This window comes from Helianthus annuus, chromosome 4 (assembly GCF_002127325.2).
Source record: "Helianthus annuus cultivar XRQ/B chromosome 4, HanXRQr2.0-SUNRISE, whole genome shotgun sequence".
Classification (NCBI taxonomy): domain Eukaryota; kingdom Viridiplantae; phylum Streptophyta; class Magnoliopsida; order Asterales; family Asteraceae; genus Helianthus; species Helianthus annuus.
This window is the reverse complement of record NC_035436.2, coordinates 8,659,594-8,731,682: the sequence shown is the minus strand read 5'-3', so window position 1 is coordinate 8,731,682 and position 72,089 is coordinate 8,659,594. Positions and strand designations below refer to the sequence as shown.

The window sequence follows — 72,089 nt, the reverse complement described above, 5'->3', positions numbered from 1 at the left end:
ACAAATACAAGAACATATATTTATAAAAATATATTTCTTAAAAGATTATGTAACTTGGACAAGTTACGAACTCAAAATGTCTTTTTGGACGAAAATATATAATTCGGGTGAAAAAGATACAAGAGACATAGTTAAAAATATGAATTAATTTTTAACCACAAATAACACATACATAAAAGATGGTGACTTGTACTTGTGTGATACAAGTCTAGTGACTAACGTTAATAAAACACGTATAGGTCACGACGCTATATAAGCAAATCCGGTGAAGTTTACGGCGCAGGAAACGCAAAGTTGTGAGTTCATGTCCCCACTGTTAAACTTTTACTTGTTTTCTAAACTTGGGGAAAATACATGTGTTATGGTATGTTGAATACAAAAACTAAGGAATGATACTTTAGATCATGTCACGAATAGGGTGCCATAAGCACCATTAATCAGTTACATACCAAGACCGCGGGACAAAAGGTTAGATCTAATGGGTTTCAGGCAGCCACACTCTTGGTGATGCTAGTACCAAGCAGTGCTTTGTGTCTCTAGTCGTGAATCGACTGTCGTGGATTCGACAGATAAAAATGCCTATGGTTTGGATGCTTCCTATGTCGTGTCACATGTTAATGGCCTTGCAAACCATTAGCAATCTCGATTTCCTTACATTTACAGAAATACTTGTTTCATACAAATTACATACCATGTTTTCATTCAAGTATACAAACGTTCAATACAAAAACTGCATGAATTCACAACAACATTATGTTGACGATTTTCCAAAAACTCACATGTATTTCAGGTAACTAAAGTAGATGTGCGCGCGGTCTTACTCTTGCTCTTGGATGTTGTTTATGTTGTTAGCCATGTGTGTCAAGACTCCTATGCCGTTTTGCTTGGTTTAGTTGTTATGTCCCACTCCGTGTGGTGATATAAGGACCAAAACCTTTATGTTTGTCTTTGAATAATGTTGTAAACTTTTCAGACAATGTCTTATGTTGTGATGTAAACTCTAAAACTTAACCTATGTTTCTAATTACGTAATGTTATTGGCATTTGGAGTTATTTTTACGAGCATGTAGTATGTTTACCATTCGTATGCAATGAGAACCTTTCAAGATCACACCTCGTGCTTCCGCCTTAGAAAGGGGTGTGACATGGCATGTGTTTTGGCATCATCTTTTATTAGAGGTAGGAGAGGATGGAACATGGCTAGATTGGATATGGGTCCGTATTTCAATAGGTTGGCATGAAGTTTAGGAGTGTTGATAAGTATAGGTTGAGTATTTGACATTAGGTCCGGCGACGGTATATTTTAGGGTTAGAGAACTGCATAAGGCAATGATTTTGACCACGATGAATCCTCATGTGTGGGAGGCAGTGAGGGTAGGACCACATGTTCAGCCTCCTAAGGGGTCAGCAACAGCAGAGGCATTACAGGCTGGTGTTTCAACACGTAAACAGAGGCCACTTCACATGAGTGAGTTACCTGGCCGACAGTATCCCCGTAGAGTGCCACCACCAGTACCACTTACTCTAGATACACTTAGGGAGAGGATGGATAGGCAGTATGGTGAGCCACGAGAGTTGGTTGTTAGTAGACAGTGCATGCATGAGGATGCACTCAGGCACATGATGAGCTCTTTGGGCATTAGTTTTCCAGATTATTAATTTCAGAGCTGAGGAGCCTGATAGACAAGAGGATGCGCCAGCTGGAGGAGATGCATAGTGTCACACCACGACCCGCAACGGATATAGTGCGGGGCATGATGATTGTGCATAGCTTATGACACTATTATAAGTTTAATATTTAAAACATGATCAAACTTAAAATCTGTCACACTTTACATGGAATTACAAACAAATCATACAATATACATATTTACCAATATAAAATAAAATCCAATTCATTAATCTAAGGTATGTCCTACGTGTCTTAGTCTTCAACTCTACCTCCTACTCGTGTACGTGTATCATGCGTAAAAAGGGGTTTGGGGTCAATAAAAAGTTGGTGAATAGATCTACTTTTAAAATTAATTATCTTCCTTTGTTATTGGATTTATTTTACTTAAAATAAATTATTTAAAAATATTTGGACATGCAATTTCATGTGTAGTAGAAACATCCATAACATCTCATAATTACCACAATCACAACAACAATCAACAAATCACCACAATCACAATATAAGTACAATATAAACAATGATACCAAAAGATTGTAGCGTGCATTAGTCTCAAGCCCTGGAAAGCGAGTCTAATACTGATGGCGATACTAAGTTCAACCCATGACCGCGGGGAATTAAATGTAAAATGTGGAAACGGTGAAAATTGAGATAGTTCCTTCCATTATAGGTAATTATTGGGAAAAACGAGGAAAATTAAAAAAAAAATTGATAATGATATTCAAGGAAATCTAGGAAAATAAGACAACTCCCCCTGTATCTCTTCTTTTTTTTTTCAAAAAGGAGGGGGCAGTATGGGGAGAAATGACAAGAAGATATTGGAACATTAATTTAGAAGAGATGATGGAAGCAAGATTTCATTTTAGCCATGGTACTAGGAAATGGAATCCTAAAATATCACCTTATATCTCTACAAAACGTAAAGATACTCATATTACAAATCTTACTAGAACTGCTTATTTTTTGTCAGAAGCTTGTGATTGGGTTTTTGATGTAGCAAGTAGGGGAAAACAATTCTTAATTGTTGGAACTAAAAATAAAGAAGCCGATTCAGTAGCATGGGCTGCAATAACGGCTCAGTGTCATCATATTAATAAAAAATGGCTCGGTGGTATGTTAACGAATTGGTCCACTACAGAAACGAGACTTCATAAGTTTAGAGACTTGAGAAATGAACAAAAAACAGGGGGGTTGTTTAGCCATAAAACCATATGATTAGTCAGAAAAGGGGATGATAGCTACTTTTTATGTCTAACTGGATTATTAACCACTCATTGGATTTATTTAGGCCATTTCCCGCTAAAGTGATTTATATGAATCATTAATTTTTCTTTCATGGAGTTTCTCCCTTATTAATATAGTGCCTTATTTCAAAATAAGAAAAAATGATCTAACCCTGTAATTGTCCGTACTTGTAAAGTGTCACACCCCCAAAATCCACACGCGGAGTACCACCGCTTGGGAGCGTGACTGACCAGGATCAAGCCACCAATCATATTGAACATGTAATAAATAGTAATAAATATCCATCAATACGAAAGGTGTTTATCAAAAACCAACATAGTTAAGTATAGCGGAAGCATTAATGTAAAAACCCAATCATAAGTATTAATGTATGAAATAACATAAGTAATCACGATCCATTTGCCCACAACGACCTGCTCCTCCTTGTGCAAGCTCCGTAAGTACCTAAGGTCCTGCAAGGCATGCAGCAAATAATCAACAACTAGTTGAGCGAGTTCACAGAAAGTAAGTTCGTAATAATAATGCGTGTAATCATCTAGTGGGGGCTTCCCGTACAAGTACATACTATCGGTGAGGGACTCTCACATTTATCCTTAGTAATGGGGGCATCCCATTATGGTACTTACTATTGGTGAGGGACTCTCACATTTATCCTTAGTAATGGGGCTTCCCATTATGGTACTTACTAGACTAGTGCACCCATGTGTTCTTCTTAAACCGAGAACAGGAATACGTACAAGGTCACGCAGGATTTACGTGAGTGCCCTTCCCCGAGGACAGTGGTACGCGTGGGGTTTACGTAGGATTTACGTAAGTGTCCTTCCGACCCGGAAGACAGTAGTGGGTATTAGGTTACGCAGGATTTACGTAAGTGTCCTCCCGACCCGGGAGACAATGGTAGATACTAATTTACGTAGGTTTTACGTAAGTGTCCTGACTATCCTGAGGACGATGGTCTATAGTCTAGTGATTGCGTAAGTGCGAGTAATCATTCCATATCAAACATACCAACCCAATTCCCACCCGGGAATCCCATGCCTTGGCTGTGTGAACTCACCTTAGGTTGCTCGGCAGATACACAAAGAGGAGAGGGTTCTTGAACTAACAGTGGTCAACCACGTCCTAACAGGGTTACCATACAAGTCAGGTCTTGACTTCAAGTAATACGCGTATGTTTACACATAATCTAACAAGTCACGAGCACGTATAGTTCATGGCAACACGTTGGGTACGTTAACAGTCAAGAATATATCACATTCATACTTGTGCGTTCCAAACTATAAACCCATATGTACCCGGCCCATCATCATACAAACAAGTAACACATCTTGGCCCAAATAAAATTAACATAGTCTTGTGCGCTTCGGATTGGTGTTGTGCGATTGGGCAACCCAGCCCAATAAACCATCCGGCCCAACAGTTTAATAACTTGCACACTAACATACTTGGCCCAAATACATAACAAATAACATTACATACTCGGCCCAAATTAAGTAGGGTACGTGTGCCTTGTGCGATCCGATTAATACCCAGCCCAACATGTCATTCGGCACAAACAGTTAAACAACCTACAGCTTGTGCGATCAGGTACCTTGTGTGACTGGAGACCCTTGTGCGACCAGGGTCTCTTGTGCGATCCGGACCGTTGTGCGATTGGGATTGAGATTGGGCCTAAGGCCCAACAGTGAAGCAGCTTATGCGATCCGTGTGTGGCCCCCGATCTTGTGCGACCGAGTGGAACATGTGCGGTCCGTTTAAACATCCGGGTTTTGTGCCATTCGGTTACAATCTATTATCAGTTTCCTAATTCACCTCATCAATCAACATAATTTCCAACATATGATTAATCTAATGTCGATCAAACAGGCATTTACACCATGAATTCGTATGAATCTTAATAACCCATAATCAAGAACAATATCCATAGCACTTAAGCATATAATCCAAACTCGTGTTCTTGATCCCTAACATTAATCATATTAACAATATCTATCCGAATCTCATCATGCAACAGCCGATTAACACAAGTATTCAGCCGATTATAAGCATGCGATTACAATCATCATAACAATTATATCATCATTCAACCGATATCAAATCACAACTGATTTATTTGTTTTCGGGTAATATTCACAATTCAAACAACATCTAACCAGCCGAGTTCTTGCAAGTCATACAATTTACATACATGTAACACATCACAACTTATCATATGAGCAACCCTAATCATGAAATCACACATGTAATCATACATAACTTACAAACATAATGTATAACACTAACCGATTGAAAGGAGGTGGGCAGGAATTGATCCGAACGTGTATCCTTGATGCTGTCGGGTTTCAAGCAAACGTGAGAGAGAGAGAGAAGTCTAGGATTTCTTGTGTGTTGTGTTTTGTGACAAATGAGAGAGCTACCCCTAGATGGGTGTTTGTTCGCGTACAAAACAAGTGGGCCGAACCCAACTCGGGTGCCTTATGGGTCCGCGTACAAGGTGTGGCCCAAGTGGGCTTTGTGCGATTGAGCGGTGTTGTGCGGTTCGGGTCGTGATTAATATATATACGCGTAACACATATAGCACATGACATTTATTATTCATAAAGTTCATATAACATATATAACACATCATTCACATAAAAATCCCTTTCATAATAGTCATGCATCGTACACCTATGTTACATCAAAGTACAAAGATCGGTTTGGAAACGAGTTGTCACATTATCCCCAACTAAATAGAAATTTCGTCCCGAAGTTTGGTATGCACTCACTGAGGAAGCTAGATAAGTTCCATCGTTCACTGGTTTTCCTGGGGTGTCACATAAAGAACTTAAACGTGACAATGGTGTGAAAATTGCTTATTGTGAACCGGCCTTTGAAATTTCAAGCATAAACATTTTAGTTAACTATACGATATGAGGCGTTATGTGATATGTGGATGATACGTAATTACGTGTCAGAACTGGGGCGTGGTGCAAAAACGAGAGGTGTGCGAGCGGTGTGGTTAGTGGCATTTTTATAAAAAAAATAAATAAATTAACATTAATGAATTAAAATACATCCAAAATCCATTTGCCAAAACGTACCACACCCTTCCAGGGTGAAACTTTCAACAATACCCGGTCCCCGACCTGAAATTCCAAAGGCTTTTTACGCTTGTCTGCGTAGGCTTTCTGACGGTCGCGTGCTGCCGCCATACGTTGTCGTATTTGCGCAATCTTTTCTGTGGCGTCCACTACAATCTCTGGACCCGTAATCTGACTATCCCCCACCTCTGCCCAACAGAGAGGTGACCGGCATTTACGCCCGTACAATGCCTCGAATGGAGCGGCTTGAATGCTTGTGTGATAACTATTATTGTAAGAAAACTCCACCAAAGGGAGGTGCTTTTCCCAGCCGTTGCCGAAATCGATAACGCATGCCCGAAGCATGTCTTCAAGAGTTTAGATCGTGCGCTCAGACTGCCCGTCCGTCTGAGGGTGATAAGCTGTGCTCATGTCTAACCGTGAGCCGAAAGATTTATGCATCGCTTGCCATAGCTCTGACGTGAATCGTGCATCCCGATCCGAAATGATAGAGGTGGGCACCCCGTGCCTCGAAACAACTTCTTTGAGGTAGATGTCTGCGAGAGTGGAGAACTTATCTGTTTCCTTTATCGCTAGGAAGTGTGCAGACTTGGTGAGTCGATCCACGATCACCCATATCCTATCGTTCCCACGCTGAGATCTAGGTAGGCCTGTAACGAAATCCATGGAAATTTCTTCCCATTTCCATTGAGGTATCTTAGGCTGCTGAAGTAAGCCAGCTGGTTTCTGATATTCAACCTTGACCCTTGCACAGGTCAAGCACTTGCCGACATAGGTCGCGATGAGAGTTTTCATACTTGGCCACCAGTATGTTGTTTTGATATCGTGGTACATTTTATCCGACCCTGGATGTACCGAATAGCGAGACTTGTGTGCTTCATCCATCACAAGTTCGCGTAGACCGCCATAAAGTGGGACCCAAATAAGCCCCGTTACATAGTAGGCGCCGTCTTCCTTTAGTTCCATTCGCTGCCTTGAGCCGCGTAAGGTTTCAGCCTAGACGTTTTCGGGCTTTAGGGCTTCTATCTGAGCATTCCGTATCTGTGCGGGAAGACTGGACTGAATGGTAAGCTGTAGCGCTCGCACGCGCTTTGGTAGAGTGTCCTTTCGACTAAGGGCGTCAGCCACAACATTGGCTTTGCCTGGATGGTACTTGATAGCGCATTCGTAATCGTTAAGCAGCTCGACCCATCGTCATTGTCGCATATTCAATTCCTTCTGCTTGAAGATATGCTCGAGACTCCTGTGATCGGTGTAAATCGTGCACTTGATACCGTACAGGTAGTGTCGCCATATCTTAAGCGCGAAAACAACAGCTCCCAGCTCTAAATCGTGCGTCGTGTAGTTCCGTTCATGAACCTTTAGTTGACGAGAGGCGTAGGCAATTACTTTGTCCCGTTGCATCAATACGCAACCCAGACCCTGTATTGATGCGTCACAATATATTACAAAGTCATCCGTGCCCTCTGGCAATGAGAGAATAGGTGCGCTGCAAAGCCTATCCTTCAGGTACTGAAAAGCAGTCTCCTGGGGCTCTCCCCAGCGATAAACGACACCCTTCTGTGTCAGTAGCGTAAGCGGTTGAGCAATCTTTGAAAAGTCTTTGATGAACCGCCGATAATAACCTGCCAAACCCAAGAATTGGCGTATTTCTGTTGGTGTACGCGGTGCAGGCCAGTTTCTGCTCGAATCTACCTTGGATGGATCGACATGGATCCCATCCCTGTTCACCACATGGCCTAAGAAGTGGACTTCACAAAGCCAGAAGTCGCATTTAGAAAGCTTAGCGTACAGCTGTTCCTTCCGAAGGAGTTCCAAAATAAGGCGGAGATGCTGCTCGTGTTCCTCCTGACTCTTGGAGTAAATCAGAATGTCGTCGATGAATACTATGACGAACTTGTCTAGGTAGGGTTTGCACACCCTGTTCATAAGGTCCATAAATACAGCAGGCACGTTTGTTAATCCAAATGGCATGATGAGGAACTCGTAGTGACCGTAACGAGTTCTGAATGCGGTTTTGGAGACGTCCTCATCCCGGACTCTCAGCTGATGATACCCTGACCTCAAGTCTATCTTGGAATAGTAACTCGACCCTTGCAACAGGTCGAATAAGTCGTCGATGCGCGGAAGAGGATAACGGTTCTTCACCGTCACCTTGTTGAGTTCACGATAGTCAATGCACATTCTGAACGTACCGTCTTTCTTTCTCACGAAAAGTACTGGAGCTCCCCAAGGCGAAGAGCTTGGACGTATAAAGCCCTTTTCCAAGAGCTCTTGTAGCTGTTTTGACAGTTCTTCCAATTCTGATGGAGCTAGACGATATGGTGCGCGAGCTATGGGTGCTGCTCCTGGAGCGAGCTCGATTTGAAATTCGACCTGACGATGAGGCGGTAATCCAGGTAAGTCTTCAGGAAATACCTGAGGAAAGTCACGTACAACCGGTATATCCTCCAGTCTCTTTTCTTTCGCTGATGCATCTGAAACGAGTGCCAAGATTGCGGTGTGACCCTTCCGCAAACACTTCTGAGCCTTCAAGAAAGAGATGATGCCAACCACCACACCACTCTTGTCGCCTTGCACTTCTAGAGGTTCTTGACCAGAACGAGGAATGCGAATTATCTTCTCACTGCATAAGATTTCTGCCTGGTGTTGGGATAACCAATCCATCCCAATCACGACGTCGAAGCTACCCAAAACTATGGGAATGAGATCGATAGAGAAAGCTTGACCAGCTAGGATAAGATTACAACCCTGAACTACGTGCGTGGCTTCTAGACTTTTACCGTTAGCTAACTCTACTACATGTTTGGTGGGTAAAAGTGTTGGTGCACGTTTTAGTAGTTGACTCATTTTCACAGACATATAGCTTGTATCCGCACCCGAATCAAACAAAACAGTAACATAAATATTGTCGAGGAGAAACTTACCCATAACGACGTTGGGATCGTTCCTTGCGTCGCCTTGACCCAGCACGAACATACGACCACGAGCTTCGTTGCCATTGTTGTTGTTTCCTCCATTGTTGTTATTCCCGTTGCCCTGATTGTTGTTGCGGTTCTGATTCTGGTTCAGTTGAGGGCAATCACGCTTGAAGTGACCTTCAGCCCCACACTGAAAACATCCCCGGTTTCCACGCTGTGGCTGCTGTTGCTGGTTCTGGTTCTGCGGAGCTGGTAGTTGAGGTTGCTGGTTTTGATTTGCAGGTCGTGGGCTCCTACAGTCCTTGGCCTCGTGCCCCATCTTGAGACACCTTTGGCAACGACCCTTGTTGCATGGGCCGCTATGGTGCCTGTTACAATTGTGACACTTGGGGTGAAAACCCTGATATCTCCTCTGTCTATGACCACCAGAGGATTGTTGACTGGGACTCTGGTAGTGGTCAGTCTTCTATTGCTGAGCTTGAGACTGAACGGATGCTGAACCTTTACTGGAATCCCCATCCCACTTTCTTTTGCTGTCACTAGAAGTAGCGGGAGTAGCTGAAGTAGTGACTGTAGTAGTAGCATTGACACGCTTAGGCAGCTTATTCTGATCCACTGCCTGGTCGGTGATGCGATGAGCGAGGCGTTGAATAGCCTGGATGTTGTCAAGATTTGCCGATGTTACGTGGCTCTGGATTTCTGGTGCCAACCCCTTGAGATACATCTCAATGCGCTTCACTGGAGGGTCCACCATAGTTGGGCACAGCACGGCCAGCTCATTCGACCGTTTAGTATACGCTTCGATCTCTGACCCAACCATTTTCAAATTATAGAGCTCATCCTCCAACTTATGAATGTCTTCACGCGTGCAATATTCCCTTTTGATAAGTTCCTTAAAATCGTTCCAGGGTGTGGCGTTAGCAGCTGCCAACCCGAGAATCTGTACCTGCGCGTTCCACCAGGTTAGCGCGATTCCTTCCAAGGTGCCAGTGGCATACTTGACCTTGCGAGCCTCTGGGCACTCGCACATTTCGAATACTGACTCTAGCTTCTCAAACCAATGGAGGAGTCCCACTGCCCCCTCGGTGCCACTGAAAGTATTTGGATGACAGTCCATGAAGTTCTTGAAAGTGCAGACAGGCTGCTGCGCGTGTTGACCTATTGGGTACGAATAGGACGAAGTTAAATACAAGAGCTAATGGGGATCTAAGGATCCTAAGATGAGTCTATACTGCAGGGTATACTACCTGCTTGAGCAGCTGCAAGTGCCGCAGCAACTTGAGCTTCAACGAGAGCCTCTAGCTGGGCTTGAGTCATGTTAATTCGTCCAGACATGATCTTCATAGAAAAGTAGCATAAGTAAGAATGGTTCGCGAGTAGGGCGATGACAGAAAAGAGTAAGCACGTAGGGATTCTCATGCTATAGTGTCATGTGTATCTAAGCGTAATACGAGCAAAGTTCTACATAGTTCTAGCATACATGCAATAAACATAAACCTTATTACCTAGGATGTCGAGCCTTGCACGTGGAGCGAAGCGTCGTTGTGGATCGTTGAGAGCACTATTCTGGTTATAGTCCGGTTTTAATAAAAATGTTTTCCCATATTAAAACCAAGTTCTCTATAACCAATGGCTCTGATACCAATCTGTCACACCCCCAAAATCCACACGCGGAGTACCACCGCTTGGGAGCGTGACTGACCAGGATCAAGCCACCAATCATATTGAACATGTAATAAATAGTAATAAATATCCATCAATACGAAAGGTGTTTATCAAAAACCAACATAGTTAAGTATAGCGGAAGCATTAATGTAAAAACCCAATCATAAGTATTAATGTATGAAATAACATAAGTAATCATGATCCATTTGCCCACAACGACCTGCTCCTCCTTGTGCAAGCTCCGTAAGTACCTAAGGTCCTGCAAGGCATGCAGCAAATAATCAACAACTAGTTGAGCGAGTTCACAGAAAGTAAGTTCGTAATAATAATGCGTGTAATCATCTAGTGGGGGCTTCCCGTACAAGTACATACTATCGGTGAGGGACTCTCACATTTATCCTTAGTAATGGGGGCTTCCCATTATGGTACTTACTATTGGTGAGGGACTCTCACATTTATCCTTAGTAATGGGGCTTCCCATTATGGTACTTACTAGACTAGTGCAACCATGTGTTCTTCTTAAACCGAGAACAGGAATACGTACAAGGTCACGCAGGATTTACGTGAGTGCCCTTCCCCGAGGACAGTGGTACGCGTGGGGTTTACATAGGATTTACGTAAGTGTCCTTCCGACCCGGAAGACAGTAGTGGGTATTAGGTTACGCAGGATTTACGTAAGTGTCCTCCCGACCCGGGAGACAATGGTAGATACTAATTTACGTAGGTTTTACGTAAGTGTCCTGACTATCCTGAGGACGATGGTCTATAGTCTAGTGATTGCGTAAGTACGAGTAATCATTCCATATCAAACATTCCAACCCAATTCCCACCCGGGAATCCCATGCCTTGGCTGTGTGAACTCACCTTAGGTTGCTCGGCAGATACACAAAGAGGAGAGGGTTCTTGAACTAACAGTGGTAAACCACGTCCTAACAGGGTTACCATACAAGTCAGGTCTTGACTTCAAGTAATACGCGTATGTTTACACATAATCTAACAAGTCACGAGCACGTATAGTTCATGGCAACACGTTAGGTACGTTAACAGTCAAGAATATATCACATTCATACTTGTGCGTTCCAAACTATAAACCCATATGTACCTGGCCCATCATCATACAAACAAGTAACACATCTTGGCCCAAATAAAATTAACATAGTCTTGTGCGCTTCGGATTGGTGTTGTGCGATTGGGCAACACAGCCCAATAAACCATCCGGCCCAACAGTTTAATAACTTGCACACTAACATACTTGGCCCAAATACATAACAAATAACATTACATACTCGGCCCAAATTAAGTAGGGTACGTGTGCCTTGTGCGATCCGATTAATACCCAGCCCAACATGTCATTCGGCCCAAACAGTTAAACAATCTACAGCTTGTGCGATCAGGTACCTTGTGCGACTGGAGACCCTTGTGCGACCAGGGTCTCTTGTGCGATCCGGACCGTTGTGCGATTGGGATTGAGATTGGGCCTAAGGCCCAACAGTGAAGCAGCTTATGCGGTCCGTGTGTGGCCCCCGATCTTGTGCGACCGAGTGGAACATGTGCGGTCCGTTTAAACATCCGGGTTTTGTGCCATTCGGTTACAATCTATTATCAGTTTCCTAATTCACCTCATCAATCAACATAATTTCCAACATATGATTAATCTAATGTCGATCAAACAGGCATTTACACCATGAATTCGTATGAATCTTAATAACCCATAATCAAGAACAATATCCATAGCACTTAAGCATATAATCCCAACTCGTGTTCTTGATCCCTTACATTAATCATATTAACAATATCTATCCGAATCTCATCATGCAACAGCCGATTAACACAAGTATTCAGCCGATTACAAGCATGCGATTACAATCATCATAACAATTATATCATCATTCAACCGATATCAAATCACAACTGATTTATTTGTTTTCGGGTAGCATTCACAATTCAAACAACATCTAACCAGACGAGTTCTTGCAAGTCATACAATTTACATACATGTAACACATCACAACTTATCATATGAGCAACCCTAATCATGAAATCACACATGTAATCATACATAACTTACAAACATAATGTATAACACTAACCGATTGAAAGGAGGTGGGCAGGAATTGATCCGAAAGTGTATCCTTGATGCCGTCGGGTTTCAAGCAAACGTGAGAGAGAGAGAGAGAAGTCTAGGGTTTCTTGTGTGTGTTGTGTTTTGTGACAAATGAGAGAGCTACCCCTAGATGGGTGTTTGTTCGCGTACAAAACAAGTGGGCCGAACCCAACTCGGGTGCCTTATGGGTCCGCGTAAATTCATAAAGTTCCCTTTCATAATAGTCACGCATCGTACACCTATGTTACATCAAAGTACAAAGATCGGTTTGGAAACGAGTTGTCACATTATCCCCAACTAAATAGAAATTTCATCCCGAAATTTGGTATGCACTCACTGAGGAAGCTAGATAAGTTCCATCGTTCACTGGTTTTCCTGGGGTGTCACATAAAGAACTTAAACGTGACAATGGTGTGAAAATTTCTTATTGTGAACCGGCCTTTGAAATTTCAAGCATAAACATTTTAGTTAACTATACGATATGAGGCGTTATGTGATATGTGGATGATACGTAATTACGTGTCAGAACTGGGGCGTGGTGCAAAAACGAGAGGTGTGGGAGCGGTGTGGTTAGTGGCATTTTTATAAAAAAAAATAAATAAATTAACATTAATGAATTAAAATACATCCAAAATCCATATGCCAATCAAGAGCCTCCACCTCACAGCCCAAATGTTCCCGACACTAGTGAAAAAACTCCTCGCCATGTTCATTCCATCATAATGGGTGGTGTGTCCGGCGTGAAAAGACCACCACGCCACTTTTTCACGCTTAGAGGGTGTTTGGGGTTGAGTTTTGAAAATAGATTATGCATTTTGAATAATCAGAATCAGATAATTAATAATTAACTGTAACAAAACGTGATGTTGAAAGATAGTGATTGGATTTGATTATTTATTTATAAAAAAATAAATAAACATTAACGAATTAAAACACATCCAAAATCCATCTGCCAATCAAGAGCCTCCACCTCACAACCCAAATGTTCCCGACACTAGTGAAAAAACTCCTCGCCATGTTCATTCCATCATAATGGGTGGTGTGCCCGGCGTGAAAAGACCACCACGCCACTTTTCCACGCTTAGAGGGTGTTTGGGGTTGAGTTTTGAAAATAGATTATGTGTTTTGATTAATCAGAATCAAATAATCAACTGTAACAAAACGTGATGTTGAAAGATAATGTTTGGATTTGATTATGTTGCTTGATATCACAATAATCAGATAATCAACTATTTGAGTATTTGGTAAATATATATTACCCCTATATTAATTATCAAATTCTCTTACCCTCACAAAAATACTATTCAACTTTGTACAATCATTCAATGCACATGAATACATGATGCTCTCATAAGATTCTATATATATGTTTAATCTCACTAGAAAACTTCATTTGTTTTTTGTTAAATACTTTACTTCTTCACAACCTTCCTCTTCTTCTTAATCTATTTTCCTTTTTCTTTTTTTTAAACCAAGAAAAAAAATTAATATTTGCAACAATATATTTTTGTATAACATTAAGTTTACTCATTTGAATATGAATTTGGTATAGAGATTCATTAAATTGGTTATTGAATCATGAAATTACATTCTTTACTAACCCGAAGAAAAAAAAAAGTGTTCTCACATAACAGTATTTAATTTAAGTGTTCGACGACGGATGTCACGTGTTATCTACTAATCTTTTTTTTTCTTTTTGTACAATTTTACAATATATATTTTACTTTTTTCCTGAAATAATTGAGTAAAGTTGATGAAATAAAAGAAATATATTTTTACTATTAATCATAACATTTACGTATCGATTTTACTTCTATTTTTTTCGGTTTAATAAACTTTCAGATTATTAAAATTCGGTTTAGTATAGGTCTGTATTTTGCGAGTTAACATGATACAACGTGTGAGTATCGTTCAACGGGTTTACGTCTTTTTTTTGTTTTGCATAATAGTTCCGCCGCAATGCGCGGGTCCTATAAACTCGTTTAAAAAAAATAAACAAGTGAAAATCCTTTTCTTAACGCAAATAATCGATTTTTGGAAAACTTCGTTTTGTTGCAGTAGGGGGGAGCTGCTTTTGGAAAACTGTGTTTTGTAACTTTCTAAGACCGTGAGGTATGGTGGGGCAGGGGTTTGGGGCTTGGGTTGACACGTGGACTTCGAGGGGCACCGCTAGTCAGTTGCATGTTGGGTTGGTATGGCGGGGTATGGCTAGCCCCTGTGGGTTGGCCGCGTGTTATAAGTTTTTTTCGATTATTATAAAAATACACACAAAATTTAAAAAAAAAAAGCCTAGTCACCTATAGCCTAGTCAACCCAGCCAATGAGAGCCGGCCACGGAAGACCGCTAGGCCCGCCCAACGCCCAACGCCCGGGCTGAAACCCCCGCCCAAGGGGCCACGCCGAAACCCAAGCCCACCCGGGGTGGTGACTTAGGCGTTTGTACCCAACCCCTGCCACATACCCCATAGTCTAAACGCAAATAATCAATTTTTTTAATTTTTTACCCAAACACTCAAAACTTATTATTTACGATTTCAAAACTTAATAATCTAAAAATCTCTTCTTCAAAACTCAACACCAAACACCTTCTTAGACCAGAGGGTATGGAGAGGATAGTCCCCAAAGGGACTACCCGCTACATAGGCGCCAGCTAAGCATTGGTGGAGGAGCATCCCCTTGGGGACTACCCAAGGGTGTGGTGGATGCTCCTCCTCTATTTATGATTATTATTATTTATTTGATTTAATTAATTAATGAAAACAAAGTAAATAAAGATAAAAAAGTTACATTTAAATAAAACCTAAAAAAACAACAACCTTCTCGGTTTGCGTCTCGATAATGGTTTGGTTGAATGCTTTCAACTCGGCCATAATACCTTCCAACTTCGAACCACCACCACTTTTCCTGATGCGGCTTGTTTCTTTTTTTCAGCCGCTATCTTTTTACTTTTGTCCCTTCCTGTGGGACGTTCTTCATCTTCAATCGGCTCCTCCTCATAGTCGGGCTCGTCATTGATATTTATTTGGCAACGACCGGTTGAGCCTCCAATGCTATAACTTCCTGACTCGGAAGTTTTAGACTGTTTCTTTGCTCGTTTCGCGCTTGCAACCTCATTTTGAGTTCCCTTCCATTTTGTTTGATCCTTTACAACTTGCCAAGCACGGACATGTGGGAAAGAAGTTTTTTTGTCATTTTCGTATAAACGCAACGCTTCATTGAAAACATTTTCGTGGTTCCACCCACTCGGTTTGTTGGCGAGCGTTATGTTATAAAACCCACAAAAGCGTTTGATCAACGTATTCATCTTGCGCCACTTGGAGCTGATAGAATCAATGGTTCTGTACTCGCCTTGTTCCATAATCGCATGGAATATATCAAGGGCTTCTTGCGAAAACCCATCGCTTTGTTGATTGTTACCTACAAGTTAGTAACAATAATAATATTTTGTTAGAAAAATATAGCGTACAAATAAATGTTAGTAACAATAATAATATTTTCAAACAAAAATATAATGTAAAAATAATATTTAATAACAATTATAATTTAATGTACAAAAAATAATTTTCTAACAATAATAATATTTTACTGATTATAGGAGACGTTGAAGAGCTAATATGTGCCTTCGCCAACGCCTCTTCCTCAATTTTTGGCCATGGCCGTTGTTGTTGTTTGGCGGCTACGTCTTCTTTTTTATCCTTTCCCTTTTTTTTGAAGGTCCAGGTTGCGTTTCTTGCACAACCTCTACGTCATCATCTTGTTCCTCGATTTGTGTTGGACGTGCTTGTGGCGGTGGTTGATATGGCATATTTAGCGGGTTTTGCATTAGTTGCTGCATTTGATATGGCATTTGGTTGAACGGCATGTTCGGTTGTTGCATTTGCATTGGGTTGAATAGGGCTGTTCACGAGCCGAACCGATCAGACCTTTGCTCGTGCTCGGTTCATTTACAAACTGATCTGAACCGAACCGAGCGTGTTTTCAACCGAGCCAAAGTCGAGCGAGCGCCTTTCGATCCGAGCATTTTTCGAACGAACGTCGAGCGATTATCGAGCGTTGCAGAACAAACAAGGAAAGTGACGATGGGAGTGCTAGTTATTAGAATAAAGTGCATTTTTCATCGCTGATGTTTCGTCCAATAGAACACAACTAAAATTTAACAAATAACAAGGAATTCAAAAACACTCAATTAGTTCTATCATGATTAACTAAGCGGGAAGATAAATCATTGATCGATTGAAAATACCCTTGTTCTATCAGAAGTTTGAAATTGAATGAACCGATTGAAGTAAAACCCTGTCGATTTGGCGTCTTGGCGAGTAGCGATGGAGAAAACGAATAACGATGGCCAATGGGGGGTTTTGATTAGGGTCTTGTACTTCTAGATCGAATGGCGGGTTGATACTTGAGTATTGATCGACGCTTCACATTTTAGTATTTGAAATTTTGACTCAATTACTCAAATGGACATTTAAGTATTGGACAATGGACTATTGGTATTGGATTTTGATTCTAATTACTTAAATGAGCTCTATTTAGATCTTGTATCAAACATTGTTGATCTTGGTCTCTAGTCATTTCATTAAAAATGATACAAACACAAATATGTATGTATATATATATATATTAAAAAGTAAATCGAGCCAACCGAGCCGAACCGAACTGAGCGGGCCTTTGCTCGTGCTCGGTTCGTTTACAAACCGACCCGATCCGAACCGAGCACTTTTTCAATCGAGCTGAATCGAACGAACAAATTCCGAGCATTTTTTGAGCGAGCATCGAACGAGAGTCGAGCGCCGAGCAATTTGAACAGCCCTAGGGTTGAAAGGGTATTGGTTTTATTGGTTGAAAGCGTTGGGCATTTATTGGTAACCCGCAAAAGAGTTGTCCAGTACGGGTGTGTAGCCGGGTGACGAAACGGGTGTGAACTTGAGTTGGGATTATTTGGGTTGTAAGGATCCATAATTTTTTTTAATGTTGGGAGAGGATTTTTTATAAAACTGGGGGCAAAGTGGAAGTATTCGGTAAAAAAATGGGGTGAAAAGTGGTTTAATTTATATGGTGGGGAAATTTTTTTTTTAAATATTGAAAGTTACCGTTAGGGGGGCCCACCAATTCAAAAACCTCGCTCCGTCTCCAACGTCTCTATCCCGACGCCGGTGCCGAGACGGGCACGGGCCCCAAGGGGGCAGTGTGCGACAGCCCAAAACCGGGGGGGGCTCCCCTTGGTCTTATACCGTATGGTATAAAGGTCAAAAGTCATCTTTTGCAATCAATGGTAGGCCTAGAGTTGGTGGCAATCAATGGAGCAATTATTATTAGTATTATTTTGACCAAATCGTAAATCTCGTCTTCTAATTTATTTACTAATATTGTAGTATTATTATTTTTCATTTAATTGTGTTGTTCTAACTTTCAAACTTTGTTATTATATTATTATTACTAATTTCGTGCATATTATATTTTCTCTTATACTTTACAATTTTTTATAATATCACGAGTATATGGAGATGCCTTATTATGTTATCTACATATCGACATAAGTTTTCTTAAAAACGAGTTCTGATTACTAATATGCAAGTTGTCAAGCACAAACGTATGTGATATAAAGTTATCTTACATATTGTTTTCTTTAACTGACACCGTTTACTCTTTGCATTATTCGAAAACAAAATGTAATGCTTTATAGAATTCCGGATACACTGTTGCGACATAGGTATTTTTTAATCTACATTTTGATAAACGTTTTGTTCAAATATAACTGATTTTTTTTTGGTTCTATACAGTGACGACTTTATTTACTTTTTTATTTTCTTTTTTGACTGTTATAACGAGTATTGGTACTAGGCCCATATCAGAATGAAGTAAACCGTTATACTGAATTCTCGCCGCAATCTATGGAAATTTCCACTAGTTTTATAATTAAACACAGAATTCTGTACATAAATTAAGTATATATGTCATTTTTTTTTGAGGGCTACTAAACGTACCCCCTCTTTTTACTTTTCATACCCTTTTTCCATAAAATCACATTTAAACTTATTATATTTACCCCCTATACATGTCATCATTTTTTAAAAGTATTCTTTTTGTTACAAAACAAATTCAAAAGTGTAAAAAATTATTGTAGACATTTTTTTTTCAAAATTTTTGTTTTTTATATATGTTAATTAAAAAAACATATTTTTTAAACTGTTCATTTCGATCGAAAGTCTTAAACTGGTTTTAACTTGCTTATAACATACTCCTTACGCTAATTAAATTTGAACTTATATAGTTTGTTAATATGTAGTTTGATAAAGTTATTTTAATACCTATTGTTTATTTTTTCACTTACATAGATGGTTTGAATGATTAATATGTGCTAGGACTATAAACATTATTTTAAAAGAAAAACTTTATTACTCTTTAATACATAAAAATTGTTAATTATTTTATAAACACATTTAAAGTATTAAAAATTATAAAAGTAAGACCTTTAGACGAGTTAAAACATAATATAGACCTTTTTTACAACGAGAGTTCAAAACTTTTTTTTTATAAAATATTGTTATTATTTCACTGTAAAGATGTTCAATAAAAAAACATAATCAAAATACTATTTGAGAAAGTGTCTTTAAAAACAATATCTAAGAACTTTTAAAAAATACGTTTTTTAAATGAAAATTAAAAGACAATATTTAAAAAACGTCTGTAATCTTTTTTTACACTTTCGAATTTGTTTTGTAACAAAAAGAATATTTTTTAGAATGATAATTTGTATAGGAGGTAAATATTACAAGTTTTAATGTGATTTTATTGGAGAGGGTATAAAAAGTAACAAGATGGGGTATGTTTAGCCTACCCCTTTTTTAAATAAATATTCATTATTTTTTTGGATGATTTGACGGGGGAAAGGAATCGGTGTCTTTTAAAATAAAGACAAGAAGAGTTTTTTTATAGCAAGTTGAATATTCTGCATACAAATTATTTCTTCTATTTTAAGAGCCATAGAATAATAGAAACTTATCATATTTTCATGAGTCTACACAGCCGTTGAAAGTACTTCATTTATTTGCCGGCAATAGAAATTAAGCCCTTCTTATTAGGCACTAAAATGGCTACTTGGTGTTCAGGTAAGCACAAATCACCGTTATTGATATTCATGTTGTTACTGATTTTCATGGTTGGACGGATGCAAGGGCGCGTTTGTATTGAAGATGAAAGAAAGGCACTCCTCGAAATCAAAGCCTCTATTCACGAGTTAGCATACCGTTTTAACATCGGCAATCTTCTCGCCACTTGGGTTGATCATGGCGTCGCCAGTGGTGAATGTTGTGACTGGGAGAGGATCAAGTGCGACAAAACTACCGGGTACATCACACACCTGTCTTTGGGCAACATACTCTCTTTAGAATTCGAAGTCGACGAATACTATGACAAGGATCCTATCCCCCTTTGGCAGTTAAATTTTTCTCACTTCCTTCATTTCAAGGAGTTAAAAAGTCTCGATTTATCATGGAACTATATTGGCAAACCAATCGCGGACATAGGTATTTATGAAAACCTTAGAATGTTGACTCAAAGTGCCTATAAGTTAAGCATAAATTTACTTCATATATAACTATTTTTTCCACAGGACTTGAACCATTGTCGAGTTTGAAGAAACTAGAGCTGTTGAACCTGAGTACTAATTATATTGAAACCCACATCTTTCCTTCATTGGGTGCACTCACTTCACTCAAAATTTTGGATCTCAGTTACATTAATTCATACGAAGGAGACAACACGCCGCCTTTTTATGGTTTGTCATTCCATTTTCTTAACTTTTGTTACCTAATATATTTGCTTATGCTCTGAAGATGATACTTATTCACTTTTGCAGACATTTCTGAATTTTCAATTTTGGAAAACTTGGAGGTACTGGATCTTACTCAAATTGGTTGTTATGGTACCTTGCAAGGTAATTAATATAGGCTGAACACACCAAGACTACATATTTGCACACTTATGGTTTATATACGCTGCGTATAAGTTGCATAGAATTCAGAGTGTACCCAACAATCATTGGCACAGACAACCAGGATTTATATATGTATAGAGCTATACGCAGCATATATAACCCATCAGATTTTTTTTGGTTATTTTGATGTATTTGTGGTATAAATTCTCACCCGGATCCAACGTTAAATCGCTTAAAATATATAACCGTTAATGTTATACCATTAATATTATATACCGTTAATTTTTTTTGAAAAACGTATATACAGTTCGAATTTATTATATTGTTATCGTTTAAATTAAATCATTATACCACGTCTAGTCGTCTAGTGCGGTTCGAATGCTATAAACGATTAAATGTCATACCGTTAATTATTATTTGAAATACTTGTGTACGGTTCGAATATATTATACCGTTTCCATATTATACCGTTCAAATTAAAACCGTTAAATATTTTAAAGTATTGAGGTATGTTCGAATGTATTATACCATTTCAATACTATTCCGTTTAAATTAAATTATTATACCAAGTCTCAGTGCGGTTCGAATATTATACCGTTTAAGATTTTTATACTGTTAACTTTATTAAATTACTCTGGTACGATTCAAATATATTCTACCATGTTTGAGGTATGTTCGAATGTATTATACCATTTCAATACTATTCCGTTTAAATTAAATTATTATACCAAGTCTCAGTGCGGTTCGAATATTATACCGTTTAAGATTTTTATACTGTTAACTTTATTAAATTACTCTGGTACGATTCAAATATATTCTACCATGTTTCCATACTATACCGTTTAAATTAAAATATTATAGCATTTTTAAACTTTTATAACGTTAATTATTTTGAAATACCCGGGTACGGTTTGAATATTACACCGAATCCATACTATACCGTTTAAATTAAAATACTATACTGTTTCAATACGATTGAATATGATGTATTTGTCTAAGTTTGATATATACAACATAAGTTTGTACATACATAATAAAAAAATATAATATAACTAAATACTAAATACATCGAAGAAGATAAAATATTGTGGCAGCGGATCATCCTGCAGCTGATACTGCTGGTGCCATGCTGCAGCCGGAATGAAGGGTCGTGGAAGTAACCCATCACGCTGTCGAAGATCCTGCAACTTCTCAATTACCCAGCCCATCACATACCTCAGCCAGTCAACGTCCTCATGTAGCTGCTGATACGCCGCGCGTGAGAGGGAACGACCGGGCCTAACATGCCGTGGGAACTGAGGCGCCCCGGGTGGTCCACTTGGTTGTGGTGGGTCTAGAATGTACATCTCCGGGTTATGCACTGCCACCTGCTCCGGCACAGCTGGGGATCTATCGGTTCAAACTGTGCCAGCAGGTCCTTCGACACGAAGGGCTGGTCGTCCAAACCCTTAAAACACTTCCGGTTGTCAGGTGGGAATCTCTTGACAATCTTCATTTCGGATAGCGATAACATCCCTATCCTTTTCGGCTGTGTCACCACCCGTACACCACTCCCGGCTTTTGTTTCGAGCGGTGATAGAAGAGGAGATGAGCCGGTGAAGATACCTGCACAAAGGAGACTGGTCAGTAAATAATAATCAGACTTTGATGTGCGTTACGGACGTACGCTCGTTACGGATGACATCGACTAAAAAAATAAAAATAATATATATTTTTAACTCGTTACACATTCGACGCGCATTACGGACGTACGCTCGTTATAGACGACATCGACTAAAAAATAAAAATTATATATATATTTTGGATTCGTTACAATTTCGACGCGCGTTAAGGACGTACGCTCGTTACGGACGACATCGACTAAAAAATAAAAATAATATTTATTTTTAACTCGTTACACCTTCGACGCGCATTACGGATGTAAGCTTGTTATGGAAGACATGGACTAAAAATTAAAATCATTATTTACTTTGGACTGCATGGGAGTCTTTCCGTCCATCTATGATGCTCTAATTTTCTAGACCGTATTTTGCACGTCTTTCTAAACATGGAGGCTGTCGGGGAATTGCTTTCTTATGGTTTGAAATATGTTACATGGCTCCATGTTTTGAGCTGTCAGCTGCTCCACCAACTTGTATTCGACTTCAGTAAATATTTGCAAAAATGCGTGGCCAACAGACTCTGTGGAGGTTCGTGTTTATGTTTCGAGTCCTCCACGAGTAACTCCCACGTGTCATTCGTAACATCCCGCACAACGAGTAGTGAAAATGGGCAACCAATTTTTTTGCTACTAACTGTTGCTTTACTAAGATGCTCACCACCACGGTCGCACACAAGCCATACCATCCCCGTACTACCACCAATATTCTTCGATCGACGGGTTACAATAACATAACAATTCTCCTTTCCTGTTGCTTGTACCCAGTTCTTCAGATCAATTAGAGACGTTAAAAACCAGTTACATTATTTAACAGTAATAATAATAATAATAATAATAATAATAATAATAATAATAATAATAATATTTTAACAATAAAAATTATAACAATCTTTTAACAATAATAATAACAATAATAATAATTATAATTTTATGAATAATAAAAATAATATGTTAACAATAATAATAATAATAATAATAATTATAATATTTTAACAATAATAATTATAATAATAGTATTTTAAAATTAATAATAACAATAACAATAAAAATAATAATAATAATATTTTAACAATAATAATAATAACAACAATAATAATTATAGTGTTATGAATAATAACAATAATAATAATATTTTAACAACAGCAGCAGCAACAACAACAACACCAAGAACAACAACAACAACAACAACAATAATTTTAACCTGATTTTGAAATGGATTTCTCGGGTTAGAGGGTTGATAATCATCATATAGTGGTGTGTTCGAATGCTCATCACCGTATCCTCCGTATCCACCGTGACTCGGATACGATTGTTGTGCCAGGTAATATGGTTCATCAACAGGCTCATCTCCGTATCCACCGTATCCTCCGTATCCATTCGGATTACCTTGTTGCACGCACGAAGATTCATACTCGTATTCGTAATCAGGATACACTTGATGCGTCGGGTAATATGGTTCATCAACAGCTGGAGTTGGAGCCTCGTTCAAGTCTGGCAACTATGCCTCGTTCAAGTCTTGCAACTGTATGTTTTGATCAGTAGGGACGCCAGACACAACCTCCTCCTCCTCCTCCTCATTAACATCATTCATTCCCCACGAGTTGTTAGAATACTGCTTACATAAATAATTGTTGCGCCAAAATGATGACATTTTAGCTTCACAGTCGATTAAGAAATTATAACAGAAGAAATGAATAAGAAGAATTGTTTTGTTTTGACTTCGTAGGCAAGGCAGATGATGTCTAAATAGGAATTTGAATTCACATTTATCAGCCGCGTATAGATCTATACGTGACGTATACCTTTATTCACGTGCCTAGACAACATCGTATGAATGTCAAATCTGTCAGACATACGCTGCGTATAGCTCTATACGCAGCGTATAGATGCCTCGTATATTTGCTGTGTATAGCTCTATACGTAACGTTTGTCAGACAGATTTGACAGCTTACTTGGTTGTCATGTACCTGCCCAATATAGACCTATACGCAGCGTATAGGGCTACTTCTATACGCTGCGTATGGCTCTATACGTAGCGTATATATGCATGATTTGACAGTATACCGGGTTTGACTGAGTGGTCGTGTATGGACCCTTTACCTAGGATGCGTATGGACCTATACTGTAGGTACATGTAGGGTTTGGTGTACAAATAACCATGTTGGTGTGTAAATATGTAGACTCTTAATATATACCATCTTAATTTTGTCACAAACAATAAATTTCACAAAATTAAGTAGAGAAAATTATGAAAACAGTCACAAAGAAAAAATAAAAAAACATTATGTTACCCTTATGGTCTTGTTGGTAATTAATTATGTAGATATCACATATTATGAAAAAAGTATACTTGTAGTGTGTCCATAAAGTTGTCAAAGACATTAAATGGGTAAATTTAACCAATGAACCCTATGTAGTCATCTTAGGATGGAGATATAGGATGGAGATATGCATTTAAATTGTCATGAAAGGGGAACTGAAGAACTTTGCCTTTACCGCCCAAGTGTCATAAATATAGTGAAACATATCTCCACGGGTGAGTAATCTATGGAAGGTTGCCCACAAGTATGATGAATTTGAGGGACTGAATTCCTTTAAATACATGACCACTTACTCTCACTTTCTGATAAGTTAACAGCGTCACATAAGGCTGTTCGGTATGGGCTGTGTCCGCGGGCCATCGTGGGGCGGCGGCGCCGCGGAACCCCATTTCCCTTGGAGCGTCGGCGTCCTCTCCGTCTTCCTGCTGCCGTTCAAGCCGGGGATTCCCCCTTCTCTCACACAAATACACATACAACACATATATATACATATATATGGCCATCCACCATTTCCCCTGGTCCAGGATGTTGACGTGGCGCTGACGTGAAGGGGCATCGTCCAAGGACTTGCCTCCTCCACACAGAGTAGCCTAACACAACTTTGGTAAACACCTCCTAAATGTTTGAATCACTATCATATATGGAGAATAAGTATTACATAAAAAAGATCTATGTTTCTATGTTTAAAAAAAGTAAAAACACAAAGATACTTGACGCTCTTTTCTTCTGAAATGGGTCGAATCCAAACATGAAGTGTTATCTGGACCTTATGGTATATTTATCTATGTGACGCAAGGCACGACCAGTGAAAATACTAGTTCATCTCTATGACTCAACCTTTAGAACATAAGTACTATTTGTTTCACGTGATACTATACAATTTATTTTAGACTGCGATAACTAACTGCTATATTGGTCAATAACTACCATGATGATCACAGGTTCGGAGGCGGTCTCTATATTGAAGAAATTAAAAGTTCTAAATCTTCGGGGGAATCAATTCAATGAAAGCCTTATAACATCTTTAGGTGCTCTTTCATCACTTAAATCTCTAGACCTTTCTGAGAATCTACTATCCGGATCATTTCCAGCTCAAGGTATGTTTCTCTCTAATTTAATTGATTTTATTATTACTTTGAATGTAAAATACACATGTGGTGGTTGATTGTAGATAATATATAATTAGATATAAATTTTATTATTAGAGATAAAGACAGTCTAGTAAATAAATATATACCTAATAAATAAATAAATAAATAAATAAATAAATAAGTAAATAAATAAATAATTAAATAATTGATTGTGTCACGGTCACAATTCTACAATCACACTAATTTTTTTCATGGTTTTTTTTTTTTTTTTAATTTAACTTCATATTCTATTTCTTATACATAATTTCAGTCATATAATTTCTCTTCATTGTTGGTGTATATTTCGTACGTCTGCAACTGTTTAAATAGTTAGATAGAGGGTGTGTTGAATATTGTATAGAATAGAGAAAGTTGGACACGGCATTCTAATGTAAAAGTCCATCCGGACGGATGACAGTCTGGACGGATGGACATGGTGTAGGTAGTTGTCTACAAATAGGGACTTGGGGTTCCCATTTGGACAAACTTTTGGTTCCCAGAGGGGACATGCTGTCCAACTGGTCTCGTGGTGTTGTATCGTTGAATAATAAATAACCGAACCGGTGTGTTTGACGGAGCCTCGGTCCCCAAACGACGTGTTCGGTGCGTTTATTACGACTAAGAAAGGAGTAGAAGATAGATACGACACCGATCAGTCACTTATTATCTGGTCTCTATTGATTATTCAACGATACAACACCACGAGACCAGTTGCACAGCATGTCCCCTCTGGGAACCAAAAGCTTGTCCAAATGGGATCCCTAAGTCCCTATTTATAGATAACTACCTACACCATGTCCATCCGTCCGGATTGTCATCCGTCCGGATGGTCATCCGTCCAGATGGACTTTTACATTACAATACCGTGTCCAACTATTTCTATTCTATACAATATTCAAGACAAGCTCTATCTAACTATTCGCACAGTGACAGGCGTACGAAATATGTACCAACATTCATATTCTATTTCTTATACATAATTTGACTGATATTGTTTTAGTCTTTTAGAAAATATTAAAATTTTGATTTAGTTATTTATATTTTTTAGGGTAAATTACAGTTTTCGTCTTTTATGTTTGTATCGAATTGCAGTGGATAGCCTTTAACTTCAATAATTACAGTCACAATCCTTTATTTAGAAAACCTATCACACCTTTCGTCCTTTAGCACTAACCACGTTAAAATTTTATGTTAAGTCAAATCATGTGCAAGGCACATGAGGGCATTTCAGGTCATTTTTCCTACCCATTTATCTAAATGTTTATTTTATAATACAACCTCAACTCTCTCTATCTTAAATCCAAAACCCCACCTCTCCTTCTTCCTTTTCCAGCTAAGCACCACGTCTGTCAACTTCATCGTGTTTTCAAACCTACACATGTATTTGAGAAAAAGATGGTGGATTTAGGCGGTGGTGGTTGTGGGGGTTTGGGGGAGCCGGATCTAAGCTTAACATAACGTGGTAGTGGTGGACGTTGGGGGTTCTTGGTCGCCGGAGGTGCGGAGTAGTGGTGGGCGGTTCTGCCGGTGGTAGTGGCAGAGAAGATGGTGGTGGGGATGTTGGCTGCTGAAGTGTATTAGATATGTCGCTGGTGATTTTCGCAACTCCAAGTGTCCCAGATTTTCCCATCAGTTCAAAATTATGTTTTTACCCTCACTTAAAAATAAATTTACGTTTTTGCTCCCGGCTAAAAATTCCAACTTTGCCCTCGGTTCAAAATTATGATTTTGCCCCGTATTAATTTATAATTTTGCCATTAGTTTTTTTTTCTCACACTCAAATTACGATTTTGCCCTCAACTTAAATTTACATTTTGCCCATCGTTTTTGTTTGTTTTCCTGGTGAAATTACAATTTTGCCCCTAGTGTAAAATTACAGTCGTGCCGGCAACTTCCTGACACTCCCCCGTTGGTCCATTTAATTTACAATTTATCCCCGAATTAAAATTATGATTTCGCACTCAGTTAAAAATTACGTTTTTCCAATCGTTTTAGTTTTTTAGCAAAACTATAAAGGTTTTTTTTTAATTGGTTTACTCGATTTAATTTTTTTTCGTGTCAAGAAGCTGTCTAACACACGCTCATTAGTCCTGAAAAACTACAGTTTTGCCCTGAGCCCAAAATTACGGTCTTATCATCGTTTTTGTTTTTTTTTCCTAGCAAAATTATAGTAGTCTTTTTCTAATTGATTGAGAATTATTCGACTATCTCCCCGCAACGCGGGCGGGGCATCAACTAGTTTACATACATGTACTAACTATCTAGAAACATATATTTTTGTTTAAAAATTACATTAGTTAATTTGGAAATATAAAATTAAAACTATTTTGCTGAAAATGGAAACTTTTATTCCTTTTTTAAGAGTAAATTGTTATCTTGTTCCATGAGATTTGTTTCAAATTAACATTCAAATGTTTTTTTTTTCTCCTCGGTCGTTTTTCAATTTTTTGCTATTTTGATTCAACCCATTAACTTCATTTAAAAATTGTGAGTTAACTCACACTAAATAGTTTGGTAGTTGTCATTTTCATCTTAAGATCATTTTTTTTCTTTTATTTAGTTATATATAAAAAAACTTTAATTAAAAAATACTTAAACTAAAAAAATAAAAAAAAAACATATTGATATATAAAAGACCCTTTAATTTTTTAAAAACGGAATATTAATTAATATATATATATATATATATTAAAAAACCCTTTGATTTTTTAAGATATTTATATATATAATATAAAGAGTAAATTACAAAAATCGTCTTTTATGTATGTCACTTATTGCAAATTGTGTCATTTGTCTTCAATAATTATAGAAAACGTTCTCGATGTTTGCAAACCCTTGCAAATTATGTTCTTTAGCACTAACTCAGTTAATTTTTTGTGGTTAAATCTGAACAAATGGAACTCACATGAGGGTATTTGATCATTTTACTCTCATGTGGGGTCCATTTAGTCAGATTTAACCACAAAAATACCCTTATGTGGGGTCTATTTGGTCAGATTTAACCATAAAAATTAACTGAGTTAGGGCTAAAGGACATAAATTGGAAGGGTTTGCAAACATCGAGTACGTTTTTTTTTTTTTTTTTTTTTTGTAATTATTGAAGACAAAGGACACAGTTTGCAATAAATGACATATATAAAGGACGATTTTTGTAATTTACTCTAATATAAATCCATCAATCCCCAACCACTGTCTCTCTCTTTCACACACACACACAAACACCAAGGTCCAACCCCATCTCCACCTCCTCCGTCATCCATCACCACCCACCTCCGCCACACACCTCCATCATCTATGACCGCCCACCTCGCACGTATAAAACAATCAAAGATTGTTAGATTTTTATTATATATTAAATGTTTAAAAAAATTATAGGTTTTTTATATGTTAATATGTATTTTTATTTTTTTTAGTTTAAGGATTTCTTTAATTAAAGTTTTTTTTTATATATATAAGTGAATAAAAGAAAACAATGGTCTTTGGATGAAAATGACAACTATCAAACAATTTACAATGTACTGTGAGCTAACTCACATTTTTTAATGAAGTTAGTAGGTTGAATCAAAATGGCAAAAAAATAGAAAAGTTAGGGACTCGGAGAAGAAAAATATTTATTTGAACTAAATTGTCAATTTTAGGCAAACCTTCAGAAACTAAATGGCAATTTACACTTTTTTTAACGGCAAATTTTTACTTCTTCTTATAAGACTTGAAAGACCTCTCACTTTCATCATCATCATCATACTCAGTAAATCCAACCAATAGCAAAGCTAAAGTAGGGTCTCAGGAGGGTAAGATGTAGACAACCTTACCTCTACCCTATAGGAATAGAGAGTTTACTTCCAGTGAGACCCCTAGCTTGATAGTAGTTTTGCATTAAGTCTTGGACATAAGGCACATAACACTCAGCAATTGAGACAACTGCCGATTAATGTATGTACCCCCTTGTCTTTCGGCTATCAACGCTACCACATGATGCATGATTAACCATCCCCCTCTTTTAACGTTATTTTCACGAAATTAGTAAAATAACGTTAAAATTAGTGCACTTTCACTTTTCTCCCCGAGCACCCACACATATATACGTAATATGCGCATACCGCAAGCAGGGCGTAAAAGACCTCTCACTTTCATCATCATCATCATACTCAGTAAATCCCACCAATAGCAAAACTAAGGTAGGGTCTGTGAAAGGTAAGACCTCTCACTTTAATGTATTAAAAAACTTTACTTTTTCACTGAACTATCAACCTCAATGATAATATTTATATATTAAACTCCGTTAACGATATGCTACATTCCATGTGGTTGACTGACCGAAGTTGAAAAAAAAACTTTCTTTTTAACTCTTTAGCTTTCCAAAGAAAATAACGAAAACGGTATAATGAAGCACAATTGGTTTACATGCATGACGTTATGATCTTACAAAAATAAGAGCATTGGGGTAAATTACATAAATTGCTCCAGAAATTTTTATGAAGTTTTCTTTTTTAAGTTCACAAATGACATATACATTTGAAACTTGTGACACTGATTTATATAATTTACTCAAAAAATTTTTTATTTTTATACTAAGACATAAAATTATGTATCACGATTTGTTTTATTTCCCTCCCATTTTTTTTTTCGACAGAATTAAGTAATCTCGCCAATCTTGAGAAGTTGGATTTAAGTCTTAACAAGCTCAACTGCACGCCAAGTATTCAAGGTGATTTGTGGATATATCTCTTATATATACAATTCTTTTATAAAGACTATCATAATCGATAACCTTTTTTTATAGATTGTAAGAGCTTAATGAGACTGGAAAGGCTAGAGACTATATCTCTTGGTTACAACAATTTCAACAAGAGCATCATATCATGCATAAGTTTCCTCCCATCCCTCAAGATTCTTGATCTTAGTGGTTCTTTACAATTTGGAAGTTCCTTTCCCACACAAGGCAACCAAATTTCTTGTTAACCCACAACACTAACAAAACAATTTAAATACTAAATCTCATATTCACACTTATTTATTAATTAACCTACAATTTATCCTGCGCAGAATTATCTTTATTGAGAAAGTTAAAGACACTTGACTTGAGCTTCTGTGAATTTCAGTCACACACATTCAACGGTACGTTCTTAAAATGTGTTTCTGAATACTTTTTTCGTTTACAAGTTCCCATTCTGTATACAAATAACAAAGATTGATGGATGTTAATTTTGATTGTATGGGCTATACGAGTGAATCATGAAAGTTAAAGAGTTAAAGTGAATCATGAAAGTTAAGAGTTAAAAGATAACGTTGTGGGAAAAGATAAATAAAACTGATTTGGAAGATTTGATTTTGTTTGGTAAGGATTAAATTAAGAGAGTAGTTTCCTTATTAGATTAAGAGTATTGTAGATTAAGTTAACTTAGTTAGTAAGTTATGTATTAGTACAAATAGAGGGTTTATAATCATTGCAATTTTTGGTCTTTTGTTCTTATAAAGTTGAAAAGGTGACACGTGATTTATCTCCAAAACCGTGTTATTGTTTGTTTGTAAATTCTTTTTTACAACAACTAGTATCAGAACAAGAAGATTAAGACATGGGAGAGGAGAAGATCAAAGGCTCAAGATCAAGGAACAAAGAAGAAGACATGAAAAACATACGTTCGCCATCGAGTCTGCGAAAATTGATCGCGTGAACCTGTGATTGGTTCAAACGAAGAGGAATAAGACTGATCATGCAATGCGACCAGGAAGCTGTGAAAGCTATGAATCTGTGATAGATTAGAAGAACCCGCGGGATACAAATACGGATGTGAAGTTCTATTTGAAACATAAACAGGCCATGAGACGCGATCAGGGACGTTAGTTGTTTGAGAGAACCAAGACCTAGAGACGAAGATTATAGTTGGAAGGTGTGATTAATAGATGTGAAAGACTTGAGTGATTAGGAGGAGCGAGCAAATATGTGTGAAGAATGAGTTTGTGTGATACATGTTCATGCATTTTGTGGATGCAACTAGTGATGGTTCGCTCACGTTCGAAGTCGAACGACGTTCCTCCGTCCCGTGACTCGAATAACAAGTTCAAGTGAATCAAAACGCAAACCTCATGGACTATCGCTTGGAATATTACCAAGACATGCATAGCCATCATTTGGAATATTCATGGGGTCTATCGTTTGGTGTTATATGAGTTGCCATCATTTGAAATCCAACATAACCATCATTTGAGAGTGCACAAGCCATCATTTGGAATCCCATAACCATGAGACAATCGTTTGATATATAGTCCAAATGATGGTACTATAGTTTGGATAGTATGCCTGTCGTTTGGCTTTGTTGCTGAGTTTAGTATAAATACCTAGAGTGTCACTTGGAATTGCATGCTTGCAAGAGCGAATACAGAGTGTGTGTGAGAATAGAGTGTGAGTGATCTTATTGTGTAAACAATGTAACCAAACTCTGTCGAAATCAATATACGAGCGTTAATCGTTGAATATCTTTGTGTTATTGAATCACACTCGTGCTCGATTTGTGGTGTAACTTGGATTCCACACTTGTTACACCATTGGAAACAAGATATCCGTGTGTTCAAGTTCCAAATCTGGACCTACAAGTGGTATCAAAGCCAGACTCGTTTGTTTCCCATGAAGAAAGCCGTCACAACCAACGAGAATGTTGACCTTCCCAACAATGGCACCCTCTCCCACTAGGCTAGCCTCTTGGGACCTATACAACACTCTAAGACCAAACACATTGATATCCAATATCAGCCTATAAATGATTGTTTCAAAAGGAAACTCGTTGATGTTGTTAAGGTCCGATTTTATGGTCTTTTTTTTCTTAATAAAGTCAAAAAGGTGACATGTTATTTGTCACCTAAACCGTCTTATAGTTTGTTTGTTAGATCTAAGTTTCCAACAATTACAAGAAATAATGAACTATACCATTTTGACCACACTCTAAGTTCTCTAATTTGATACTTTTTTATCCATAGAAAACCAAGAGTCTTGAGTGCTTCAGTGTTGGTTATATAAACTTTTTTGTCAAGGAAAAGTTTATGATAGTCCAACAAATCACAAACCAGAAAACGTAAAATTAGGGAACATTACACCATGGTTCAATCACAACCCATATCGTATTGGTGACTGAGCATGAAGTGAGAATATGTTCCACCGAATATGGTGCTTCTCCATAAAGTGGGCGGTTTGGTGGGTGCTATTATTGGTGACCGGGCACGAAGTGAGAACACTCATGTTTTGAATAACACATATCAATTGTATATGTCTAAGTTTCCTCTAAGATAAATAAAGCTGGAAATTTGATGTGTAATGGCTTTGCATTGGCCAAAACATCCAACCAAAATCGTATCTTATTTCGACATCCTATAACCCATTTATCAAGGAATTGATTTTCACATTTGGTTTTTATATGGTTAAATCGATTCTCAAATTGTCTTTCCAAGAGCCAGAGAGACTCACGTTTGTCGTAATTGAGATCTAAAATCATACTTTGATGTATTGCCAAAATCATGATCACTAAAGCGTCGAATCCTCAATTTTATATTGCGACCACCACTTGGAAAGTAAGACCAAGTTTGCAGCATATAAAGAACTAAGACCCAAACCTCTAGATACTTTGGGTGAAACCGTCCTTTACCAAGCTACCCAATGTATTTTTGATTTATCGACATTCCCACAAAAAAATGACTTTCTGATTCGCTATGAAGTAGTAAGAACCTCTGATGGGTCTTATAAAGTGTGAAGTTGTATATAGTAACGTTGCCTAAAACACATTTGATCATTGATATGACCACCAACCGATAATGATTTTGCATTTGTTTTCGAATTTGATAGCCGAGCATCAAAAAAACGTTTTATTGTGCGTATATGCAAATGCATCATCTCCAATACAACCTCACACATCTACCAAACAAAAATATTTTATTTAATGTATATGCAAATTGTGACCAAATCTATGATCAAGCAAAGGTCTGATGCAGATGACCAAACATCTGTGAGGACAAACAAATGTTTGGACAACTGTAACAGAGGATCGGCTAGACAGTACTTTCTCAATGTAACAGTACTTTATTTCAACAGTGTTTAGTATATCCTAGATCAGATGATAAGATTTGCTTAGATGTTTGCACACTTCAGAGAATACTTTCTGTTAGAAATGTTAGATATATCAGGGTGACGTCAGCTGATCGCTGAACAGAACTTTCGTACTTTTATAAATAGATCACACCTGTTAGTGATCTATTTATCACACACACTCATATTTTCTCTTGTACGAACTGATTTGTTTGTGTGATCAGCTGAGGGGGAATTTGTAGAGTCAATCGAGTTGTAAAACATTTGAATCTTGAAGATTAATGAAAAATATTCGTTGATGATAACTCCCAGTTTGTGAATATTTTTGTGATAATCAATACTTTTTTGCAAACAAAGAAACTCGGTTTCTAACATCTATCATCAACGTGTTGTCATTGTATCAATAAGAGACGTGCTGCCATTTTCATTGTAAGTGATTCCATAGTTTAGTATTCCATCTACATATCTTAGTAACTACTTGGAGGCTTTCATATGTTCCTTCTTTGGTGCTGACATGTATTTACTTAAAAATTCCAACAACGAAATTATGTCTGGTCTTCTATGATTAAGATAGCCCAGACTTCTAGTTATCCTTCTATATTTTGTTTCATTTGTCGGTTCACTCTTTTCAAACATTGACGTTTTTACTCCTAGTTTCATTGGGTACCCTGTAGGATTGTAATCATTTATGTTTGCCTTTTGTAGAATCTTGGCAGCATATCTCCTTAATTTGATTGATTGCCATTCCCCTTGAATCTTTTGTGGCATTAATACCCAACTAGTAAATTAATAATCCCATGTTGCTCATATCAAACACATTCTTCATTTCCTTCTTTAAGTGGATGATGTCTTTCTTGTTTTTTTCTCGTAACTAGTAAGTCATCTATATAAACTCCAATAGTTAGTTTTGACTTGTTTTCCTTGTAGATTTCTTGTTCTTGTGGACGCTTTGAAAAACCTAAAACCTTAAGGTTTTTTCTAGTTTCACATTCCATGCTCTAGGTGCTTCTCATAACCTCTTAAATGCTTTTGATAGCTTGTAAACATTATTTTATTTTCCTTTCTTTACAAATCCTTCTGGTTGATTTACATATAGTTCTTCCTTCAATTCTTCATTTAAAAATGTAGAATTTACATCTACATGATGTATTTCTCACCTTTCTCTTGTTGCAAGTGCCAGAAGTTGTATTATAGTTTCCATTCTTGCAACTTGTGCAACGACTTGTGCAAAGTCATTTTCATGAATATTTTAAACACTTTTTTTCTACTTGAGAAGCTGTTGTTTCACTTCCTATGTTTGTGGTTTTGGTAGATGAATAGATATAAATGGTTTTCGTACTTTCATATAAGCGGTGCATCCAAAAACTTTGATGTGTTTAACACTTAGCGTCTTTCCTTTAGGAGTGGATTTAATTTCTTCTCATAATCCGTTTGTTTCAAGAATCGTCATTATACGGATTGGCCAAACCGTATAACTTGTGGAAATTTGACACAGATCCCCCTTCTTCATAAACGACTGTCCTTTGGTCTCACTCTGACTTGTCTTTTTCACCTATTTGTTCTTGACTACTAAGGCTGCCTTAGTCCTTCAAGGTATCGGCTAGAACAAATTTGTTTGCAAGTGTCTCTGTTTCTTCTTTGGAATCCGATTTGACGGCAGTCCTTTGCCCAAAGGTATGTTCAATATTATTTGTTCTATTTTGAATTTAATGTTCACGGCAGTCCTTTCCGTCTCTGTTTTTTGAATTTTGATGATGATTTCACGGTCATTCGGGAATTATATTGAATTGAACAACCTCGATTCAGATGGTCCTTCGCTGATATATATCGATTGATAGTTCAACTGATGTTTGACTTGATTATATACGGCCATCCACGGTTCTTCGGGATTGAAATTGATTGTTCATACCAATTTTAGAGAACTGAATAAGGAGTAGAAGATCAATAGTGTAACATTTAGCTGTTAAAAAAACTTGATAATAAAATCTTAAGTTACAAATGATAGGTAGTGGGGGTATTTATAGGCACAATCTAACGATAACCGTAAGCAGTGTTACCATAACTAACAGTAACTTAATGGTGTTAAGTAGTTAATTTGGTTGGGCGGGTGATGCTATTGGAGCATCCATGATGATTGCTAAATTTAGTTCAATAAGAATAATTTCACCCAATTGCATCCTTCAAATTTCTAGTTCTACTAACTATTTGTTTTTTTTTTTTTTTTTTTTCTAGTATATTGATTCAATTACGTGATTTGTCTATTTATATAATTCAGAACTCCCTAATTTACCTGACTTGGAAGTCCTCATGTTGAACCAGAATAATTTCAATGGAACATTACCAATGGCAGGTAAGCCCTTTTTAGTTTTATTTTTTTATTCCACAAGGAAATTTATTTTTCGTATGTGCTTTAGAACTGCCTTAACACTACGTACAGTACAAGTGGTTGATACATGTTTAAAAATCTGAATTCACATAGGCCAGACATTAAGAATACAGAACCTCATAATTTTCTCAAATCGTTACCAAAACCTAGCAACGCGAATATATCATAGGTATGAAGAGGATTAACATAATTGATCTAGGACTCCTAAGATGAAAGTCTTTCATATAACAACCTACAGTAAGACAAAACTCAAAGAATTAATATTTCTATTAAAGCAGTTTACATTTTCAGCCACTCCCCTTTTCTTACAGTTTTCATGTTATGCTAACGGGGTATACTGCAGTCTATATGTTTGTTACAATAGGCTACATCTTTGTTAATTGTTGCTGCTTTTTTCAACTGGCATATGTAGAGGTTGTCACTTATGTTTTAATCCAGAAGATAGAACATACAATGTCTCATATATTTTCCTTTTCTTTTATTGTTTTTACTTGTCCCATTTCAACGCAAAAAATGTCAACATGTAGTTCATCAAGTGATTTAAGTTCAATTCCTTTTTTGTTACAAACATCTCAATCTTTGTTTCCCTCAAGTAAAATGGTGAAAACTATTTAAGTTGGAAACATCATATTACCTTAGTCCTAAAAACTATAGGGTTTCTAAAATTCATTAGTTCAAACTTTAGCCTAACGTATCAAATATTCCGGCTCTCAAAGCAATATAAGGTTACTCGTTTATATGGTGTTGGATCTTGTGAGCAAACTAAGCTTTGTTGCACAGTGGCATTCTAGAATCGATTTCGGATTGGGTTTCATGATCCAACAATAACACAAGAAAAACAAACTGAACAAGATTTGAATTGAAATAGGAGATTGAAGAAAAGAACAAACTTTGCTTTTGCAGATGATATTAAAAATACAAAGTATGCGACTGACATTAATTAGTTTATAGATTATTCATGTTTAAATACCAATGGAAGCGGTGCCAAGAAAATGTCACATCGATTGATCGAAGGAACGGTTACATTGAAACTGTTTCATGCCGTTCTTCTTTAACAATTTTTTGAATAAGAGCACATATATCTCCTAATAATAATAATTGTGCACTAAATGTAAAAATATAGGCAAAAGAAAACAAAAGGGTTGTGGTTGTCTAACATCTCCCTTCAAGCGGATATTGGCGAGCGAAGACAAAGGCGATTATGGAAAAACTCGAACTGTGAACGTGGGAGGCTCTTGGTAAAAATACCCGCAACGTGAGCTTGGTTGGAACAAACAAGTGAACAATTTCCTAGAAGTAACAAGCTCACGAACAAAGTGGTAATCCAGGTCAATATGTTTGTGAGAGTCTGGATTTTGGGTTAAGAATAGGGCGATTTTGTTGTCACAAAGTAAGGTCGGTCGGTCGGTCAGGCGGGAGAGCATGTAAGTCACTAAGCAAGTTGTTGATCCAAATGATTTCAGCAGCTATGTTAGCCATGTCATGTTATTCGAATTCACAGCTTGAGCGGGCAACAATAGGTTCCCTTAGCGCTTCGTGACACAAGATTTCCACCCAAGAAAATAGAAGAGCCATAGGTGGAGCGGCAAGTGCCTATACAACGAGCCTAGTCAGCATCTAAAAAACCAAGGATGGTAGTGGATGCATATTTAGAAAATGTCAGACCCTATTCCACGGTGCCTTTAGTATACCGAAGAATGTGCTTAACATTCTTAAAGTGTAGACTCAAAAAGAGACCATCAACTGTGTGAACAACTTCAATTCCATGGAATCGGCTATGGTCACCTAAGTCTTTGATGGCAAATTCTTTATGTAGGAGACTGGTAAAGTGTGTCATGGTGCTTTCCTGATTATCTGTTAAAACCAAGTCATCTACATAGACAAGGAGATACGTAATGCAAGATTCTCGCTTGTATATGAAGAGAGAGGGATCCGCCTTACTATACATGAAACCATTCATTAGTAATAAAGGAACCAAGCTTGTGAAATTAGGCCTAGGGAGCTTGCTTGAGACCATAAACAACCTTTTTTTAGTAAGCACACGTGGTCAGGAAAGTGAGGATTTTCAAAGCCTAGTGGTTGTTCATAAATATGCATTCATTGATATTGATATGTCCGTGAAGAAAGGCATTATTCACATCCAATTGATGTAATTTTCAGTTATGAATCAGAGAGAGAGAGAGAGAGAGAGAGAGAGAGAGAGAGAGAGAGAGAGAGAGAGAGAGAGAGAGAGAGAGAGAGGACCACGCGTATGGTGGAAGATTTGACAACAGGACTAAAAATGTGAGAGTAATCTAGTCCAGGCATTTGACTAAATCCCCGTGTCACAAGGAGAGCTTTATATCTTTCAACAAATCCATTATACATGTACTTAGTTCGAAACAACCATTTGGATCCAATTACATTATGTGATTTTGGTTGAGTTACAAACATCAATGTATAATCATTTTGAAGCGTTGTTAGTTCCTTATTCATGGCATCAGGCGAATGCGGGTATTAGAGAGTAGACTTAAATCCCTTGGGTTTAGTGCTAGAAAAATATAATTATTAGAGTATACATGAGCAAGATTTTTCGTATGTCTAGTTTTAAAGATAACCACCCTGGCATGGGTGATCATATAGTGTGAAGGGGCTAAGGTACCGGAAGATAGAGGAGACTCGGTTTGGATGGTAACTGGAGGTTGGAGTTTAGTTTGTGTGTGATCTTAAGAAGATATGATGGAGTCATTTTGGGCCGCAATTGATTTAGCTTGTGTGGTATAGTGTGGGCCGGTGTGGCGGTGTCAACGGGAGGCGAAACATGAGTTGGTTGGGCTTCAGTATGGGAAAGTGTTTAGGCCGAGTGATTTCGGTGTTGGTAGGATTATATGGGGCTGGATTGGTGATGGATTCGGCTGGAATGGGGTGAGATTTGGGTAAAGGTGTGTCGGGGCTTTGGGGACAAGGTGTAGGAGGTGAATAAATTTTGGTGGGGCCGTTTATGTGGCTTAGAGTGTGGGGTGGGCTTGAGGGTAGAAGGGAATATATTTTGTGTGTACGTATGCCATGGGAGAAGCAATAGGTTAGACGGATATGTATCCCCCTTGAATTGTAAGGAATTCTCATCAAAACGAGCATGTATGATAATGGTCATCGGGTTAAGGCATTTAAACCCTTTATATTTTTTTTGAATGGCTCAGCGGAACACACCTAGACGAAGTACCTCCGCCCCCCGGGATCGACCCCCGGGCCCCCCCTAAGGTCCAGCCCACACCAGCTTTCGACCGGCTGGTAGTCGACCCCTTAGCTCACCCGTGCGGGAAAACCGTTCTAGCCCGGGATCGAACCCGTGACCAGAGGGTAAAACCCTCACACCTCCACCCAGCTGAGCTGGGCTTCATTGGCTTAAACCCTTTATATGGAATGCAATAACCAATTAATATATATGGTAACTGCGTGGTGCCAACTTATGTGCCAAGTAATTGCGAAGTTTGGATAAACACGACAACCGAAGACCTGAAAATTGTTGTATGCCGGTTGGGTAAAAAGTTGAAGTTTAAACAGTGACATACCATCCAACACCTTGGTGGGAAGACGATTTTTAATATATACCACATTACAAAAGCATGCACCCAATAAGACAAGACGGTGAAACACCACTATTAAAAAGTAATGCCAAGCCTATTTCAATAATATGATGATTCTTGTGTTGCTTGTATGGACAAGAGACGCGATGAAACAAGCCATTTTCATCAAGTAATTGTTTTACTGTTCGACTTAAAAATTACGTGCTTCCATCACTTTGAAATACTTCAATTTTCCTTGAAAGTGCAAAATTTGTGTAGAATTCATACTTTTATTTTAGAGGGTATAGCCAAGTAAACCGCGGAAACAAAAATTGCATAATAGTGATAATTTTCTACGGATGTCACCGGAGATGGTCCCCACAGATCAAAATGGATCAAATCTAAAGGGTGATATGCACGACTTTCATTATCATAAAATGTAAACGGTTTAGGTAAAATAGATGTAAGTTGTAAGTGTCCATGTTTATTTAAAGACAAAATCATATGAACGTATACATGGCCCAAATGAGAGTGCCAAAGTTCAAAATAATCTTTAAATGGATTCATGGAAACTGAAGACATAGCATTAGGACCTGTGTGCAACACATAGAGTCTGTCTTCACAACACCCTTAGGCCACCACCAGTTTTGTTGTGCGGTCCTAAATGTAAAAATATGGTTGTGAAAATAACTCATCCAAATGATTATCACTAGTCAGCTTGCTTATAGATAGTAAATTTCTGGTGAGTTGTGGAACTACCAAAATGTCTTTTAAAGGTATGTCATTAGAAATATTTGTGTGACAATGTGTGTGATGGGTAGGGTACCATTGCCAAAAGTAACCTTGTTATCACCTGTGTAGGTAGCATGAGTTGGAAAGTTAGTAGGTAGGAGTATCGTATGGTCACTTACACCCGTTTCGGTGGCCCAATTGGGGTCCCGAGGAGGTTACATGACATTGGGCATAGAAGTCTTTGGTTAGATCCATTGGACAATTGATAGGACGACGAGCATAATCAACAAGACTTGGACAAGAGTTCGCATGGTGACCATCTAAACGACATAATTGGCAATGTAGAGATTGTGTACCACGACCCTTACCAAGAGAAGATGAACCACGAAAAGGTCGATGTCCATGGCCGCGGGTATGTGGGACGGTCCGTTGAGTTTGGGAGTAAAAAGCAACAGTAGGTGAGGCAGGTCCATGAAGCGAGCAGAGAAAAAGTTCATGTGTTTCAACTTGAATAAGGACGTCACGATAAGTAGGAGTAGGTTTAGAGGTGCAAATTGTCGTGTTGAGAAAGTTCCAAAATAGGCACCCAAACCACGTAAAAACCATTGTTCCTTTCCTTGGTCGTCTTTAAGGCTTTAGTCTTGGGCTGATCTCACATTTCAATCAAGCCCATTGTACTTCGATCCAATAGATCGATCGATCAAGAGGTTAATCTCATTTGTATGGGTTGGTAGCTAAAGGAAACTCCTCACTTTCTCCTTAACACGGGTAAGAAAACATAGCGTTAGCTTTAATGAAACAAGCTCAACCTTGATCATGGTGCCATTCAAAGCCATGATCTACTTCAAAAACTACCCAAACTTTATATTCGATGACACCATAATGTAGCTCCCTTTGTTTTTAACTAGGGTAAATTACCTTTTGAGTCCATGTGTTTTATGGGTTTTAACTAGTTGAGTCCAAAAGCAAAAAGTTCAATGACCTGAGTCCCCATAAGCATTTTCTTTAACCATTTGAGTCCAAATTTCTAACTCATCCACCAAATCTGTTAACTATGAGGGTAATTTGGTCATCTAAACACAAAGTACAAGTCTTATATGCACATAAGTACAAGGAACAAGTCTTTAATGCATAAACTTTTAACATATAATATATATAAACACCACCGCCCCACTGCCACCACCGAAGGTGAGATCCCGAAGGATATCAAAGGTTTGTATAACCTCAGGGAAATTAATCTCAGAAAGAACAAGTTTACTGGTCTGGTTCCTCACGAGATTGGAGCATGTGCGTTGTTGAGGTCGGTTGATTTAAGCGCGAACATTCATCGTACAGGTGGATTTAGAAGGGGTAAAAGGGTTTACAACTTGAGTCTTACCTTGGTTAATGGCAAGAAACGCTTCATCAAATGAGACCGAGTCGGTCTCCTACCACCGTATAAACATCCGCAGGAAATGATTCAACATCTATAGGCACAGTAGCACTCGGTGGTTATTGTGAGACCTCTGAATCATCAGAAATTGACTTCTCCACAGAGTTAGGGTTCGCCACATCTGGAATTGTTGTGTTGACGTTCAAATTGGAGAGGAGGCTTCTTCCTTTCTCTGTTCTCCATTGCTTGTGGATACCCTTACGGCTGGGAATCGTTGCTCGAGAGGAGTATTTCGCAGCCGGAGATGGAGCTTGGATAAGAGGGTTTTGATGGTGATGATGGTGTCGAAGGTGGGGCTTTGATGGTGATGATGGTGCCGAAGGTGGGGCTTTGATGGTTGTCCGACGATGCTCTAATGTGATGGTAGTGTATGGTTGCAGGTGAGGAGGTGTATGATGGTTATGGTGGTGTATGATGGTTATGGTAGTGGTTGTTTTGAGAGAAAGAGACCGAGTGCAGTGTTAGTTTAGGGGTATTTATTTTTCTATTTTTTAATATAGGGGCATTTATTATTTTATTTTTTAACTATAAGGGTATTTTTGTCATTTAACAATACTTAACAAAAAAATTCTAACCGTGTTATAAATTTGGACTCAAATGGTTAAAGAAATTGCTTATAGGGACTCAGATCGTTAAACTTTTTGCTTTTGGACTCAACTAGTTGAAACCTATAAAACACATGGACTCAAAAAGTAATTTAGCCTTTTAACTATTATGAAGCGACCGAATATATCCACATGCAAAGCGTTCACGATATCATTAGTCATCATTGTATTTATTGATTGCTTTCACCTTCACCACCTTCTCCTTTACCGGCATTTCCACCAACAACGATAGACTTATCAGCATGTTGCCTCTTCCCTTGTGGGCAAACTAAAACTTGAACAAGAATGTGCATGGTAGTTTACGTTCGCTCAAAGTAACAACACACGATGTAGGTTTTAAATTATTGTGCGTACTAAACTACAAGCATAATTTAAGAGATTGTAGGTGTAATCCTGATGTTCATGCATGTAACTATCGCGCAAACTCCTGCATAATTTATAATCCTTACTTTGATTGTGCTTGCGTTAACTACCTCACAAGTATTCAAACATATGAATATTGGCGGGAACATCTTCTAACCGAAACCACACAGTAGCACCTCAAAGTCATCAAAAACTCCATCTTGACTCCGAATTTTGCAAAATTTGAAAATAAAAAAATCTAATGATCTAAAAGAATGAGATAATAAATTGGAACCCAAATTGATTCACGTCAAACTGGAATCATCAAACATCATTTTGCTTGATTTTTCTTCAAATTTGCTTTAAATTGCTTGTAACATGATCAGAAAATACATACTCGAAATCTTCACAAAAATGAGGACAAAGACTTTGATACCAATTGTAAGTCCTTAGATTGGATCTTTTACGAATCTGATCATGACTAGTTGCATACAACAGGCATAATACAATTGTATATAATCCGAATAGAATAAAAGCACAAAACACACATCAAGTAAATAATTTATCTTTTGTATTGCAAGATAGCCTTACTTATAAAAAATGAGCAAAAGCTACAAAACACACTCAGGGCTACCTATTTATACTCATGAACAAAACACTTAAATTCATGTCATTTTGCACACGCGCAAAGTCTCATGTCACTTGGAAAGTTACTTACTTTGTGTGTGGCTTACATGCATTGTGCTCTAAACAACTTTTACAAAATTACTAAGTTTGGTACATCAACTTTCTTACTTTCTTACTTTCTTACATATATGTTGATGACATCATTATTATCGTAAGCTCCTCCCGCTTTGTTACACATTTTATTGAACTTTTATATTCCCAATTTGAGCTCAAGGACATAGACACCTAATCTTATTTTATAGGAGTACAAACTACAAGTAGTGCTACTTATTTGATCCATTACACATTAGACTAGGCTTACTTACTACCGACCTTTATCTACCTTTGTATATATTTCCTTTGTCCAAAACTTTCTTGGTATTCTATTATTCCTTTGGAGGATCCATTACTATATTAGAACACTGTCGACGCTTTATAGTATATTGTCCTGATTTGCCTAGGGATGGGAGATGTGGTCAACAAAGTTTCTTAGTTTCTGTACAAACCTATTGATCGTTACTAAGGTTTAGTCAATAGTATTTTGATGTACCTTAGAGGTTATATCTCACATGGTTTGCTTATTTTGATGTGAACTAGGTTGGATGCCTTGAATCGTTGATCCACTACCTGTTACTACAATTTCTTGGACTCAACCTTATCGGTTGGGTCACACGGCAGTGGAGATTCGCTAGATTATGTATGTTTCACATGAGTTTTAGCTTCCTATCTCATGTCCACCTACTCTTTGCTGTGACAATCTTTGTGCCACGTATTTAGCAGTCAATCTATTGTTTCATCAATGCACGAAACACCTTTTGATCAATCTATATTTATTGAATATATGGTTTTAGCGTGGACTCTCACTGTTCAATATGCCTACACTTGTTCTTAGTTAGTTGGTACTTTGACAAAATGGTTGTCATCCGCTCATTTTGACATTCTTAGGTCCAAGTTTCACATTGTTATACCTGTTACGCTTAAATAGGCATGTTAGACAATGGTACATTTGTCTCTATGTGTACAGGGGAAGAGTATTATGATCATTATGTGTAAAGGTTATTACACATTTTGTTATTGTAGGTCCCTTTTCTCGGAGGATCGAGAACAACCTAAACCTTGTTATACTAACCCACTAGCGAGTGCGGAATCCAAGCTAGTAGGCAAACCGGGATGAAGCAAGAACAAACACAAGAACACACAAAGTTCACCGATTAACACCACTGTATTAATACGTATGAAGGTTTACGGTTACAAGCACAATGTTTACAATCTGTTTGCAAACTCTCTAAAGTGTGTGTGTGTGTGAGTTTTTCAGCAGAGTTTCTCTAACTCTCTATGTGTGCATCTATCTAACACTAACACACTGCATGAGTATATATACCCATACACAGCAGGTCCTTTCCGAAGGATCCGATAGATGGTCCGAAGGATCATCTATCGATGACAACAAGCTCGAATGATCAACATGTACCTCGAAGGATCATCCTTCGAGGACTAATGGTCGAACCATATCTTTCGAGCACCTCGAAGGATCAACAGTATCCTTCGAGGCTATCCTTCGAGACAGACACTTATCTTTCTAACTGTTTGACCAAGTCAATCCGGAGGATGGTTGACTTAGTCAACTTACAGACTTAGGACATCGTTTACATACAGACCGAATACAGACAAAGTACAGACACAAGTGCACCAACAAACTCCCCCTTGGCTGTAGCTTTGTCTTTATCTTGTCTTGATCTTCTATAGATGTAGACCCGTCTTGAACATTGACGGTCTTTGGTCTTCGAGTTCCCAAAACTCTGATGTCCTTTCAAGTCTTCATGGTCGGAGGATCTTCAAAGTCTTCACGTCTTGAAAGCAGAGAGTGTATCAACAAACTACCCGTATCGTGTAGGAAGTGTGTTGACAAACTCCCCCTTAACATAAGCTCCCCCTTGAGTTATGCTCGTGAAAGGACTTTATCTTTATGAAGTGAGATCCTTGTGGTGTTGATGATGGCCAGCGGCAACTCGATCATCTTCATCTTTTGAGCGCCTTCTCGTCGTGTCTTCATTCCAGAGCTTGTCATCGACCATGTTCTCCTAGCCTTTAGAATCTGCACATACAAGAAATCTAAACGCGTAATGAGAACAACTGCTTGGAATATAGTATAAACAAATGACACACGAATGACCATGTGATAATCAAACACCGTCCGACAGTTTGAAAGTTTAATAAATTTGTCAATTTTAGCCTTTAACTTTCAAAACTTGCAAATTTCGACCGTTTATGAAGATTTAGTCAATTCGGTTTTCGTTCAGGTTTCAGGCAACGAAGACTTGAGCTCCAACATCGTACGATCGAAAATAAAACAGAAATAAAATCTTTTTGGCTTTTATAAAGTTTATATTAAAACAAGCCTAAAATCTTTTTGGTATTTTTGAAATTAAAAGGAAACAATTTTAATATCCTTTGAGTGTTATCAAACGACATCACCGCTAATGTCGTGCTGATATGCACCAAACGACGAAACTGTTTAAAAGAAACATACTAAAAATTAAGCAGTAAATAAATATATACAGACATTCTTTTTGCGAGTTTCGAGGGTAAGAGAATCATATCAGTGTACGGTCATGCCAAAACACTCTTGTTGTTCAGTTAGTTAATATTAAGATAAGCATCCTATAACAATTATCGGTATTGTTGTCCACTTAAGCTCAACTTATCAGATGTAATCATGGCGAGGAGATACGTTAAGGTATGATTTATACTTACCGACCGGTGTTCATCCACATCACGACACATTCCCGTATCAAGGTATGCACGAGAGTTCATCTTACCGGTGAGTATACCGATTATCATCTGTTTGACCGTATAAATTGTGAGATACTCACTTATTTTGATTTGAAAACAAGTCCTATGTGATATAATCACTTATTGATGAGGAACTTGATTTTCGTATGCATGAGGGCACAGGTGCAAGTCCGTGAACAGGTCAGTACTTCCGTACAGCAGAGAGACGAACTTGACACCCGGATAAATGTGATATTTTTATCACTTATTTGTTTTGGACATGTGATTGTTTATCACTTATTGAGGTCGAATGCAGTATGTAATATGTACACGTATGTATAGTATCATGGAAGATCTAGACTTGCGTCCCCGTTATTTTTCGGTAAAAGATACAACCATGATACCCAGATGATAAGCAGCATAAAGACCGAATATCTCAGAACCTCGGCAATCTATCAAACGAAATTTCGGTACTGAGACCATATGCCAATGAATGGTTCCCACCTGGTCTTCAGTCGATTAAGATTTATATCACCCTGCACACTTTAAAATGATTGTGAGCCTACCGATACATCTTATATAGAGCTGCTTATCGTTTTGCATTTAAGGTTTAAAGAGGTTTGGATAGACCACTGATGTACTATCATTTTCTCTTTTGCTCGCCAGGAAACTCATTTTTGTTTTTCTATTGTTTTTGTGTTTTTGAAATTTTTCGGTGTTTTTGTATTTTCCGATTTTTGAATTTACTCCCCCTAAAATCAACAAACTAAGATAAATTTAAAAACACACAAAGATATTTACAAAAATGATTTTCCGATGTTGGTTTTACTCTTGCTTGACCTTAATGCCATTTACCAATAATAAGAAGTCAAATCTAGATTTGTCAAAAGCTTTGGTAAATAAGTCGGCACGTTGGTCATCGGTGTGGACCTTAACAACATCGATTAGCCTTTTCTCAAAGCAATCACGTATGAAGTGATATTTGATTTCGATGTGTTTGGTCTTTGAATGCTGCACAGGATTTTTAGTGATATCTAAAGCAGCAGAATTATCAACATAAATAGGAGTAGTTAGGAATTCAAAACCGTAGTCCCGCAATTGTTGTTGGATCCAAAGAACTTGTGAACAACAACTTGAGGCAGCAATGTATTCAGCTTCGCATGTTGATGTAGCGACACACGTCTGCTTCTTGCACTGCCATGTGACTAGGCGATTTCCTAAAAACTGACATCCAGCAGTTGTGGATTTGCCGTCGATTTTACATCCGCCAAAATCAGAATCACTGAATGCGACCAAGTCAAAGTTATTATCCCTAGGATACCACAGACCGGTGTCGGGGTAAGCCTTCAAATAACGAAAAATCCTTTTGACAGCTGCAAGATGTGAGGCCTTCGGGTTGACTTGATATCTGGCAAGCAGGCACGTTGGGTACATTATATCTGGCCTTGATGCTGTAAGGTACATAAGGGATCCGATCATCGCGCGATAGTATGAAGGGCTAACAGGTTCACCCTTCAAGTCAGGAGTTATTCCGTGATTAGTTGGCAGTGGGGTACCAATGGGCGTTGCATCGGACATCTGGAACCGGCTCAAGATGTCTCCAACATATTTAGTCTGATGGATGAATATCCCAGACTCTGTTTGTTGCACTTGTAGGCCCAAAAAGAAATTCATTTCCCCCATAGCACTCATCTCGAACTTATCCTGCATGATGCGCTCGAAATTCCTACACAAAACATCATTAGTAGAACCAAAAATAATATCATCAACATATACCTGTACCAGAAGAAGATCTCCATCTTGTTCTTTGATAAAGAGAGTACAATCGATAAGACCTCTTCGAAAACCGTTCTCCAGCAGATATGTAGATAAGGTTGCATACCAAGCTCGTGGCGCTTGATGAAGACCATAGAGAGCTTTGTTGAGCAACCAAACCCGATCGGGATGAACAGGATCTTCAAAACCTGGAGGCTGTTCGACATATACCTCTTCTTCAACCACACCATGTAGAAATGCACTTTTGACGTCCATCTGGTAAACTTTGAATCCTTTGAATGAGGCATAAGCCAGAAAGATCCGAATAGCTTCCAGACGTGCAACTGGTGCATAGACTTCGTTGTAGTCGATCCCCTCTATCTGACGAAAACCTTGAACGACTAAACGAGCTTTGTTCCGAATAACCACTCCACGGTCGTCTTTCTTGCATTTGAAGACCCATCGAGTGCCAATCTTCTTGTAGTTCTCAGGCTTTTCAACAAGCTTCCAAACACCCAGCTTGTGAAATTGCTGTAATTCTTCCTGCATGGCTTCAACCCAAGCACTATCTTTCAATGCTTCTTTCCACGACTTTGGTTCTTCTTGTGACACGTAACACGCGAAGGACCAGTCATTTTGTTGACCAGATTCTCTTATAGCTGAATACAAACCAGCATTCCGGTTGTTTCTTAGCTGATTACGCGTCTGCACACCGCGATGGACATCTCCTATGATATTCTGCTGGGGATGGGTATCGTGAATCCTCATTTCAGGATTATCCGGTACACGAGCATTGATACCCAAATTATTCAAATTAAGATCAACAACCAGCTCCACACCTGGAATGTGGGTAGAGGTGGATGCATTCCCTTCAGCAGTATCTATATTCTGCGTATGAGGTGTATCTACAGAAGCACCTTGAACAGGAGCAGCTGGAGCTGAAGATCCTTCGGCTGCATCATGATATTCATCATCTTCAGAAGAGTCATTATAGTCAGCAGCATCTTCATAAACCTCATTTTGAACCATATTGTTGACTGACGAAGAAGCTTGAGGGTCAACCACAATAGGTCTAACCAAAGGCGAGACAGCAGCGTTGTCACTTTCCAACAACATCCGAGCCGCTGCTGATTCTTCGTCAAAGGTTGGCAGATTGAAGGAGTCAAATAGCCCATCATAATCGAACATCCACGGATCACCCGGAGCCCTAACAGAACTCGTGTACCTTTGAACCCTAACTTCGCTCCATAGCTCAATCTTTTTGGTAGCTAGATTCCAAACACGAAAATTCGGAGTAGCATATCCAAGGAAGAAACCCTCGATAGCTCTTGCACCAAACTTTCCATCCGGCTCAATCATAGTACAAGGAGCACCAAACGGTTCAAGGTAAGAAAGATCCGGTTTCCTTCTCTGAAGGAGTTCGAAGCAAGTCTTGCCATGTCTCTTAACTGTAAGAACTCTGTTCAACGTGTAGCAAGCAGCTGATACAGCCTCTCCCCAGAATTGAATAGGGAGTTCCGACTCTACTAACATTGTCCTTGCAGTTTCGATAATAGTTCGATTCTTCCTCTCAGCGACACCATTTTGTTGTGGAGTATAACGAGAACTGTACTCATGAAGAATGCCTTTAGAAGTACAAAACTCATCCATAACTTGATTCTTGAATTCAGTTCCATTGTCGCTTCGGATCCTTTTCACTTTCAACGTATAGAGATTCTCCAACATTGTAAGAAGATCCTTGAGGATGCCAGGAGTTTCACTCTTGTGTGCCATAAAGGATACCCAAGAAAATCTAGAGTAGTCATCAGTAACTACTAAACAATAGGCATCACCAAACGTTGTCTTGTGCTTCATAGGTCCAAAAAGGTCCATATGAAGACGTTCGAGAGGCATGCTGACAGTGTTGATTTTCTTCAAAGGGTGAGACTTCTTTGTTTGCTTCCCTTTTTGGCACGAGACACAGATATCTTGTAGATGAAAACTTCTCACAGGCACACCATTCACAAGATTGTTTTTCACCAAATGGTTCATCTTTCTCAAGTGAATGTGTCCCATTCTTCTGTGCCAAGATATAGACTCCTTTTCTGTGGCTTTCGAGACAAAGCAAGTGACTTGTGCAGATGTAGTAATCGCTTGGCTCATGTCGAGAATATAAAGATCATTAACTCTCGGAGCCGATAAGATAATCCATTCTTGTGGAATTTTGAATCCAGGTTTCAGCACATAGCAGCCAGCATCATCAAAAATCACTGAGAACTTTTTATCGCAGATTTGCGACACACTGAGAAGATTGTGATCAATTTGCTTCACATAATTGATCTTATCAAAGCACACGATACCATTGGAGATACTTCCTTCTCTAGTGATGTACCCACCTTTATCACCCGCAAAGGCAACATACCCTCCTCTTATATTTCTCACGTCATACAGGAGCCGTAAGTCGCCAGTCATGTGCCTGGATGCTCCACTATCAACAATCCAATGACTATTAATAGTTCCTCCTAGAACATCCTGCACATGTCATTCGAACACATTAGTTGAGGATGGGGACCCAAGCCTTAGTGGTCTTGGGTCGTCCCTGAGCATCTCGAATAATGAGCTCGATTTGCTGATGGTTTTCAAACACATTTACTCCCCCTGAACTAGCACCCCTTTTAGGTCTCCTAGCTTGTTTTTGTTTACCAGATTGTGTATTATGTACAGTTTCTGATTTTAAAGGTTGTGACAAACTAGGTTTCCTTTTAACTGTTTTGACTTCAGATTTCAAAGCCTTTTCAACAGTTTTAATGTTATGACGTCGTTGTTTTGTTTCTTGTTCTTTAACAGTTCGTTTATCATGTTTTGGAGGAACAGGACGACGTTGTGGGTGAGACTGTTCAGATGGGGCTCGCTCAACGAAATTTGGTTTGGGCAAGTTGGTGCAATCCTTAATGATGTGCCCAACCTTCCCACATTTGAAACAAGTTCTCCTTTCAACAAACTTAGGAGAGCTTGATCGACTGACAGATGTTGAACCTGTAGAACCTGAGGTACTTGCTCGTTCATCACACCCATTTGTATGTTGGGTGTAATTGTTATCACTGTTACGTTTCAAAATTTTGACTTGTTGCACAAAATCATTGTTTGATTTGTTTTCAAAAGTCTCAATTTTATCAGTACCTTTTGATGCTACAAATTTAACATCTTTTCCTTTCTTCATGTAACGAGCTCCTTTTGATTCAACTTTAGCCTTTGGCTTTGGAGCTCGTTGAGGTTGTTTACCCTTAGAAGCAGTAGGTTGTCGAGTGGTTGGAGATTTTTGATTACCAAACTGTTTCCTAATCTCAGCCTTAGGAATTGGATCACATTGTGTTACCACAATTCCCGGAAGTGTTTTTCCCAAAAATTTGTTTGTATTGTCTTCAAAGACTTTGTCAATCAAAGATTTATTTACATTTTTAATTGGAAAAACATGATCTGAGTAGATTTTATTATCTCCAACCAAAGTGTACAACACATTACTGCTTTTAACAGTAGACACACCTGTTTTATCAACTTTGACAGGATCAATCACTTGCTCCTTAACAGATGGAACATCAGGAGTATCAGGATCACAAAGGATGTGATTCTCTGGTGGAATGACTACTCCTTTCATCTTGCTAAGTGATTTATCCTGATCACCTACATCCAATTCCGGTTCATCATCCGATGACTCACAGTCCTCGATGATTGGAGGACTTTGTTTCACGGATGTTGAAGCTTCCTGTTGCTTTGTGGATGTATTTTCAGAATTCTCCGGTTTGAACCCTAGGCCAGTAGAAAATTCCTCAAAGTTCAAAGGCACACTGGGTTCATACCGAGGCATTTCTTCTTCATCAGGCATCTTGGTATAGTTGCTCATCAAAGGAGGTGGACATGCCTTATACCCAACTCCTTTCACGTTCCCTTTCAGTTGTTGAACGTCAATTATGTGATCAAGCACAAATTAAGAGTTAGAATAACTATCCAATTTCTGTTTGATCGCATCATGCTTGCATTGGGCAATGGCTAATTGCTTCTTAGTTTCTTCCACAAGGTTAATGTATTCGTTTATACTTACTTGTTTGTGGTAAACTACTTTGTTAACCTCGGACACATTTTTCTTTAATGTTTCTATTACAGATTTAAATTCTTTTTCATTCCGGGTTAAAGCCATGTTTGCCTCTTGGCATTTTGACAGTTCAATAACCAAATTCTGATTATGACTATGAAGCTTTTCTGATTCAAGCTTCATATCTGCACATGATTTACAAATACTAGGAGCAGGAGGTTCAGAAGTTACCTGACTAGTAGAGGCTGAACCATTTGCCATAAAGGCAGTTTGAAAAGAAAAAGCTCCATCTTCAGAAAACAGTTTTTCCATTTCCGTTGATGTAGCAGCAGCCTTCCTAATCAGAATTGATTTCTGACATTTAAGCTCATCAGCTTCATTCAGAAGATCCTGAATATCTTCACCTTCTTCCTCCTCATCAGGCTCTGAGTGATTATCCCCAGAAACAGAGCCTTCTTCATCTGAACTTCCAGAATAACCAGAACTGTCATCACTTCTAGAAGATTCTTCTTTATGAACCTGCTCGATGACTTTAGCGTACAAAGCAGTTCCACTTCCCTGATCACCTTCACCAAACTGCACTGACCAGTCACAGCCTTCATCAGCTTGAACAGCCAAAGCCCGATTGTGATTTGCAGTTCCAGGCTGTCCCTGATTGTTGTTCACTGCCACCATCCTCCGTTCACGGTTTTCTTGTTGGGCATTCACATTCGTCTGGTTTCTGAAAGGGTTGTGATTGCCGTGTTTTGTTGGTCGAGTGCACTCACGTTTAAAGTGCCCTTTCTCGCCACAGTTAAAGCACGTGACGGCATTAATATCAAACCCATACTTCGTGTTTTTCTTTCCTTCCAACGAAGTTCTTGCAGTTCGTGCCATGAAATCTTTTGCCCTTCTAACCGCACTAGCAAAAGCCCATTTAATATCCATCAACTCCATTTCTTCCTTGTCGATCTGATCATAATCTTCATTGGTCATGTTGATGTTTCCAAGCTGACCAGCTACCAAACAGCAGTATGCACTGACCATGGTGTTGATAATCTCCATATGTTCTTTAGCAACTTCAATGCTAAGGTGTGAGAGATTTGAGTTGTCGACTCGGATTGTGTGATGACTTTGGGATTGAGGTTGAGGATTGCTTGTATAGTGAGCTTGCTGTTGTTGTTGTTGAGGTTGTGGTTGTGGCTGTGTTGGAACAGGAATGTAAGACCTCGGATCGAATTGAGGTTGTGGTGGAGCAGCTGTTGATTGAGGAAATGGAAATGAACTTGAACTTGTATTGGACACAAATGCAGTCTGCAGCTTAGGTTGCTGTTGCTGAGCTGCAGCGGATCTTGCCAAAGCATCGAATCCTGGAAGATACATTTCTGTATTCTGAGGAGCTGGAGCACGCCTTGCTTTCCTAATTTCTTCATCATTTTTATGTTCCAGCTTCTGAATGAACTCGTAGATGTTGATTTCATCTAGAGCTTTAGTATGCTTCAACAACTCAATAAACGAACTCCATTTTGGGGGTAGGGCGTCAGCAAACCTATTCACCATGTCTTGTTGAGTAGCTGCCACCCCATAAGCACACATTTCACTAATCAAATGATAGAAACGTGTGGTCATATCATTCAGAGTCTCGTTTTCCAAAAACTGAAAGGATTCAAACTCTTTCTTCAACAAATCATGCCGAGATTTTCGAGCAGCTGCATTGCCTTCTCCTCTAGCAACTAAGGCATCCCACAATGCTTTCGTGGTCTTGCAATATGAAAACTGATGGTAGATGTCTTTGTTGAGTGCTTGAGTAAGTGTGGCATAGGCCTTTTTCTCCAATTCATAAGCCTTCTTGTCATTTTCAAGCATGTTGGCGTAACCTTCTGAAGTGGATGCTCTACTTTCAAGGCTTTCATTGAATGCATTGACAAAACACATCCAAAGGTCGGTGCTTTGTCCTTGAACATATGTGTGAAAGCGGCCTTTCCATGACGGAAAGTCGTTCATGTGGTTCAGCTTTGGTGGACGATTGTTACTGCCTGTTTCACTCTCACTAATCAGAAGATTCTGAAGACTTTGACTTTGATTGGATACCAAAGCCCATTGACATGAACTTATTGACTGTTGTTGTTTAGGTATGGCACTCGTCATATATTCAGCCATCGACATCTGTTTCAGATCTGGTTGTGGATCCGTACTCCAATCCCAAGGACTTGTGCAACTCATTTTGATCAAAAATTAACAAATAACCTACACACCACAAACTGTTAACAACAAACAGACAACAATCTGAAAGATACAATCTGATCGAAAGATCAAGACTTGTTCGAAGGATCAACAGTGATCGAAAGATTACTGTTGAGTTTCGAGCAAAGTCTTCGAAAGATTCTTAATGAAAGATCCTTATCTTTCGACTGATTATCACGAAAGATTCACAGTTCGAAAGATCTATATCTTTCGAATACTGATCTCGAAAGATTCACAATGAAAGATCCTTATCTTTCGAGATGAATCCTTATCTTTCGGACAACCAACTTTCGAAAAGATTCCAACTACGAAGGATACTTCTCAGACTTCGAAAGACTACTCGAAGGATGCTAATCTTTCGAGCTGTCTCCAATCGAAAGATGATCTTTCGAAATCGAAAGATATCCTTCGAAAGCTTACTGACACACTGACACGAAAGGACAGGTTGGTGAGAAAGGTGATAGGTTGGTGAGGTACTTTCGGCTGAAAGGATGGTCTGCCAACTACTTTTCACCAAACAATTTGACTTTCAAAAATTTTACCAAAATAGGCAACCTTATCCTCAAGTTCAGTCACCGGAGACAAACCGGAAGTATGGCCGGAAAGTTCAAAGTTTCACAAAAATGATTTTTATGTTACCCAAACCGACCCCGAACACTCCCGATAGGTTTAGTAGCCGTTTTTCAGTTTCAAAATGCAAGGAAACTACCAAAAACGAGTGCTAAACCAAGTGTCCAAACACACCAAAGAACTCGAACAAACCGGTTTTAAACAAGGTAAAGAGCGAGGCTCTGATACCACTTGTAGGTCCCTTTTCTCGGAGGATCGAGAACAACCTAAACCTTGTTATACTAACCCACTAGCGAGTGCGGAATCCAAGCTAGTAGGCAAACCGGGATGAAGCAAGAACAAACACAAGAACACACAAAGTTCACCGATTAACACCACTGTATTAATACGTATGAAGGTTTACGGTTACAAGCACAATGTTTACAATCTGTTTGCAAACTCTCTAAAGTGTGTGTGTGTGTGAGTTTTTCAGCAGAGTTTCTCTAACTCTCTATGTGTGCATCTATCTAACACTAACACACTGCATGAGTATATATACCCATACACAGCAGGTCCTTTCCGAAGGATCCGATAGATGGTCCGAAGGATCATCTATCGATGACAACAAGCTCGAATGATCAACATGTACCTCGAAGGATCATCCTTCGAGGACTAATGGTCGAACCATATCTTTCGAGCACCTCGAAGGATCAACAGTATCCTTCGAGGCTATCCTTCGAGACAGACACTTATCTTTCTAACTGTTTGACCAAGTCAATCCGGAGGATGGTTGACTTAGTCAACTTACAGACTTAGGACATCGTTTACATACAGACCGAATACAGACAAAGTACAGACACAAGTGCACCAACAGTTATACATGAATTTTGTGTAGATTGTTTTCTCTGCCTATACAAGGCAATGCATTTTACATCATTCAATCATTGTATTACACACCTCACATTTTGTTCAAACTATAGCATAGAACTATGTTATGTCTATTGTGAAGGAGGAACTACAACCATTGAAGGCGATTGGTGTACCAATAAGAAAGAATCATTCTAATTTGATCAACCAAAATAATGTCCTAATATATTTTTCTAGCAACTCGTTTCAATGCTTACCCTCATTTATAGTTTCATGCCAATAAGCCTTCAAACTTCAAAGTCCTTTAACTTTCATTTTTTTTTCATTATTTGAAACTTTTTTACACTTTACTTCTTTTTCACTTTAATGGTGGCCTTATTGTATCACAATCTATTCAGAATTTAAAAAATGTAAATAGAAAGTCGATATATAAACTATGTTATATGGTTACCAACTACCAACATATTAATAACATTGAGTTCGAAATTATCACTAGTACAGATTTGATCAAAAGATGCGGTTAAATTGGCTATGAGATGCGGTTTTAGACCCGCATCTTATGGCAAGGCATCTTTTGCCTATATGTCATGAGATGCGGTTCCAAGAGATGTGGTTCTAGAACCGCATTTTTTGATAGAACCGCATCTTTTGACATATTAACAAAAAACTAAGTTTCCATAATATTCTCTAGAGATGCGGTTCTAGAACCGCATTTTTTGATATATTAACAAAAAAATTATTCCTAATATACTCAATAGATGGGGTTCTAGAACCGCATTTGTTGGCATTTAGAGTAATAATATATATATAATTTTCGAGAAATTTTATAAAAAATTTCCAATAAATTCCCATGATTAACAAATTGTCTAAAAAATAAAATAAAATTTAGAAAAAACAAAATTAATTAGAACGAATATAATACAACCCAAGAATATAAAATACAAAGGTTTCAAAATAACACAATATGACAAAAGTTTTCCTGTAACACAACAATACATATAACTCTAAAGATGAAAGTGATATACAATAACTTCCTGAACCGACCGGTGTCTTCATACTTTTAACCCAAACCAACGTCTTTCCATGCTTGCAACCGGAATTGTAGAGAAGAAAAGTTCGTTATACTAACCCAAACAGTGTTGAGGTTGTAGATGGCCCTATGAAAATCAAATTTCAACCGTATAGCAACACGAAATACATTGCAAAAACATGTCATTAAGAGACTAAACTGATACATGGTACGGTATGTATTACACGTGGTTAATATTATTGTACCTCGCTGATGGCTTTTGACAAATATCTGTTTATCATGTGCAAAAACAACCTCACTCAGTTCCTGCAATTACCAAATGAAGACATTAAACAACAATTATGGATATGGAAATATATATTATATACATTAGGAACCGTAAGAAAAGGCTTTAAAAATGGAAAGATCATTGTGTATCAATACATATCTTTGTACTAAAAGCAATTTTTTTGCTGTCCCGTTAGATATAAATGAACATTAAATGGTGGAATTTGAGCTAACCTTGAGACACCTTTACGGATTTCATGTCCGAACCCCAAACACCTCCTTAATCTAATGCTCCATTAAGTCTACGACCATAGATTCAATTTCCTCACCCAAAGTCTTCTCTTGTGTATTCCATTTCTGAAAAACAAACAAAACACAGTATCTAAATGTATACAAATAAATAAAAGGATGATATATCTTAAATATATGAAATACACTTACACGATTAATAAAGTCATGTTGAATTGTCTCAACAAACTCCCACATATGTTTTATCAACATATAACCGCATTCCCATGAGCCCGGTTGTTGGTGGCACTACAGTTAACCATCTAATATAGACGCATGTTAACTTAATCAGTCCCTGTACAAACACCATTATCAATTAATTACCTGCGAACATTGGATGCTGGTTTGATCATTGTGTTGTTGGCTGTTGTTTGAACTTTCATAACCAGGTACATGTTCTTCTAATCCTAAATACACAAATACAAATTAAAACCAGCTTTTTTAATTGCTATAATTCGTTGTAAATTGCTACAAATTACAATCAACACACTGCTTTGAGTCAAATTTTGTGACTGCAATAAAAATGTCATTGATATTGCATCATTCACTATTAGTTAAAGGCAAATCGAACCCATGCATTTCATCAAACACTTGGTGTGCATTTATCAACAACATTGTAAAGATGTCAACGTTGAGTCAATTGCACCCTATAATCATAAGTTTTGAAAAAAAAAACAATCATAAAATTAAAGCATCAACTAGTTAAATATCAACATTTCTATGATTCAAGGAAAAATTAACAGTGAAGCATAATAAGGGTGCAAACAACATTCGAGAGTCCGGTTCTCAGAGAAACAATGTAATTTGGAAAGATTAAAGATATTTCATAAATAAAAAATCGAATTTACCTTATCAAAGAGATGTTGAATATGTAAAAGAAAACACAGTTAATGGTGATTCCATATGCGGTCTAACCTGCACAAGAAACAAAATTTCAATAATTAGGCACCAAATAAAATAGCCAACACATAAGATTATATCCACTTTAACCTATCGTTCGCATGTGCTCTTAACGAGAATGAAGGGGTAGTGAGTGAGGATCTGTTAACCGACAATGAAGGCCCTTATTAAATAGGTGGTATGGTGGTGCTATCGTGGATCAATTATTTGGAAATATTGATAGAGAGAATAGAAAGCAGATCCAGTAGATTTAGTGGTGGAGGATTTGGGGGTGGGGGAGACGGTTGGGAATGAAGATAAGAGAGGGAAAAGAGATTTAGGGGTGAAATTAATTAGGGGAATTGGAGGGAAACCAAAAATTTTGAAGGGTTTAACGTAGCGCTGTGAATTTCTGAAATGATCAGAAAACCCGACACGAACCTAATACAAAATTCGCAGGTTTAGCTTTAGTCTAAAAGGGTTTGGGTCAGTTTCAGGTTGAACCCTCAAACCCGTTTAGGTTAACGGGTAGGGTTCTGGTCAACCTGATCAGGTTGGCGGGTTGACCCGTTTAACACATTTATATTATAATATATTTTTACAATATATTTTATGTTATAAATTTAATGGAGTGTGTAATTTATGCCTTGATTATAACTTAAAAAGAGAAATTAACAAAGATTTTATAATTTAAATATGATATTATTATATACATTTGTGTTTTTAAGTAAATTGTAATTTTAATATATAAATTTCAGAAAAAAAAATTAAAAAATTCGGGTTAAACAGGTCGTGTTCAGGTCAACCCATGAAACTTCGGGTCGTGTTTGGGTTCATATGTATGATATGATTTTCGGGTTCGGGTACGTGTAAAATTTTCGGGTTCGGGTCGGGTTGAACCCGCCAACCCACGAACACAGCCCGTTTAGCACCCCTAGTTTCAAGACGGGAATTTTTTTAATGTCACACTTAGGTGTTGTTTGTTTTTTAAGAGGTAAAATGTCTGCAATCTGCGGACCACATCTGCAGACATCTGTAGGAAAAAAGGTGGACCAAACCTCTGCAGTCTGCAAGAAGAAGACTGTTTGTTTTTTAAGAACATGCTTCCGTTCACTTACGCAAGATTCACTCGTTTACTTGTTTTTAAAATAAATTGTGGTAGTGTACGGACGGTGGTGGTGGGTGGTGGTGGTGGTGGTGGTGGACGGTGATGGTTGTAAACGGTGGTGGTGGGTGGTGGTGGACAATGGTAGGTGGTGGACGGTGGTGGTGATGAACGGTGGTGGGTGGTGGACGGTGGTGGTGATGAACGGTGGTGGGTGGTGGACGGTGATGGTGGGTGGTAGACGATGGTGGGCGGTGGACGGTGGTGGGTGCTAGTTGTGATGGACGGTGGTGATGAACGGTGGTGGGTGGTGGACGGTGGTGGTATTGGACGGTGCTGGATGGTGGACGGTGGTGGTGGTGGTGATGGACGGTGGTGGTGGGTGGTGGTGTTTAACCCTCTGCAGACCTTAAAAAGATCTTAGAGGTGGTTGGGCCAAGTTAGCACCAATGACTGCGAGTTGTAGAGTGCGCAACACATGTTCACCACTCTGAACACGTGAAGTAAATAACCTTAACAACCCCTGAATACACAGGTGCTAAGTCCAAAATATAGTACTATCGTTGCTAAGGCAGGTAGACAGTAATCAATGTGTAAACATAACAAACAAGCATTCATCGAGTCGCGTATAGCATGCGAGAGCGGTTAACGTTAAAAGTGTTTGCGTTGTGTGTTGATGTGATTTGATATAGGTAACGTATGTAACACCCAAAGTGCGTTAGTAGAAAATGGGTTCGAGTATACTCACAGAGCGTGTTTAGTAAATAAACCCTTCCTTGGATTGAAGGGAGCGCTTGGAGATTAGCCTGAATAGGGAACGATAGTGTAAGAGTCGAACAACGTGTAGTAGTGTGACAACTCGAATTTCCAAGATTCCTATTTCGCATTTATTGCACGTTCATTTATTGTTTAGTTGTTTATTTGCACAATTAGTTGCTATGGAATCGTATACGTTTTGATACAATGGATCGTATTGTGTGATTATACTTGGTTATGTGTTATTTGTGAAAGACTTGTCTAATGCATAAACTGGGTGGTGAAACTGTGAAATTAATTGAGATGGTGCACTATTGTAAAATATAATAATAAAGGGTGTAAAGAGTTATTAGTGAAACCTAAATCATACTTAACCCTAAATCATTCACTAAACCTCTCACAAGAATCCAAGCACGTACTTTCATTTATTTGGCTCTCTAGCAATCATCACCATCATCATTGGCAAGACATTCATCACTTTTGTTTCCACTTTCTCTCTAGAATCATTCAAGGTAATTGTTTAATGGTTATTGTAATACTTGTAAGCACAACACCTAGTGTCCGAGTTTTGTATATAGCAAATGTCCGAATTTCATGTAAGGATTGCTAGGTCCGAGTTTCTTACCCCTCACCCTTATGTCCGACCTTTAAACACTTGGTAGGGTGGTCCGATGTTTAACCCTAGATGAGGTGTCCGAGTTTCATGAATATATCATGGGATGTCCGAGTTTTTGGCCATTACACTTGTCCGAGTTTGTGACTTGTTCTCTCATGTCCTGTCCGAGTTTTGAACAGGGGAAACCCCCCCCCCCACACACACACACTTGTCTGAGTTTTAAGAAAGGCAAGGCCCTGTCTATTTTGCGTATGATTAATATGAGGCCATGTATTGTATGTTAACTTATGATTTCATCTGTTAAGATATGCCTGTAACCCTGGTTAATGTGTTAACCTGGTAGAGTATGTTAACTGCCTGTTTATCCTGTCAAGTATGAAACTATATGGATTTGACTGACTACTTAAATGTCGCATGATGAATAATTGCCAAACACAATGTGACATTAGATTTGTGTGCAAGATTTGTTACGAACGAAAAACTGATTTATTACACGTGCATACAATAGGACTTGACTGATTACTTGTGAGTGCATAACCTAGCATACCGAGCAAACCAAGGTGAGTTCACACAGCCAAGGCATGGGGTTCCCAGGGTGGGAATGGGATTTGATTATTTACTGGTACTTATCTATAATGGAACGTAGTGATATGATTCTCGGGTGAGGAAGGTGATTGGTTAAGATACTGCTAGACTAGTGATACTAATTGAACTGATCTTCGCATACACGCCAGGGTTGGCCGCGATATTATGACTGATCTTCGCACACATGCCTAGGAAGGCTGCGAACTATACGCTAAACTTCGCACAGGTGCCGGGTGGCCGCGATACAAATATACCTAGTCTAGAATGCTTGAGAACCTTACTTAATCTTCGCATACATGCCTAGAGGGCCGCGATACGAACTAATACGATACATGACATAACGAACAAATACAAGGCTTACTATACTACTACAATTACTGAACTATAAACTGTGAACTCGCTCAACTAGTTGTTGATCCTCTGTTACATGCCTTGCAGGTCGTTAGATACATGGAGCTTGCACAGGGAGGAGCAGGTCGTTGTGGAGCATGGATTATGAATGCTTAAATAAACACTTATAACAATTCATACATTACTATTTATGTTGGGTTTACTTACAAGCTTCCGCTACTTAAACAATGTTTGGTTTTGAACATCAATCATGTCGTGATGAATTACATTATCTATTTTTATTATTAAATACTGTGTTCGATATGGTTGGTGGCTTGATCCTGGTCAGTCACGCTCCCAAGCGGTGATACTCCGCAGGTGGATTTTGGGGGTGTGACAAGTAGTACGTTAGGCGATAAGTGGTCGGGTGATGAGTCGGTCGGATGACCGTCCGGATGGATGGTCATCTGGACGGATGACCATTCGGTCGGCTAGTCATTCGACTGAGTGTGAGTGTGTTTGTAAAAACGTTTGAACTTTTGAAGTTTTCGTTGTAGTATAATAAAGTCATTCGATCAGATGGTCATCCGGACGGATGGCCGTTCATCGGATGGCTGTTCGATAGAAAACTGATATTCTTTGAAGTTTGGAAATTGTTTAAATGTTGAAGATACAAGTCACCTGGTCGAATAATCGTTCGATCGGATGGTCATCTGATCGGACGGCTATCTGATCGCGTAACCTGATGTTTTGTGAAATTTGTAAATCCAGTTAAGTTAAAAATTTTTGCGGTTTAACCGAGACGGTATGATGACGTGTTAAACAATGGAAATCGTACCAAGTTTAGTTCAGGTGATCGGATGGGTACCACCCCGTTTGATCAGGCCCAACTGTTCAAGATGAAGTTTCTTGTTCAACTCGTGAATCGGTCGTCTCTCCGGTAGAAATCCATTCTCAGACCGGTTCTCCACTAGAGAATGAGTAGAGAGCCTAAACGAGTCTGGATTCCATCGGTTTTCGAATAAAAGTGAAGAATGTTTGAAGTAAAGTTTGAAACAGTTGATACTTGTTTAGATCTTGGCGAATTCAGTGTAAAAACATGTAGAAATCCTTTAGATCCGAACCGTTCTTGACGAGACGAGGTCATTCAACAGTGTTCATCGGAACTCGTGATGACGTCACCTTAGAACAGCTCAAATCAGTGGATTTCATGGTGAAAGTGTGAGATTTGTTGGAGTAGATGATGAGAAAGTGTGTGGAGATGTTAGAAGTACAAGATTTAGAGTGAAAACTTACAAGGATCGCGAGAAATCGAGAGAGAAGTGCCTGAGAGTGCGCTGGTCGGAGGAGGCTGTCACATCAATGAACAGTTGATGTGACAGGAGGGGTATTTATAGGTGAAGGGTGAGAGGCGGTGCAGAGTTAAAGGGGTCGGACGACCGCTCGATCGGATGGCCATCCGATCGGATGTCCATTCGATCGAATGGTCGTTCGGTCGGCGCGTGCGCGTTAGTTTTCCATCTTTCGTTTCGTGCATTGAGCGTTGCGTTTAAGCGGGTTGCGAGTACGCGATGCGATAGTATTAAACAATAGTTACACAAATAACATAACTACCTAACACCTAAAATGCGTAAATTAAATCCGTGTTTCGAGTTGTGTTGAGATTGTGTTGTGATAAAGTTGCGATTGCGTTTGCGATAAACCACACATTTTAAAATAAGCCTACACACAGATAAGCAAGTAAGGTACACATACAAGTAATACAGGTAAATAAATAACCAATTCGCGTTTCTCGTTTGCGTTGCAATGAGCGTTGTGATTGCGATGGTAGGATAACGTTTAGTAGTATAGCGTTTAGTTACGTTTATCGCATTGTTACTTCTGCTAGTAGTAATTCGCAGTTTGAAATATCATTAACTAACACACCGTTTATCACAAAGAGCTAAGCTAATTTTCGAACGTCGAGAGTACAAGCAATAATTAAGCAAGAAAAGACAGATCTGAATAAAATCCAGACTTTTACTTTTACTTTGACTTCGGAAAGTCGGGTTGTTACAGAAACGGTAGTGGTCGAAACGGTACGTGTTGAAACAGTTCCATTCGAAACGATACGGGTCGAAACCGTACGCGTCGAAAGGATTCGCGTCGAAACGGTTCGCGTCGAACCGGTTCAATTCGAAATGGTACTGGTGGAAACGGTACGGGTCGAAACAGTTCACGTCAAAAAGGTACGTGTCGAAACAGTACGAAACTCGTCCCGACCCGAAACTCGTCTCGTGCGGAAACTCATGTCGGCCCAAAACCCGTTGCGATCCGAAACCCGTCCCGTGCAGAAACCCGTGTCGGCCCGAAACCCGACCCGAACCAACCCCGTTCTGATCCAAAACCTGCGTCGTGCCGAAACACGTCTCCACCCGAAACTCAATTTGAACTGAACCCGTTCCGATCCAAAACCCGTTTCTTTAAGACACTAACCCACATCAACCCATTTCTTTAATGTTGTCGAGCCGCTTTGAACCGAAAATAACAAGATGAAATTTCGAATGACCCATTTAGTTAAAATATATTACCCAAACCAACCCATATAATTTTAAAAGCAACCAAAACTGACCCACTTAGAAGGCTTTGAGTCAAGATTACCCCTTCTAGTTAAAATTTCATACCTTTCCTTAATGATTGAATGCGATGTCTAAAAAAACTTGTAAAATTCGAACTTCACCTAAATATAACAAAATATATTCAATAAAACTAAAACAAAATTTCAATAAATGAAATAATACCTAATGTATACATAAGATAAGACGAGGAAGATGATAAAAATTTTATGAGCCTTTGTTTCTTCAAGTATTAAAGGAAAAGGATGATGAAAAATATGAAATCTTTGTTTGAGATATTAAAGGAAGAAGATGCAGATCAAATTTTGAAATCTATCCGTATATTGTTTCAGGTATTATTAAAGGAAGAATATAATAACATAAAAATCAAAATTTTGAATTCTATAAAGAGATGTTGTTGTTGATTTTTCATACATATGACGCGGTTACATTAGAACCGCATTTTTTGGGCGATGCTTTTTCAAAATGAATGCATGATGACGATGCACAAGATGCGGTTACATTAGAACCGCATCTTTTGGGCGATATGAAAAGATGCAAAAGATGCGTTTACATTAGAACCGCATCTTTTGGGCGATTCTTTTTTCAAAATGACTACATGACTTTATCAGATGAATCAAAAGATGCGGTTGCAACCTACCAACCGCATCTTTTAAAAATCATGTGGCATCTTTTGCCAACTTATGTACTAGTGTATCTTGACTTGTCACAAAATTTTAATAATTTTTAGTGACCTATATATATATAATCACCTCTTGTTTTGTTTAATATAGCTTTGGCATCTTTCCACCATCTTGAGGTCTTAGATTTGGAGGGAAACTATTTTGTTGGAACCATCCCATCAACAATAAAGGCATTATCTTCTCTTAAAGTTGTCTCATTTGCGAACAATAAGCTGAATGGATCATTACTCGATCATGGTAAGTTGTCTAAAGCAAAATGCTTACACACTTTTAGTTATATTGTCATTCCTCAATGGTTAATCTTTCTAAATTTGAATAACCATGCATGCGCAAGTTAGTTTTACACTTGAATTATGAACCATAATTTTCTCTTTAACAGGTTTGTGTGAGTTAAAGAACCTTCAAGAATTGAATCTTCAAGGCAACATGTTCACTGGAAAGCTGCCCGAATGTTTCAACATGCTATCGTCTCTTAAGTTCTTTGATATTTCTTCAAATCAATTCATAGGAACACTTCCGCCATCTCTGATTGCTAATCTTACATCTCTCGAGTATGTGGATTTCAGTCATAACAAATTTGAAGGTTCCTTCTCATTCAGCTCGTTCTCCAATCTCAAAAACCTTGAGGTTGTTGGATTCATAAGTGATAATGACAAGTTCGAGGTGGAAACAGAAGAGCCTAGAGGTTGGAATCCTATGTTCCAGTTGAAAGGTCTTGCGTTATCAAATTGTAATATCAACATGCATAAAGGAAGTGTTGTTCCTAGCTTTCTACTTCACCAACATAGGTTAAAGAAACTAGACATGTCGCATAACTCAATGGAGGGAGATATTCCAACTTGGTTGATGAAAAATAACACAATGCTAGAATTTCTTAGTCTAATGAACAACTCATTTGGTGGTGTATTTTCTAAGCCGTTTTACAGGAATCCTAATACAAGATGGTTGGATATGTCTGGAAATCTCATGAAAGGTGCCATTTCTAAAGACATACAAAAGTTCCTTCCCTCTATAATTCGTTTGAATTTATCTGGGAATTATTTAGAGGGCCCTATCCCATCTTTAATAGGTGATTTGAGTGAACTAGAGATATTGGATTTATCTCAAAACAGGTTTTCTGGAGAAGTACCACTTGGATTGTTCACAAACCTCACTCGATTGGAGGTATTAAAACTATCAAATAACATATTTCATGGTGAGGTACTTTCTGGAAACCTAAGTTTCAAACTTAGGCTTAGTATCCTTCACTTAGATAGCAACTACTTCTCTGGGAAAATTGGAGACCTTGATGATAAAAGGAGTATATTATCTGGGCCTAGCCTTTTGGATATTAGCAACAACTTTTTCACTGGTTCGATCCCTGGTTGGATAAGCAACATGAGTTATGAGTCTGAACTTGTGGTGAGAAATAATAGGTTGGGAGGTCAGTTTCCTTGTGGAACAAATTCATTCACTTTTCTTGATATCTCACAAAATCACTTTTCAGGATCCATCCCATCCTGCTTAGTTTCGGAAAGTTTGAAGCATCTTCATTTGGGTTCCAACGCATTCACTGGGTCTATACCCAATTCCTTCTGTAATTTGACCAATATTTTAACTTTAGACATTGGCAACAACAGATTGTTTGGCAGGATTCCTAAATTTCTTGGTGAATTGTCAAATATTAGGATTCTTCTTTTGGGAAAAAATGAGTTCAGTGGTAATATTCCAAAGCAGTTGTGTCAGTTAACTAATGTGAGTTTACTTGATCTATCTAGTAACTTCCTTTCTGGTTCAATACCCGGTTGCCTACAAAATATTAATCGTCCAAGTTATCAAGCTTTCACAGATGTTGATCATTTTTCTGGTCCTAGTAGTTCATATAGCTATAGGAATCCTCGAAATAGTTGGTTTAGCATGATAGATCATCCATATGAGGTATCAGGATTACAAGATGAAGTTTTGTTCACAACAAAAACTCTCTCCTACGCCTATAAAGGTAACGTTCTTGATATCATGTCAGGACTAGATCTATCTTGTAATAAACTAATAGGTTATATCCCAGAAGAGCTAGGATTGTTGACCAGAATTCATGTCCTCAACCTCTCTCATAATATGCTAACTGGACCCATTCCAGTTAACTTCTCTAGCCTTGCCAACATAGAGAGTTTGGACCTTTCTTTTAATAGTTTGTCTGGAAACATTCCACAGGAACTAATTAAGCTAAACACTTTAGCTATTTTCAATGTTTCTTACAACAATCTATCAGGCAGACTACCAGAAATGAAAGCACAATTTAGTACTTTTAACAAAGAGAGCTATAAAGGGAATCCTCTTCTCTGTGGACCACCGTTGGAGAATCAATGCACGATTCAATCATTGATGATCCAACCAACCAATGAAGAAAGAAGTCATGAGAAATGGTACAATATGGACATGGCGTCATTCTATGGAAGTTTTGGTTCCACATGGTTTGTGTTCATCTTGGGATTTATCGCACTTCTCTGTGTCAATCCTTACTGGAAAAGAAGATGGCTTGACTTCGTTGAAGAATGTATGTATACATGCTATTACTTCGTTTGTGATCTAGTATGGAAGCCCTTGTAGGTAGGACATGTTTAATATGTGTATGACAGAATAAACACAACTTGTTTTCATATACTTTTATACTTGATTCTATGGTTCCTATTATTGAAAAGAAGAGTGAAAACAAGCAAAATACATGCAACCTAAATTTACCAATGCAGTTGCTGCTTTTTTATAATATTATAAAAATAGCCGGAACTCCGTTGTAAATTAATTGACAAAACAAAATTAGTAATGGATTATTATTCTTAAAGCAAGAACCAATTTCTGTTACTAAATCCATTGCTATTTATTGTAATTTCATGTTGGAAATTAGCTCCCAAACTGCAAGGATTTATTTTGAAATTCCATAGGTAAGTTGTTGAAGAATGTATGTAAGGAATAAACACAAAACTATGTGTTTGTATGTATATATACTTAACTTTCGGGTTTATGTGTTATAATGTGGAAGAAGACCAGGTATAAGTGTTTTTAAATCCTACTTATGCAAGAAGCACTACTGAAAACTAGCAAAATGGAATTGAAATTTACGAACAGGGAAAATCTGAAGCCATTTTATAAATGAAATCAGCAATATATTTTTTTATCTTAATAAAACAGCTGATTTTTGTCACAAGCCGTGGAGGGATAAAGATGGACACTTGTACAGGCCTTTTGATGCATTTTCTTTTTTCTTCTAATTATTTTATTTTAATTTTCTTCGGACTGCCGATGCAAGGAAACCCTATGTCTTATAGTGTCAGCTGTGAGTCTTGTGTGACATTGGGTTTTAGGGATTGAGGGTTGGGATATTGGAGATGGAAGCAGATCGGTATTCATCCGCAATACCCCTGCCAATTGAAGATATGATGTGTTATTATCACTGGAGAAGTATAGTGGGTGCCCGGGGGTGCATCCGTCCACCCCAATGTTTCGGTTAGAAGTGTATAGTTCCGATTTTTCGTTCAAAAAATTTAAAAAGTATATAGGATCACCCCCGATTATTTTTCCTAAATTGTATAACCTAAATATTTATAAACTTTGTATATAAATAATGGGTAGTTTGGTAAATACACACTTTGTTTTATTTGAAACTATTATTATTTGACCCGACTTAAATCGAATAGCCAACCCGACCCGACCCGAAACATAACGATAGGAAAATTTTTTTTGGGTCCCATCACTTTACGCCCCCTCGAAACTTTTGGTCAAGCTCCGCCAGACTTTGTAGGTCCACTAGCGGAGGATCTAGTAACCTTATCGTTGTTACCGAACACACCCGGTTGTGCGGAATCCAACCGGGTAAGCAAACCGAGCAAAGAACACGAAAATACAAGACAAGCTTCAAAGTTTAAGCACACTTGTATTAGCTTCCAGAAGAGTTACAACACACTGTTTTTACAAGAAAATCTCACAAACTCTAACTGGTATATTCTCTCGCTGTGTTCTTCGTGTACCTATTTTTTGTTTCAGCAAGCCGTTTTTAAATAGACAAATAAAAGCAACACCTCCATGAAAGGTTAACTGGGCCAACGAACGAAGAGTCACTCTTCGTGGCTTTGACTCTTCGTCCACAAAAGAAAGGAGCCTTCGTCGCAGGGAGAAGGACGAACTCTTTAAGGGTTCGTTGATGAGACCCTTCGTGAGGAACCATAAGGGTTCGCCATGCATAGAGGGTTCGTCCAGTCCAACATGGAGACTTCGCCAACATCATCCTTCGTCATATGTGATCCCAACGAACAGTCACTCTTCGTCCACATATAGAGGGTTCGTTGCAATAAGTCTTCGTCGATCATGAGAAGGAGGAATGACGAACCCTTTGATGATTGGTGACTTTAAGTCTTCGTAGAGTGTAGACAACGAAAAGTCACATGCCACGAATCCTTTTGTAACACCCCGCCCCAATTAGGGCTGACGTGTTACACAATTCGGTAATCAGAGATAATTAATAACTTAATTGAAACATAAATTCCATAGGGTTAAAAACAAAAATCCCCAAAATGGCATAACGGTCTCAATAGAAAAAAAAACATAGGTGTCTAAATTTATTTAATATAAGGTTTTATTAAAATCCTTGTTCCAACTCTAGCTTTTTATTATCACTCTTCACACATTTCCCCGATTTCCCTAGGTACCTGTTTAAGACATAATAAAAGAAAACAACAAAAAGAAACGGTTGAGCCAAAAATTGCTCAGTAACGGAGAAACAATAGCACTAACACATAAATGATAGAAGCAATACAATAAACACTTTAACGATACAACAATACAATACGCTGAATGATCACTGATGAATACCATAAAGGTATATTAGAAGTACCCATGTGAGCCACTAACAATAAACACTAACACTTTGTACATTAGCTGCAGTTCCAATGCACCATTATGTAGAGGGGATGTGGGCACTCACACCTATCCCACTACCACTAACACTAACACTTTCACTCCTAGGATCGATCCATACACCTCTCAATAATCAATAAGTGAAATCACTTAGCACACAATACAATATAGAGACGCCGTGGGCCTTTCGCACCGCCACGGATGGTGCACGTCAACTGTGCCTATGATGACGCCCTATGTCCCCATAGGTGGATATGCTCGGGTATTGAGGTCAATAAAATGATTCACTCAAGTCAAAGCAAAATACACTAACAATACACTAAGGCTGTGTCACATCTAGCCAATGAAAAATAATAAATAATAAAACTCATGGGAGCATGAGAGAATGAGTTAAAAAAATGTAATCCTATCGCATGCATATACTATAGGCGATAATTCAATATGGCACGTGTAAAAATGAATCATGGAACGGTGACGATGGGTGTCTCATGTAACGATTTCAAATAACGATTTTCAATAACTACGATATCATGAAGCGAGTAAACATTTTACGCTACGAGTGACGGACCGAATATCCGCACACCATCAGAATAGAAAACAATATTATGCTAAAAGTAAGAGACCACAAAATCCGTACCTTAATTTGCAAATAACAATAACCGTAGCTTCCAACTAATGTGACACTAGCGTCTCTCTTGAATAATATGGTGACCTAAAATATATGAGTTGGGATTAAAGTTGTGTTTTGAAAACTTTATGATTTGTTTATACATATAATTATATATATTGATAGGTATTGGTATAAAAGTACTTTACAAACTTGCCAAGATACGTAATTAATGGCCTTTTGTTTTACAATATAGATATGGACCAATTATGATAAATTGTTTGGTTCAAAATAACCTCTCTACCTTTTTATTAATATTAGAAAATTTTTTATGTTTACTGTGGAAACCTTGCAGATTCAATTGAGGCTCTAGAGTTGAAGTCCAACCTACATTTTTATTATTATTTAAAAGAAACATATTATCATGGTTAAATATTAAAAGAAAGAAACCCTCACATACCATTATCACTTCAGTGAACCTGAAAATTGTTTAAAATCATGTTCAGTTAAAAACTCAATTTAGTTCTATATTTAATTGTTAGTTTCAATAATTATATAATAATTATAAGTGATGTGATTAAGTGTGGACTCACTAAAAAAGAACCGAACTTGCTGACCAACATCAAAACGAACAGACAACTTTCTTATCTTTTGCAAACATTTGTGTTATGTTCAGTTCGACCATTTTGATTGTCAAAAGGAAATTAATAGTTATAGATACGTTATTTTAGATAACTTAGGGACAACAAAACAACTACAATTAGCGAGGGTTTAACTTTGTTACCTTGGTCGCCAAGCTAGATACGAAAGAAAAAAAAGGGTTGCGGCTTGACAACGAACGAACAATGCGAGTGCGTGATGGGTCTCGGAGTTTATTGGCTGTCGGTATGAGCGGAAGCGACTGACAGAACCTAAGAGTGGTTCATGAAACGAAAGTGGGTCAGTCTGAAACTACTAAACGAAGGGCAAACGAATCATTAATGAAGCTTACCATAAAGTCGATCAACGTGGTAGTGGTGTTCGGCAGTTCTGTTGCGGCTCCAACTGGACGAACCGTAAGCGAAACGGACCGGCGAGATAGGTTTACACTTGTGGTTGGCGGAGGCGATTTCGTCGGTACTGTAACAGGTGGCCGAAATGTCACACCCCCAAATTACCACCTAGGGAGTGTCCCTGTTAGGCGTGTGACGACTAGCAATGAGCCACCAATTACATTGAATCACAAGTTTGAAATAAAGTTCCATTATTTAATAATACTGAAATCCCAAACATAAGTTATCCAAAACCATAAGTTCAGCAGAAGCGTAAAGATACCATAAAGTAAACACTAAATAAGCGTAATAATTAAGTGTTTAGCATGACCATGACCACTCCTGCTTTCCAGCCAACAAGCTCCTGTTTCAATCACCTAACGACCTGCGAGCATGTAACAAGTGTATCAGACAAAGCTGGCGAGTTCACAGTTTGGAAAACGTTTGTTACCAGTTATATGTAAAACAGTTCAATAACACATGCAAGTAATATTGTTAATATCTCAATTCCGAACAAGACGGCTCCTGAAATACATGACTGCCCTTCCCACGTACTCCTATCTAGTACTGGGCCACGACTGGGTCATTAGTTCACAACCGTCCTCTCTAGGAGCGGTGTGAGGGTGCCAAACCTAAGTAGCGTTACCAACTAA

General features: G+C 38.2%; 3 protein-coding genes and 1 long non-coding RNA gene across 8 annotated transcripts; 2 read left to right on the top strand and 2 right to left on the bottom strand.

Annotated features, from left to right (window-relative positions):
- Window positions 1–15,547: 15,547 nt before the first annotated feature.
- Window positions 15,548–16,552, bottom strand: LOC110932868. Its single transcript, XM_022176120.1, has 3 exons — window positions 16,436–16,552; window positions 16,277–16,391; window positions 15,548–16,107 (listed from the first exon to the last, which is right to left on the bottom strand). Exons 1-3 carry the CDS (start codon window positions 16,550–16,552, stop codon window positions 15,548–15,550), a joined length of 792 nt encoding a protein of 263 aa, XP_022031812.1.
- A 3,101-nt stretch (window positions 16,553–19,653) lies between these two features.
- LOC110935692 (receptor like protein 21) lies at window positions 19,654–61,878 on the top strand. Of its 5 annotated transcripts, XM_035989712.1 has the most exons (10): window positions 19,654–19,802; window positions 19,869–20,219; window positions 20,306–20,470; window positions 20,552–20,629; window positions 25,552–25,707; window positions 30,374–30,448; window positions 30,524–30,682; window positions 30,787–30,858; window positions 36,090–36,164; window positions 37,324–37,917. In XM_035989712.1, exons 1-10 carry the CDS (start codon window positions 19,784–19,786, stop codon window positions 37,440–37,442), a joined length of 1,269 nt encoding a protein of 422 aa, XP_035845605.1. In that variant the 5' UTR covers window positions 19,654–19,783; the 3' UTR covers window positions 37,443–37,917. The 5 variants fall into 5 exon arrangements, with proteins under 5 accessions (XP_035845605.1, XP_035845604.1, XP_035845608.1 ...); XM_035989711.1 differs by having other exon boundaries at window positions 19,654–20,219; XM_035989715.1 differs by lacking the exon at window positions 37,324–37,917 and adding an exon at window positions 61,722–61,878 and having other exon boundaries at window positions 19,656–20,219.
- Window positions 56,716–58,504, bottom strand: LOC110935693. The gene is made up of 7 exons (XR_002589325.2): window positions 58,333–58,504; window positions 58,191–58,257; window positions 57,667–57,749; window positions 57,496–57,605; window positions 57,289–57,411; window positions 57,033–57,093; window positions 56,716–56,914 (listed from the first exon to the last, which is right to left on the bottom strand). It is a non-coding gene; the product is annotated as an uncharacterized LOC110935693 (long non-coding RNA).
- A 2,819-nt stretch (window positions 61,879–64,697) lies between the features above and the next one.
- On the top strand, window positions 64,698–67,497 carry LOC118491421 (receptor like protein 21-like). Its single transcript, XM_035989196.1, has 3 exons — window positions 64,698–64,913; window positions 65,028–65,148; window positions 65,291–67,497. Exons 1-3 carry the CDS (start codon window positions 64,698–64,700, stop codon window positions 67,495–67,497), a joined length of 2,544 nt encoding a protein of 847 aa, XP_035845089.1.
- The last annotated feature ends 4,592 nt before the right edge of the window (window positions 67,498–72,089 follow it).

Excerpts from the sequence above, each read along its gene's own strand:
- LOC118491421 (XM_035989196.1), top strand. The coding sequence starts at position 64,698 with ATGCATGATGACGATGCACAAGATGCGGTTACATTAGAACCGCATCTT. Across the intron at positions 64,914-65,027 it reads GGCATCTTTTGCCAACTTAT|GTCTTAGATTTGGAGGGAAA; the intron begins GTACTAGTGTAT and ends CACCATCTTGAG. Across the intron at positions 65,149-65,290 it reads TGGATCATTACTCGATCATG|GTTTGTGTGAGTTAAAGAAC; the intron begins GTAAGTTGTCTA and ends TCTCTTTAACAG.
- LOC110932868 (XM_022176120.1), bottom strand. The coding sequence starts at position 16,552 with ATGCCGTTCAACCAAATGCCATATCAAATGCAGCAACTAATGCAAAAC. Across the intron at positions 16,392-16,435 it reads TCGAGGAACAAGATGATGAC|GGAAAGGATAAAAAAGAAGA; the intron begins GTAGAGGTTGTG and ends TTCAAAAAAAAG. Across the intron at positions 16,108-16,276 it reads TTCAACGTCTCCTATAATCA|GTAACAATCAACAAAGCGAT; the intron begins GTAAAATATTAT and ends ACTAACTTGTAG.
- LOC110935692 (XM_035989711.1), top strand. The coding sequence starts at position 19,784 with ATGGCTACTTGGTGTTCAGGTAAGCACAAATCACCGTTATTGATATTC. Across the intron at positions 30,449-30,523 it reads CTGCACGCCAAGTATTCAAG|ATTGTAAGAGCTTAATGAGA; the intron begins GTGATTTGTGGA and ends CTTTTTTTATAG. Across the intron at positions 36,165-37,323 it reads TGGAACATTACCAATGGCAG|GCAAAAGAAAACAAAAGGGT; the intron begins GTAAGCCCTTTT and ends GTAAAAATATAG.